General features: G+C 39.8%; 3 protein-coding genes, 2 long non-coding RNA genes and 1 other non-coding gene across 15 annotated transcripts; 4 read left to right on the top strand and 2 right to left on the bottom strand.

Annotated features, from left to right (window-relative positions):
• The first annotated feature begins 5667 nt into the window (after positions 1–5667).
• On the top strand, positions 5668–9017 carry LOC131006644 (uncharacterized). Its single transcript, XR_009095665.1, has 3 exons — positions 5668–6280; positions 8065–8129; positions 8718–9017. It is a non-coding gene; the product is annotated as an uncharacterized LOC131006644 (long non-coding RNA).
• A 6123-nt stretch (positions 9018–15140) lies between these two features.
• On the top strand, positions 15141–18494 carry LOC131006643 (uncharacterized). The gene is made up of 3 exons (XR_009095664.1): positions 15141–15753; positions 17542–17606; positions 18195–18494. It is a non-coding gene; the product is annotated as an uncharacterized LOC131006643 (long non-coding RNA).
• A 26610-nt stretch (positions 18495–45104) lies between these two features.
• Positions 45105–47573, top strand: LOC131006640 (uncharacterized). 2 transcript variants are annotated; one of them, XM_057933811.1, is made up of 3 exons: positions 45105–45125; positions 45200–46292; positions 46949–47573. In XM_057933811.1, the coding sequence occupies exons 2-3, from the start codon at positions 45513–45515 to the stop codon at positions 47162–47164; spliced, it is 996 nt and encodes a 331-aa protein (XP_057789794.1). In that variant the 5' UTR covers positions 45105–45125; positions 45200–45512; the 3' UTR covers positions 47165–47573. The 2 variants fall into 2 exon arrangements, with proteins under 2 accessions (XP_057789794.1, XP_057789793.1); XM_057933810.1 differs by lacking the exon at positions 45105–45125 and having other exon boundaries at positions 45164–46292.
• A 222-nt stretch (positions 47574–47795) lies between these two features.
• Positions 47796–49829, bottom strand: LOC131006642 (probable protein phosphatase 2C 26). Of its 5 annotated transcripts, XM_057933812.1 has the most exons (11): positions 49493–49829; positions 49343–49406; positions 49192–49271; positions 49037–49118; positions 48878–48948; positions 48722–48801; positions 48540–48637; positions 48323–48446; positions 48154–48236; positions 48038–48086; positions 47796–47962 (listed from the first exon to the last, which is right to left on the bottom strand). In XM_057933812.1, exons 1-11 carry the CDS (start codon positions 49621–49623, stop codon positions 47901–47903), a joined length of 924 nt encoding a protein of 307 aa, XP_057789795.1. In that variant the 5' UTR covers positions 49624–49829; the 3' UTR covers positions 47796–47900. The 5 variants fall into 5 exon arrangements, 3 of the variants coding, with proteins under 3 accessions (XP_057789795.1, XP_057789796.1, XP_057789798.1); XR_009095662.1 differs by lacking the exon at positions 47796–47962 and having other exon boundaries at positions 48045–48086; positions 48154–48250; positions 49493–49679; XR_009095663.1 differs by lacking the exon at positions 47796–47962 and having other exon boundaries at positions 48045–48086; positions 48154–48231; positions 49493–49679.
• On the top strand, positions 49765–49835 carry TRNAG-GCC (transfer RNA glycine (anticodon GCC)). The gene has a single exon. It is a non-coding gene; the product is annotated as a tRNA-Gly (tRNA).
• Positions 49836–55882: 6047 nt separating this feature from the next.
• Positions 55883–63155, bottom strand: LOC131006639 (shewanella-like protein phosphatase 1). Of its 5 annotated transcripts, none has more exons than XM_057933805.1 (10): positions 62803–63155; positions 61696–61796; positions 61431–61544; positions 60981–61193; positions 60031–60166; positions 59787–59953; positions 59057–59145; positions 58208–58277; positions 56471–56577; positions 55883–56193 (listed from the first exon to the last, which is right to left on the bottom strand). In XM_057933805.1, the coding sequence occupies exons 1-9, from the start codon at positions 62981–62983 to the stop codon at positions 56491–56493; spliced, it is 1158 nt and encodes a 385-aa protein (XP_057789788.1). In that variant the 5' UTR covers positions 62984–63155; the 3' UTR covers positions 55883–56193; positions 56471–56490. The 5 variants fall into 5 exon arrangements, with proteins under 5 accessions (XP_057789788.1, XP_057789789.1, XP_057789792.1 ...); XM_057933806.1 differs by having other exon boundaries at positions 55883–56309; positions 62803–63150; XM_057933809.1 differs by having other exon boundaries at positions 55883–56309; positions 60031–60163; positions 62803–63118.
• Between the last annotated feature and the right edge of the window lie 8934 nt (positions 63156–72089).

The raw sequence follows: 72089 nt of genomic DNA, 5'->3' as shown, positions 1-72089 counted from the left end.
AAATTCGAACTGGATTCTTGTGCTGAACTTGAGCCTTGATTGTTGACTGTGAATGTTGAGTGTATTTGCTATTTTTCTTTCCGTTGCTGCTCTGTGTGAGTGTCATGTACGATGCATGGGTCTGTGTTGTGGGTAAATCAAAAGGTGTGTTTGGCCGTGAGCGGCAGCGGCGGCGCGAAGCCGTTGCTGTCCATCCGGCGAGAGGAGGAGTGAGAGAAGAGGGAGTGAGGGGCCGCACCAGTGGTAGCTTTTAGCTGCTGCTATCTGCCGGAGTCAAGGAGGGAGAAAAGGGGGCCGCTGAAGGCAGTGGCTTGGCGCCACTGTTGCCGTCGGTAGGAGCTTACAGAGGAGATGGTCAGCGGCGGCAGCCTTGCTGTTGTCAACCGGATTTAGGGGAGGGAGATAAGAGAGATAGTTGGTGAGAGTGTCCAGGGGTAGCACCGTCGTGTGTGACGTTGTCGCTGCCGAAAATTGAAGCTAGGGCGCGGTCTCACCGGAGTGGTGACTGAATTTGGGGATTTAAGGCTGAGAAGAGAGGGAAGTCGGGAGAGATGAGAGGAGAGGCGGCGGTGGCCGGCTCTTCGCCGCTGCTACGGTCGACTGTGGAGTCGAGAGAAATGGGGGCGAGGGAGATGACTAACCGGCGGTTCTTCGCCGGAGGAGACAAGAGGTGAAGGGCGAGGGTGTGATCCTGGTGACTGGTGTGTGTGTGAGTCGTGTGAGGAGGAGAGGGACGAAAGGGAGTGATAAGGGGGTTAGGGCTTGGACTTTTGGGTATTTTGGGCTGCATTTTATTTCAATTGAGTTGTGTTTATATTTTAACTTGGGCTGCTCATATTTTATTTTGGGCTGCGAATTTTTAAAACAAAATTATTAGACTTCTTTAATTGATTTATTAATTTGACTCTTTAATTTGAGTTTAAATAAATATTTTTTAAAGAATAGTTTGCATAATAATATTATTTGTATTATGTGCATATGTCGAATGTATTTACTTAGTTATGTGATTTAAAAGCATGAAAGAATTTTGCATTAAAATATTTTGCAAATAAAATCATTTTTGATTAAATTGGTTTTATTATGAAGTCAATTATTTAAGAAAAATCGAGCAAGGATATTGTCGGTGTCCTTGATTCAAGAATTTTGTTTTCAAATATTTATTAAATTTTGAAAACCCGGCTAAGTGAATCATAGGAAGATAAGCACTTCACTATGACTTAAGATTAGATTCATGAGACCTATTAAGGTTATAGATTTCTTATAGGCTTCGTGGATCGTGAGGACTAGCACTGCTATTCCGAATCAGAGTTAAGAATAAACGACAGGCATTGCCTAATCAGGTGGGCTTATTTTCCAAATGTATGATTTAGCTATTGAGCTTAAATATTTCAATGAAATGAAAACTGTTTATCCAATAAAATATTTTTGTGCACTCTGCTCTGTTTAAGGCTCGCATAAGTTAATCGATCGAGGTTCTCTCTTGACCTAACACGTTATTTCAGAATTGTGTACACCTATTAGCTGACTCGGTGGGTTGATCTCCATTCGGGCACTAATCATGTATGAGGCGTTATAAGGGTGCTCGACGGGATGTGTTCCGGAGCATTGGGTCCCAAATGGGAACTTGACTGGGTTACGCCCTCAGTTCAAGTAAGCAGGAGTAATGGATCCGTCGGTGGCTAAAAGGTCCGGGATCACAGCGAGTAACAGAAATGGAGTGTGACATGTGATCACTAAATTATTAGCAACAAAAACTGCAACTAACACATGCAATTGTAGCAAATAATAAGTAATCGAGTATCGTATCCACAGGGACTGACACAATGAAATAACTTTAACTATCTCCTAAACAAACTTAAGTAGTAGACAGGTAACAGAACGTAAAGATTGATTGACTTAAACTAAAACGCAAATAACAATAAATAAAATTACGTAGGAAAAATCAAATATAAAAGACAACTGATCCTAGGGTAGTAAATTCGTTAACTAAATCTACGCAATAAATCTATTAATCCTATGTACCAGTTTAATCCATTTATGATGAGAGATCACTTAATTAATCAATTACTCTCGCTAGAGCAGCAACGATCGTAGATTAGTAAATTATCTATCTCCGTTAGGTCTCAAGAAAATCTACTAACTCCCAATAGCTCCTAAGAATAGCTCCCTATGATCCACATATCTCCTCTAGGTCTCAAGGTTAAAATCATATCATAAATTTCCTGAATCCGCTAAACAGTTATCTCCGCTAGGTCTCAAACCGAATAGCTAAACATGCAAACTATTGATCAGATAATTCACAAGAAATTAAGCACCAGGAATTATGAATCATAAACTGGAAGGCACAAATGTATTAACAAATAAATCACATAAATTCAATCAACTATTTACAAACCCTAGAATCAGCTAAAGGAAACTAGCCAGACATGCCGAAATAAAACATAAACATAATTAAGAAGAAAGCAATTATAAAAACTAAATTATATAAAAACTGAATAAGAACGATTGTAGCGGCTTGAATCTTCAATCTTGATCCAAGCCTTGAAAACTAGAAAGCTAAAATATTCTAAAGCTATAAAACTGAAATATGAATGTTCGGTGCTTCTGAATAGGTCAAAAGAGGACCTTTTTATAATTTTCAGATTTCCTTCGATCACCATGGAAGTTGCCATGCAAAGTAGAATTCTAAAGGTAATAGAATCGTGTAAAATAAGGCAACTCTCCAGCTGGATGCGCGCTCTGGAAAATACTCCCACTCTTGCCGAATTCGCAGCACTCGCCAGAGGAACGACTATCGTCAGGGAAATGGCTATCGCCAGAGGAATGGGTCGCCAGAGGAATGGGTCGCGCCAGAGAAATGGTGATTTCTCTGCTCTGGCTTCTTGATTTCTCTGGTGATGACTTCGCTACTATGGAGATTGATTTCTCTGACTTTTCACTTCTCTGACTATTGAGCGCTGGGCTTTACTTCTCTGATGCTGGCTTCTCTCCCCTCTGCTCTGACTATCGACTTCTCTGGCGATTGGTTTCTCTGCTCTGGTGAGTTGACTTCACTGCTCTGGTCTGGCTTCTTGATTTCGCTGCACTGGAGATGTCGATTCCTCTGCTCTGGAGACCAAAGCACCTCGAAAACGCCAAATTCATCCAAAATTCTCCAAAATTGCATTCTTCCATCTCGAAAGCCTAAATCTCCTGCAAAGCATAAAATACACCATAAAACGCACCAATTTCCAGAAGATTATCTTAAAATACGCACATACAAACCCTTAAAAATAGAGCAATTTAAGCATAAATCAACTCCCCCACACTTAGCCTTTTGCTTGTCCTCAAGCAAAATCTATATGAATCCTAGGAAGAGATTGATTTCAACAATGTTAATTTCCATCCAAACATTCACAAAGCCAATTCAAAATTTTACAATCAACACACATCTCTTGATCATGCAAGTAACTCAAAGTTTAAGAAGCAACAAAAGAGTAATGCAAGTAATTCAATCAGACCCAATTCTCCGCTAGAAGTGAATTCCCTAATGTGATCGCCTTTATAATCAATATCACCATTTTTTCACACTTTTTGTGCTTAAGATTTTCGACAGTTGAGCCATAATTCATGAAATAAAACCATTTGGATGTAATCCAAAGTCTTTTCACGTGGTTTCCCATGCTCATAGTTAGACTAGAGGAGCAGAGACTCAGAGCTGCCACGTTTTCAGAACAGGCCAGATGTTTCAGAGCTGGCATTTTCAGAGTTGGCAATTCGTCCAACTTTTTCATTTTTCACAGATAAGATATGATTGTAGGCAATCACAATGACAACACTCCTTCTAGCATCTACCGGACAAATCACGTTTTACTAACTTACAAAAGTGTTGCAACAAAACTCATAATTCTTTGCACAATCAAGAAACATATATTAAAAGTAAAATAAGAATAACCACCAAACAAACACAAACCCGAAATGCACATCGAAAACCATCTTCTCTTCCACAAATTCATAAAAATTAGCAAGATTCGAGACCAAAAACTAAGCGTAGAAAGATTGATCTCACCCAAATTTTTGAAAATTTTAAGCAACAAAACACCCCCCCCCCCCACACTTAAAGCATGCCATGTCCTCAGGGCATAAAAGAAATAAGAAGAGTGTAGAAAACGTCCCTGATTATCGGCAATGAAAAACTGAACCATCGTGAGAGGCGGCGAAAATGGAGGTTTGTGACCTTGGGCAGAGTAGAGAGTGGCTGTGCTGGACAGGGCAGCGAAGAGAGCGGCTGCGCTGGACAGGGCAGCGAAGAGAGCGGTTGCGCTGGACAGGAAGACCTCCAGTAACCTGGCAGAGAAACACATGCCCATGGCGGTGGCATGAACAAAGCGCGAGTTCTCACAACTTCCAAGCTCAACACCGCATAAAAAAAAACCCAAACAAAACAACAAAACAAAAAGAAACAAAACGAAACTGAAAGAAAGAAAAACAAAACAAAAACGGTTGGGTTACCTCCCAACAAGTGCTTAATTTAATGTCTAGAGCTCGACGATACCTCATGGTCTCAATGAATATCAAACGCAGCGGGCGTGACAGATCGCCTGACACGATCAGCGACAGAGGACTCATGTGCATCAGCTGCGTGAAAGACGACGCTTCCATTGGGCACATCTATCATAGCCCTCCCCGTAGCTAAGAATGATCGACCAAGAATCAACGGCGGATTTGCATCTTCAGGAATATCGAGGACCAAGAAATCCGTAGGGAAGACGAGCTTGTCAACCTTCACAAAGATGTCTTCAAGCTTTCCTCTCGGCTTTACTCTTGATCTATCCGCCATTTGAATCTCCATCGAGGTCGGCTTGAGATCTCCAATTCCCAACCGCTTGAAAACAGAGATGGGCATCACATTGACACTAGCCCCTAAATCACAAAGAGCCTCGGGAAAGAACTCTCCGCCAATCTCGCACTCAATGGTGAAGCTACCCGGATCTTTCTTCTTCGAAAGTAGCTTCATTGGCAGCTTAGTGCACACAGCTTTCGCCTGCGAGATTTTCTTATCCTCATCCTGAAGGAATATTAAATTGAATTAACGTTCCACTTTGCCCGATGATCGTTTCTTGGTTATTATTAATTTATCATACAACGATTAAATCCTAACATGCTCCTATGAATTTAACAGCTGCACACAGGTGTTAGGAAAACTTACTTGAGAATCGGATGCACAAACTGTTGATGATCGTGTCGAAAGAATCTGACTCCAGCTCTGATCTTCTCGACTGTATCCCGCTCAATTCCCAACGTTGGATGGACAACGAGCTATGGAAATTCCCAAGGCAGAAAGATCACTCACGTTTCTGCGCCTCCCTCTTGTCATATCCCAGTTTTTAATCACTGATTAAAGACTTAATAATTAGGGTTCGGCATCCATTAATAATAAAACTGATTTGATTAATCTGATGTGATTTAATTGTTATATATGTGTTTTGATGTGCTAAATTCTTATTATTATTATTTGAATCCGTTTGAGATTTAAAGGATTATTGAGTAGTCAATAATTATTATTTCGGATTATAACTGACTTAGCAGAGTCATGTTATTTAATTTATATACGATAGAAATAGTATTTCTATTATTTACTTGAAGTCGTAATTAATTTTCGACTTATAAAATATGTAATTTATAGAGAGTTATAACGAAGCTTCGTTATATGAGAACCCGAAATTAGTATTACAAATACAGAATAAGGATTTTATTCATCACATTCATCTAGCACCTACACATTTCCACATCCATCTTACTCTTAAATAAATTGATGGTGTTGGAAACACTCATCATATGCCAACCATCCCACTAAACACTCATCATATGCCATCATATGCCAACCATCCCACTAAACACTCATCATTCCACTAAACACTTATTATTCCACACACTCATCATTCCACTAAACACTCTTTACACCTTCTTTTGCCAGCCATCTTCTACACCTTTAACATAACATGCAATTAGCTTTTATTTAATCAAAATCAGCAGCCAACATTCCTCCCATTCCTCCTAACATTCTGATCCAAGCTATACGTTCTTATGCTTGAATTATAATTCACTGATTCCAGCTTTCCAAATCAGTTTCCAAGATTTCCCAAAACAAGAAAGAGGTAATAAACGTCCATTAATTCTTCCAATTCTTTCATAGTTTTCAGATCCAAAATTTCATTGTTAAGCTTGGCTGAATAAATTCGCAGATCCAATTTTGGTGAATTCAGAAAGAAGATTTTCCTCATTTCCTACTCATATCAAGGTTACCTCCTATTTCCTCCATACACTTACTGTAAAATTCGAACCATCAAGAACATCAACACACGCACTCATAATCATTATATTTCTATCTATTACAAGTACAGATCAGTTTTTGTAAATAGAAATGATGAAAGAACAGATTTTTAAAACCCTAACTTGTTCTATATTTTGAATCTGGACTGAAAAATTTGGGGGTTCTTGTGTCTTTGCCTTCTGTGTATGTCCGGGAATAGAGAGTTGGGGGTGAGAGCAGCCGGCGGCTGCTCGCGGCCGGAGGCGGCGCGGCGGCAGCCGCCGCCTTTTTCCTCTTGCTGTTGAAACGAGAGAGAAGGGAAAGGGGGAGAGATTAGATTATAACAAAAAGGGAGAGAGAGAAAAAAAGGGGAGGACGGAGAGAAAATGAGGGAAGAGGAACTTATCTTTCCGGAGGCGGCCTCGGCGGTGGCGATACGACGGCGGGAGCGGCGACGCTCGGCTTTTCACAACGGCCGGAGAAGGCACATGCAGCGACGAAGAGGCCTCTGCCACCCTGTTCCAAGGCTGGGGACGACCAGGCGGCGCCGTGCTTGGCCACGGCAGAGGCGGCAGTGGCACGCGAAGGAGGCGGAGGCGACTGTACCAGCGAGAGAGAGGGAAGAGGAGACCGAGGGAGTGAAAAGAGAGGGGACGAGGCGACGGCGAGGCGGCGCGCCGGAGGCGGCGCCGACCTCAGCCGAGTGAGAGTGAGAGAGGCGAGAGGGAACCGAGGGGGGAGAGTGAAGAGAGAGGCTTGTGTGTTTTGTGTGCTGCTGTGTGTGTGTATGTATGAATGTATTAGGGTTAGGTTAGGCTTTTGGGGCTCAAGCCCATCTTCTTTCCTTTGGGCCGAGTTTTTTTTAATTGTTGGGCTGATTTTATTAGTTTAATCCTGCTGGGCCCATTTCGTTTTAAAAGCTGATGGGTTTTTAATTAAATTGATTTTGGGCTCATTTTAATTAATTTTGGGCTGTTATTGATTAATGAAGCCTACGAATTTTGGCCTAATTTCTTTTAAAAATGCTTGATTTTTCACTAAATTATTTTAGTGAATTTAAATCTCTTGATTTAAATTTTGATATTGAAAGTTGGGACTATTTATTTTAAATGAAGTCCGTTTTTTTTAATTTTATTGATGGACTTAAAAGAAATATTTTGGGATTAAGCCCCATTTATTATATGATAAAATTATTTTTTAAGCTTACGAGTATGGATTTTTTTTTTTGGTTAAAATGTTTTATTTCATCTCAATGGATTTTAAAATGTTTTATTATTTATAAATGAATAATGGAATTTCTTATTTATTTACATGATAAAAAAATGTGGAATTGTGTTATAGAATGATTAAGTATATGATTTACTTTATCAAATGAGCTTGGGATTTAATTGAGATATTAAATTGCTAAGCATGTGTTTATAAATGATTTATTTATTTAAGTGATGAAAATGTGCGAAGTATGAGAAAGCATGATTTATAATGATTAAATTTTCAGGGTGATAATATATAGCTTGTTCTTAATTATTGGAGTACTTGACTAAATGACGGGTGAAGAGGGAGGTTATGGATTATGTACATGTTGATGTTCGAACAAATGGGTTCGAACCTATATGATAGTTACATGATAATTGGTTACATTTTATTGATTGAATGAAACGAGATTAATATGGATGCTAGAACCCTAAAACATTAAAAGATACCTTAGGCACGTAGAATTAGACTTTGTCTTATGACAATTTCTTCACGAACTTATCGACTCTTCATCAATGAAGGTCCGGGCGACAGAAAGTGAAGCAGAAGAAGAAACGACTCCACGCCAGCTTTAAGAACAATTGAGGTGGGCATTATTTTATTATTACGTATATAGAGATCCCCTGCGTGACGTAGGCCTCATATGCGAATATATATGCATGATATGTTTTGACTATTTATTCAGTTCTTATGAAATGCTTATATGTTTAATGCCCTTTATGAAAATGAAAATGTTATGAAAATGAAATGTTTATGAAATGATTGACTGCCAAAATGTTTATGTTTTTTTATATGTATCCTATCTGTGTTGGTTCGCCAACTTTAAAGGAAATCCAATTGGGATCCTATGCTAGACAAAGGTCGCTAGCTAGGGTTAACGTGTACACTCATGGAGACCGCGAGTCGCTTGCGACCGGTCTTGGCGTCCGTGGTAAGGAGGCCTCCTTCCCGGCGCGTGACAGAAAGGACAGATATGGATCATATAGACTGAAAATGGGATGCATCCACCTTTATGAAAATGAACGAAATGTTTTAGTAAGCGCAGGTCATTTATGAAAACCCCTGTGTGTTACTGTTATGGCAGTTCAATTTATATATGTATGCATGTTGTATTTTCGGCTTATGTCACTGAGTATTTTTATACTCAGCCCTGCATGTATTTCTAAATGTGCAGGTTGAGCAGGCGATGGAATGGATCGGTGTTGAGCGGATTTCCCTTTTGATGTTTATGTAATGAAACCTTGAGTATGCATCTCCATATGCATAACTCACACGTTTTTCCGCTGCAAACACTCTGAATTTGTTATCGTATTGTGGAACTTATTACTCCTTCATTTTGTTTAACTTTCATTTGGGGTTTAGTCGTTATGGCTGGCTCATTTGTTAATTACCCAAGTGGTTATATATATATATATATACCACTAGTTTGTTGTTATTAATGTTGGTTATTTAGTAAATCCCTTTTTAATTTCCATTTCTTATTGTTCACCCAAGTCATAACCCCGGTTAACCCGTCATTGGGATAGTGGGCTGTGACAGAGTGGTATCAGAGCAGTTCGTTTGCTCTGGCCCTAGAAACCTTATTCTAAAAAGCCGAGTCTAGCTTAATTCACTAGACTTACATGGGTTCATTCGACACCGCTCAACACTCCATTGCATCGTGCTCAATCAGGGAAAAAGGTAACTGCAGTTTCAACGTTTTAAAGATGTTATTGTTCTAAACTGCTTCATGAAGATGTTTATGTGAAGAGCATGCTATGATGAATTATTGAATGTTTTGCCTTTCATTGAAATGTTGAATGTTTTGCCTTTCATGGCATATCATTGCAGTTATGATGTTATGATAAGAAGAATGATAGAGAATTGACACATGCTTTCCCCAGAAAACATAGATTGCTATAAGTTGCATGATCATGATTCTAAAAGAACATAGACTGCTGGATTAGTAGGATATCTCTACAATCTAGATTCTTAAGGTGATGATGTAGAAGAATGAAAAAGAACTTAGAGCATTTCAGATTCCACAATGAAACAATGGTTCTTTTGAACTACAAAGAGGAATGAAAAGACATGTACGCGTTGAAGGAAAAACACGGGATGATGATACAAGACGAATTCAAGGCAAACGCTGCATCAAGGGTTTGAGCATAGTCTCTACGTTCAAATGTTCACACGCGATGGAACACCGAATCGACTTTTAGTACACGATAGATTTTAATAACAGTATGCTTTGCCTATATATATGTATATATTTGTGTACATGTTATACGTGGGGGTTTGGGTTCAATAGGACATAGAACTTTAAATTAAGCTTTTGGTTTGCGAGTACGAACTTGAGTTTTATTATTATGAATAGTTGTCCACGGCTTTCTAAGTTCGGGATGATGTCTCCCGTGTGACTGGAAGGTGATGATGTTGGACCTAGCCAGTCCACATGATCCAAATATCAGTAGACGTATTTTGGGTTGAAAACCCATGTGTTTCAACTTTCGGTTGAAAAGCCAGATGAGTTTTGTTCGACCTAGTAGTTACTCTTTTCTACCATCTGGTTATTCGTTTGAGTTTCTCAACAAATTTTTCTGCATCACTTTGTTTTGATATCGTTCAAGAATTGAGCCTTACAATTGTTGAGTTGTCCTAGTACCCTCTTGTGATCAATAAGGATTTAAATGTTTTGTTATGATGCTTTCATGATTAAATCAAGAGAAATATGTTATGAATTGAGGTAAGGAATATACTGAGGATCTTTTATCTTTGAAGCACAGAATGCCTCCCAGAAGAGCCCCAAGAAACAATGTGGGAACCGCAAACGAACCCCCACGAAGGGTTGAGGAACTTTTTCTTAAACAGAGCCCGCCAACATTCAACGGGACCGGCAACCCGACTGATGCGGAAATCTGGATTAGAGCAATGGAAAGGATTTTCGACTTTCTTTACTGTTCTGACCAAGAGAGACTCTCTTGTGTTGCATTCCAACTAACTGGGTCGGCAGATTTTTGGTGGGAAACCAAGAAGAGGGCAATGACCCTCGAACAATTGGAAAGCCTGACTTGGGAAGACTTCAAGACGGAGATCTACGATAAATACATTCCCAAGAGCTACAGAAAGAAGAAAGAGACGGAGTTTTTCAATCTGAAACAAAACAAGATGTCCGTGACGGAATACGATCGCGCTTTCTGCGACATGTCTCGCTATGCCCCTCATCTGATCGACACTGATGAAAAGATGGCCGAGAAGTTTCGTTCAGGCCTTAGGCATGAGATCAAGATGGCGCTCGCTGGTCATGGTAATCTCACCCACTCTGAGGCACTTAGCAGAGCCCTGGATGTTGAAGCAGCCATGCCTGAAGACCGCCCAACCCAGACTCAAGCTTCGGGAAACAACGATCGTGGGAAGAGAAAATGGGATGGCAACAACAACAATAACAGGGGTTACTACAACAACCAAGATAACAAGAGGCCATGGCAAGGAAACATGATGCCACAAGGGCAATGGCAAGGACGACCAGTCAATCCAGGATCAGCTGGAAACAATCAGGGCCAGCTCAGGGCACCTTTGTGTCCCAAATGCTCCAAGTCACATCACGGCATATGCTTAGCTGGCAGCAATACCTGCTTTAAGTGTGGCCAGAAGGGCCATTTTGCCAGAGACTGCCAAGGAAAACCTCAAGGAGGAATGAGAGGGCCAAATCAGCCGAGCCAAGTACAACCACTCAGGGCTATTCAAGGCCAACAACTACTCTACCCACCACCACAGCAACAACATCGACCTGCGATACGTCCACCGCAAATTCCACAGGCAAGAGCCTATGCCTTGCACAAGAATAAGCAAGGAAACAACCAAGGGAATTTGGCAGGTATGGGCACATTACTCGACACACCTGTTATACTTCTGTTTGACACGGGTGCCTCGCATTCTTTTATTGCAAGTGCATGCATAAAAACTTTAAAGCTCCAACCTGAAAAGACTAATCAGGACTTGAGAATTTCCTCACCAATAGGAGGGACGACAGTAGTAACACATGCTTGCTTGAACCTAGAACTGACCATAGGATCGTTTAAGGTCATAGCGAACAACTTGCACGTCATATCGATGGAGGACGTTGATATAATCCTGGGGATGGACTGGCTAGCGGAGAACTATGCCACGATATTGTGCCAAGAGCGGAGAATCGCTTTCAACTTTCCAGGAAGGGACGCTTTGAGTTTCCACGGAATATGCAGGAGAAACAGAGTGCCGATTATTTCAGCTTTACAGGCAAGGAAGATGATGAACAAGAAAGACTGCCAAGCCTTCCTCGTATACCTGAACGGGGGAATTGAGACCGAAAAGACAATGGAAGATGTAGAGATCGTGCGGGATTTTCAAGATGTTTTCCCAGAAAATTTGCCAGGATTACCACCTGACAGACAAGTAGAATTCACCATCGATCTAGAACCAGGAGCGGCGCCGGTATCAAAAGCACCGTACAGAATGGGCCCGAAGGAATTGGAAGAGTTGAAAATCCAGTTACAAGAGTTGCTGGACCTAGGCTTCATCAGGCCTAGTGTGTCCCCATGGGGAGCGCCGGTGCTGTTTGTCAAGAAGAAAGATGGAACCTTGAGATTGTGCATCGATTATCGAGAGCTGAACAAGCTAACGCTGAAGAACAAGTATCCATTGCCCAGAATTGATGATTTATTCGACCAACTCAAGGGCGCGAGTGTTTTCTCCAAAATCGATTTGAAGTCTGGGTATCATCAGTTAAAGGTTAGACATGAAGATATACCCAAAACGGCTTTCCGAACAAGATATGGTCACTACGAGTTCGTAGTTGTACCGTTCGGACTAACAAATGCACCAGCTGTATTCATGGACCTCATGAACAGAGTATTTCATCCTTATTTGGATAAATTCGTCTTGGTGTTTATTGATGATATCCTCATTTACTCCAAGAATGAAGAAAAACACAGGGAACATCTGAGAACTGTTTTGCAAACTCTTAGGGATGAACGCCTTTATGCCAAATTCAACAAATGTGAGTTTTGGCTCAAAGAAGTTACATTTCTGGGACATATTGTATCTTCAGAAGGTATTAAGGTGGACCCCGCCAAAGTGGAAGCAGTACAAGGATGGAAGTCGCCAACTACCCCAAACGAGATCAGAAGTTTCTTGGGATTGGCTGGCTACTATCGAAGATTCATTGAGGGATTTTCCAAGATAGCAAGGCCGATGACGCAATTGCTCCGAAAGGGAATTAAATACACATGGACTAACGAGTGTGAAGAAAGTTTTCAGCTGCTCAAGGAAAAGCTAACTACAGCGCCAGTGCTAACAATTCCGGAACCAGACAAGGAGTATGTGGTCTACACGGATGCATCAAAGAACGGACTAGGATGCGTTTTGATGCAGGAAGGCAAAGTGATTGCATATGCATCGCGGCAACTTAGGCCACACGAATTGAATTATCCGACCCATGATCTTGAACTAGCGGTGGTAGTGCACGCACTAAAAATTTGGAGACATCATCTATATGGTGTCAGGTGTGAGATTTACACCGATCACAAAAGTCTGAAGTACTTCTTCGAGCAAAAAGATCTCAACATGAGACAGCGAAGGTGGCTCGAATTAGTAAAAGATTATGACTGTGGTATAAATTATCACCCGGGAAAGGCCAATGTAGTAGCCGACGCATTGAGCCGCAAGGTCCCATTGAAACTGGGATACATCCTTACAAAGGAAGAAGAGCTCATACGAGATTTTGATAGGATGAAATTAGAGGTGATAAACCCACCTGCTACAATAGCGGGGGTAGTCGCAATTATACCGAATTTGAGGAAATTGGTGGTAGAAGCTCAAAGGAAGGATGATAAATTGGAGAAATTACGAGCTAAGATAAGAGAAGGAAATCTTAAGAACTACCACGAAGAAGCCGATAATGCTATTTTCTTTGAGAGGAGAATATGCATCCCTCATGACGAGGAACTCAAGAACAAGATCATGAGCGAAGCCCATGACACTCCTTATGTCGCCCACCCGGGAAGCACTAAGATGTATCAAGATCTAAAAGAGAATTTCTGGTGGGAAGGAATGAAACGAGACGTGGCTTTATTCGTCGAAAAGTGTCTAGTTTGCCAGCAAGTAAAGGCTTTACACCAACGACCTTACGGCGAGCTACAACCTTTGGAAATTCCAGAATGGAAGTGGGACGATATTGCAATGGACTTTGTTACAGGATTGCCAAAAACAAGACGAGGTAACACGGCAATATGGGTCATTATTGACAGACTCACGAAGAGCGCACACTTTCTGCCTATCCCTATCACGTATGGATCAGATAAGTTAGCCCAACTCTACATCAAGGAGATCGTGCGTTTACATGGGGTGCCGAAGACAATCACGTCCGACAGAGACTCTAAGTTTACCTCCAGATTCTGGATAAGCTTGCAGAAGGAATTGGGAACAAGGTTGAATTTCAGCACAGCTTTCCACCCGCAGACCGACGGTCAGTCCGAAAGGACAATTCAAACGCTAGAAGATATGTTAAGGACTGTTGTGCTAGATAGAGGAGAAGATTGGGAGCGTGTGTTGCCACTAATCGAATTTGCTTACAACAACAGCTATCAAGCAACTATCGCCATGGCACCTTATGAGGCGTTATACGGGAAGAAATGTAGATCGCCGCTTTACTGGGATGAAGTCGGCGAAAGAAGAATCTTGGGGCCAGATACAGTAGGCGAGATGATCGAGATCGTCCGTCAGATTCGACAGCGTATTAAAGAAGCCCAAGATAGACAGAAGTCTTATGCCGACAAACGACGAACCAACTTGCAGTTTGAGTGTGAGGATAAAGTCTTTCTGAAGGTTTCTCCCTCTAAAGGGATTACAAGATTTGGCGTAAAGGGTAAGCTTAGACCCCGTTTTATAGGACCCTATGAGATCCTAGAAAGGGTGGGCCCGGTAGCTTACAGGCTGGCGTTGCCGCCAAGCCTTGAGAATGTGCATAATGTGTTTCATGTGTCGCAGTTGAGAAAATATGTTTATGATCCAAAACACGTGATCCAACGGGACGACGTTATCCTAAGCCCAGATATGAGCTATGAAGAGAGACCCGAATCTATTCTAGATCGGAAGGTTCAAGTACTAAGGAATAAGTCGATACCCTTAGTAAAAGTCCTTCGGAAGCACCATGATCAAGAAGAGGCGACATGGGAACTCGAGTCTAGCATGAAGGAGAAATACCCAGAATTATTTTCTGAGGTACAAATTTCGGGACGAAATTTATTTTAAGGGGGATAGTATGTCATATCCCAGTTTTTAATCACTGATTAAAGACTTAATAATTAGGGTTCGGCATCCATTAATAATAAAACTGATTTGATTAATCTGATGTGATTTAATTGTTATATATGTGTTTTGATGTGCTAAATTCTTATTATTATTATTTGAATCCGTTTGAGATTTAAAGGATTATTGAGTAGTCAATAATTATTATTTCGGATTATAACTGACTTAGCAGAGTCATGTTATTTAATTTATATACGATAGAAATAGTATTTCTATTATTTACTTGAAGTCGTAATTAATTTTCGACTTATAAAATATGTAATTTATAGAGAGTTATAACGAAGCTTCGTTATATGAGAACCCGAAATTAGTATTACAAATACAGAATAAGGATTTTATTCATCACATTCATCTAGCACCTACACATTTCCACATCCATCTTACTCTTAAATAAATTGATGGTGTTGGAAACACTCATCATATGCCAACCATCCCACTAAACACTCATCATATGCCATCATATGCCAACCATCCCACTAAACACTCATCATTCCACTAAACACTTATTATTCCACACACTCATCATTCCACTAAACACTCTTTACACCTTCTTTTGCCAGCCATCTTCTACACCTTTAACATAACATGCAATTAGCTTTTATTTAATCAAAATCAGCAGCCAACATTCCTCCCATTCCTCCTAACATTCTGATCCAAGCTATACGTTCTTATGCTTGAATTATAATTCACTGATTCCAGCTTTCCAAATCAGTTTCCAAGATTTCCCAAAACAAGAAAGAGGTAATAAACGTCCATTAATTCTTCCAATTCTTTCATAGTTTTCAGATCCAAAATTTCATTGTTAAGCTTGGCTGAATAAATTCGCAGATCCAATTTTGGTGAATTCAGAAAGAAGATTTTCCTCATTTCCTACTCATATCAAGGTTACCTCCTATTTCCTCCATACACTTACTGTAAAATTCGAACCATCAAGAACATCAACACACGCACTCATAATCATTATATTTCTATCTATTACAAGTACAGATCAGTTTTTGTAAATAGAAATGATGAAAGAACAGATTTTTAAAACCCTAACTTGTTCTATATTTTGAATCTGGACTGAAAAATTTGGGGGTTCTTGTGTCTTTGCCTTCTGTGTATGTCCGGGAATAGAGAGTTGGGGGTGAGAGCAGCCGGCGGCTGCTCGCGGCCGGAGGCGGCGCGGCGGCAGCCGCCGCCTTTTTCCTCTTGCTGTTGAAACGAGAGAGAAGGGAAAGGGGGAGAGATTAGATTATAACAAAAAGGGAGAGAGAGAGAAAAAGGGGAGGACGGAGAGAAAATGAGGGAAGAGGAACTTATCTTTCCGGAGGCGGCCTCGGCGGTGGCGATACGACGGCGGGAGCGGCGACGCTCGGCTTTTCACAACGGCCGGAGAAGGCACATGCAGCGACGAAGAGGCCTCTGCCACCCTGTTCCAAGGCTGGGGACGACCAGGCGGCGCCGTGCTTGGCCACGGCGGAGGCGGCAGTGGCACGCGAAGGAGGCGGAGGCGACTGTACCAGCGAGAGAGAGGGAAGAGGAGACCGAGGGAGTGAAAAGAGAGGGGACGAGGCGACGGCGAGGCGGCGCGCCGGAGGCGGCGCCGACCTCAGCCGAGTGAGAGTGAGAGAGGCGAGAGGGAACCGAGGGGGAGAGTGAAGAGAGAGGCTTGTGTGTTTTGTGTGCTGCTGTGTGTGTGTATGTATGAATGTATTAGGGTTAGGTTAGGCTTTTGGGGCTCAAGCCCATCTTCTTTCCTTTGGGCCGAGTTTTTTTTAATTGTTGGGCTGATTTTATTAGTTTAATCCTGCTGGGCCCATTTCGTTTTAAAAGCTGATGGGTTTTTAATTAAATTGATTTTGGGCTCATTTTAATTAATTTTGGGCTGTTATTGATTAATGAAGCCTACGAATTTTGGCCTAATTTCTTTTAAAAATGCTTGATTTTTCACTAAATTATTTTAGTGAATTTAAATCTCTTGATTTAAATTTTGATATTGAAAGTTGGGACTATTTATTTTAAATGAAGTCCGTTTTTTTTAATTTTATTGATGGACTTAAAAGAAATATTTTGGGATTAAGCCCCATTTATTATATGATAAAATTATTTTTTAAGCTTACGAGTATGGATTTTTTTTTTTTTTTTGGTTAAAATGTTTTATTTCATCTCAATGGATTTTAAAATGTTTTATTATTTATAAATGAATAATGGAATTTCTTATTTATTTACATGATAAAAAAATGTGGAATTGTGTTATAGAATGATTAAGTATATGATTTACTTTATCAAATGAGCTTGGGATTTAATTGAGATATTAAATTGCTAAGCATGTGTTTATAAATGATTTATTTATTTAAGTGATGAAAATGTGCGAAGTATGAGAAAGCATGATTTATAATGATTAAATTTTCAGGGTGATAATATATAGCTTGTTCTTAATTATTGGAGTACTTGACTAAATGACGGGTGAAGAGGGAGGTTATGGATTATGTACATGTTGATGTTCGAACAAATGGGTTCGAACCTATATGATAGTTACATGATAATTGGTTACATTTTATTGATTGAATGAAACGAGATTAATATGGATGCTAGAACCCTAAAACATTAAAAGATACCTTAGGCACGTAGAATTAGACTTTGTCTTATGACAATTTCTTCACGAACTTATCGACTCTTCATCAATGAAGGTCCGGGCGACAGAAAGTGAAGCAGAAGAAGAAACGACTCCACGCCAGCTTTAAGAACAATTGAGGTGGGCATTATTTTATTATTACGTATATAGAGATCCCCTGCGTGACGTAGGCCTCATATGCGAATATATATGCATGATATGTTTTGACTATTTATTCAGTTCTTATGAAATGCTTATATGTTTAATGCCCTTTATGAAAATGAAAATGTTATGAAAATGAAATGTTTATGAAATGATTGACTGCCAAAATGTTTATGTTTTTTTATATGTATCCTATCTGTGTTGGTTCGCCAACTTTAAAGGAAATCCAATTGGGATCCTATGCTAGACAAAGGTCGCTAGCTAGGGTTAACGTGTACACTCATGGAGACCGCGAGTCGCTTGCGACCGGTCTTGGCGTCCGTGGTAAGGAGGCCTCCTTCCCGGCGCGTGACAGAAAGGACAGATATGGATCATATAGACTGAAAATGGGATGCATCCACCTTTATGAAAATGAACGAAATGTTTTAGTAAGCGCAGGTCATTTATGAAAACCCCTGTGTGTTACTGTTATGGCAGTTCAATTTATATATGTATGCATGTTGTATTTTCGGCTTATGTCACTGAGTATTTTTATACTCAGCCCTGCATGTATTTCTAAATGTGCAGGTTGAGCAGGCGATGGAATGGATCGGTGTTGAGCGGATTTCCCTTTTGATGTTTATGTAATGAAACCTTGAGTATGCATCTCCATATGCATAACTCACACGTTTTTCCGCTGCAAACACTCTGAATTTGTTATCGTATTGTGGAACTTATTACTCCTTCATTTTGTTTAACTTTCATTTGGGGTTTAGTCGTTATGGCTGGCTCATTTGTTAATTACCCAAGTGGTTATATATATATATATATACCACTAGTTTGTTGTTATTAATGTTGGTTATTTAGTAAATCCCTTTTTAATTTCCATTTCTTATTGTTCACCCAAGTCATAACCCCGGTTAACCCGTCATTGGGATAGTGGGCTGTGACACCTCTGCTCTCAAAAAACCTAATTTTTATCAGTGTATTTTCCTGAGAGCTGACAGCTGTATTAAATAATACAGAAAAGGGGAGGAGGCGCCACTTTCTTAGTGAGGGCCGAAAATTCTGTCTTCTTGGGCTAGGAGACATTGGGCCAGCCCAGGGACCAGATACAAGGAATAAAGATGGGCCTCAAATAAATTAATTTATCCATGGTCAGCCCAGACCATAATTAATTTATAAATATCAGTTCATTCCACTAGAGAACCGATACTGACTTACCCCTTTATTGCCGATGATGAGTCGGGGCTTGTATTTAGACTTATTAAATCTTCGTATTTAAAATATCCGACATCCATTAATTAATTAGAGCTCTGACAGCTTAAATTAATTAATCTCTTAATAATTCCTTAAGCAGTACCACTCAAACTTTATTATTACGCCTGAACTTAATCAACCTGCAGGGTTTAGCGTAATAAACCTTATTGAGCTCCTTAAGGGGATGTCATTATCCTATACCGGATACAGGTACTAATACAGATAATCAAATATCATATATTAACCGCTATCACCCAAGATACAGAGTACTCGAGTTAGTATATAACTTTCACCCATAGTAAGTCAAAGTGATATACGAGTTAACATATATATCTGAATACTTATTAGTATTAAGATTTATAAGTCACCGAGATTTTGATTCTTCACTTAAGTCAGATAGAAGAATACATCTCAAACTGTGGTCCTATCAATACGTAATGACGTACCAGTATAGAGAAGTAGCCAAGACAAACTACTTCCATCTATACTGCAGCCTAAACCAATAACTTGTCCTAGAGTTATTTCGGCTGTGATCATATTATATCTCTTAAGGTTATTCCAATTATATGGTCTTCTGTGATCTACAACACACCATATAATCTACTTATACAGAGATAAAGAACATACATATGCAATCATGAACACAATCAGATAGGAGATAAGAATAGTGAATACAGGAATCATTGTATACAAGCATAAAGTTCTTGCTTTCAGTATACAAATCCAACAATCTCCCACTTATACTAAAGCAAAACTTTTAGTATACAATGTGTCTAAATACTAGCTATTACAAAAACTTCACTTCATCTCTCCCACTTATACTGAAAGTTTTTTCTCTAAGTGGGTGGCATCAACCGCAATCCCATCCCTCGAGCATGCTTCTCATAGGTCTTTTGCGGTAAGCTTTTCGTGAAAGGATCAGCTAGGTTCTCCAATGTATCAATCTTTTCTACTAGCACATCTCCTCTGTTTACGATTTCTCGTATGATGTGGTACTTTCTCTCTATGTGTTTTGACGCCTTGTGGCTCCTGGGTTCCTTAGAATTTGCCACTGCACCCGAGTTATCATAATAAATTATGATACTCTTAGGCAAATTAGGGACCACTCCTAGATCCAAGAGGTAGTTCCGGAACCATACAGCCTCTTTAGCAGCTTCCGAAGCAGCTACATACTCGGCTTCCATGGTGGAGTCTGCAATGCACTTCTGCTTTGCACTCCGCCACGATACGGCTCCACCTCCCAAGGTAAACACATAACCAGAGGTAGATCTCTTCTCATCCCGGTCAGCCTGGAAATCCGAATCGGTGTAACCCAAAGGAAATAGACTGTCTGACTGGTAAACTAGCCTATAATCTCGAGTCCGTTTCAGGTACTTGAGAATATGCTTTACCGCAGTCCAATGTCCTGGTCCAGGGTTCCTACGGCGGAAGCATAGGGTATCTTCCTCATCTCCTCAACCTCACTAGGCGTCTTAGGACACATGTCCTTAGACAGAGGAATGCCATGTCTAAAAGGTAGCAAGCCTTTCTTGGCATTTTGCATGCTAAAACGAGCAATCACAGTATCAATGTAAGACGCTTGACATAAGCTCAACATCCTTTTCTGGCGATCACGAACGACCTTGATCCCCAGGATGTACGCTGCATCTCCTAAGTCTTTCATTTGAAACTGTTCGGATAACCACTTCTTTATGTCCGATAATAGCTCAACATTGTTGCCAATGAGGAGGATATCATCTACATAAAGTGCAAGGAAAACCACGTCACCATTGGCATCTAAACGGTACACGCAACTTTCGTTCTCACAACGAGTAAATCCATAGGATTTAATGACCTCGTCAAAACGTTTGTTCCATGACCTCGAAGCTTGCTTAAGTCCATAAATGGACTTCTTAAGCTTCCACACAAGATGCTCTTCGCCCTTTTTCACAAACCCTTCAGGTTGCTGCATATAGATGTCCCTTCCTTCTTCAAGGAAACCGTTTAGGAAAGCGGTCTTGACATCCATTTGCCAAATCTCAAGGTTCATGTGGGCTGCTATGGCAAGGAGTATTCAGATAGACTTGAGCATAGCAACCGGCGAAAAGGTCTCATCATAATCTATACCCTGTTCCTGGGTATAACCTTTCGCCACCAGCCTAGCTTTAAAAGCTGTGACTTCGCCATCCGAATCTCTCTTTCTCTTGTATACCCACCTACTACCTATAGCTAAGAAGCCATCTGGTAGTTCGGTCTTCTCGTATACATCCATAGCACCCATGGATTCTATTTCAGAAACCATGGCTTCGTACCAAGAATCTGCATCTTGATCTTTCATCGCTTGTCTATAGTTATCAGGGTCGACATCCTTTTGTTCATCAACAGAAAGAAGATCCGAAGATTCTCCCAAGAACATAAATCGATCGGGTTGAACTACAACCCTCCCACTACGACGAAGCGGTGGTGGTACAGCTGTGACAATGGTTCGTGCAGTATCCAGTGGTGCATTCACTTGCACACTTGGCTGGGGTGATGGAATCGCCTGTCCATTGCCTTCGATTTCTTGAAGGACAATCTCGGACTTAGACTTGTGTTTATCTATATAATCCTGTTCCAAGAATCATGCGTTGGTGCTAATAACCACTTTCTGATCCTTAGGATTATAGAAATAACCACCTTTCGTTCCCTTAGGATATCCTACAAACAGCATTACTTCACATCTAGGTTCCAATTTCTTCGCCTCCTTGTCTAGCACGTATGCAGGACAACCCCATATCTTTATATGGCTTAAGTTGGGCTGGCGCCCAGACCATAAATCGATAGGAGCTTTAGAAACCGATTTGGACGGTACTAGATTTAGCAAGTAGGCCGCTGTTTCCAAGGCATATCCCCAAAACGAAATAGGCAATGATGCATAACTCATCATTGATCTTACCATTTCCAAAAGAGTTCTATTTCTTCTCTCTGCTACACCATTCTGTTGGGGAGTACCCGGTGCAGTCAATTGGGATGTAATCCCTGAATCTGACAAGTATTGCAAGAACTCGTTCCCGAGGTATTCGCCACCGCGATCAGACCGCAATGACTTGATAGATTTACCCAATCTCTTCTCCACCTCCGCCTTGAATTCTTTGAATTTCTCAAAGCATTCAGACTTGCGTTGAAGTAGGTAAATATACCCATATCTTGAGTAATCGTCAATGAAAGTGACGAAGTACTCATAGCCTCCACGAGCCTTTGTGGACATTGGTCCACATAAGTCAGAGTGAATCAATTCTAACACATGCGAGGCCCTATTCCCCTTGGCCTTAAAAGGCTTTGCCGTCATCTTTCCCTCTATACAGGATTCGCAGGTTCTAAATGGAACAGCTTGAAAGTCTTTCAAGACTCCATTTGAAACGAGCCTTTGGATCCTATTTAGATTGATGTGGCCTAACCTTAGGTGCCACGCATGTGTATATTGTTCATGAGAATAATACTTCCTCTTATTCGGATTTGGAAGGATTTGTGATGTAGATGCAACATGGACAGAGTTGTTAATTGGACATGTAATAGTATAGAGAGAGTTGTTCAAAATTCCAGAACAAATAGTCTCGTTATCTCTCATGATAGAAACACCCCTATCAAAAATAACAGAATATCCATTCAAAAACAATTTTGAAACAGAAATAATGTTTCGCCGAAAATCCGGCACATACAAAATATCTCTCAAAACTAAAATGTCATCACCAAAACATAAAGATAAATCTCCAATAGCAACAGCTGCGACCTTCGACGCATTGCCCATGGAGATGGTGATCTCATCACTTGCTAGCTCCCTTGTTGGGTTGAACCCCTGCAAGGTGTAACAAACATGGTCAGTTGCCCCCGTATCCACTACCCACGAATGAGTAGAAAACGAAGCTAAACATGTTTCTGTTACCAAAACTTGTGACGTACCTTGTCCCTTTGCCTTGAGCACTGGACAATCTTTCTTCCAATGCCCAACCTTGCCGCACTTGAAGCACTTTCCCTTGGCCGTTGGCTTGTTCACGCCGCCGGTAGGGCCATCAACTTTGGCTTTACCGCTCCCACTAGCCTCATGGTCATGCTTGCCCTTTGGACCTTTCCACTTCTTTTTCCCGCCTTTCGACGAAGAAGTAGATCCCTTGGCAGCAACAAGGACCTCTTTCCCATTGCGCGTGCCCATGACTCCCTCAGCCGAAACTAGAGTATTCAATAACTCATTGAGAGTATAGTTGGCCTTGCTCATAACGACGTTGAGTCGGAAGTTCTCATAGGTTTTGGGGAGAGTGTTGAGGATGATATCGACTTTGGATTCGCCTTCGATACACCCTCCTAGCAGATCAAGCCTGTCAAACAAATTTGTCATATGCATGACATGATCGTACACCGAGCTGCCCTCGCTCATTTTACAAGATAAGATTTCTCTCATCAAGTTAAAACGAGCAGACCTCTCGGACTCCCCATAAACCTCCTTGAGGTTTAACATGATTTCAGCCGCGTCTTTCATGACCTGATGCTGGAGTTGCAAAGTTTGTGACATAGTCATCATAATATAGCACTTGGCCATATTATTTGACTTGTGCCACCTTTTATGCGTTTCTCGTTCCGCATCAGTGGACTCATCAGTTAAGGGCGCGGGACGTGGAGTAGTAAGCACAAAACTGTGCTCATCAGCGTCAAGAATATACATAATATGGCGTTTCCATTCGGTGTAATTTGGACCGATGAGAGGATTGTTTGCTAGAAGGTTAATAATTGGAGACATAGACATATCTGAAAGTAAACAAGTAAACATGTAAGAACATGAAAAAAAACATATAGTTCGTAACAATAATATTGTAACCTTTTGATAAAACAATATTAGTGAAACCTCCAACGGCTCAAAGAATTCCATATGTAAGCCACGTTCGTGTGGACGTTTACACATGAATTCCTCAACCAGACTATTTACCTAGCCATTTAATTTCTATCCATGTCAACTTAACCTTTTGACAAAAGAAATTAATAGTTGGACTCATAACTAGACCATATCATATTCAAGAAGGGACTCCGTTGGGGAGTTGTACATTGTACTTGAAATGATATCTAAACAATAACCACAATTTAACCTTGATGATTAAATTCTTGAAATTAGCATACTCACTAGGACCATACCGCTTTCAATTTAATCTCTTGGTTATCTTATTTAAAATCCATCCTCTAAAGTACTCATGAGAATTACACGAGTAAGCCACGTTCATGTGGACGTTTACCGCATAGCTCCCACTACTTAAATGGATTTAAATATTTTTAATAGAAACCTCAACTTGACAAACTTGTGAAATTAAATACAAAGTAAGCCACGTTCGTGTGGACGTTTACTCATATTCTCAATCACTTTGTCTTGAGGCCGCATGTGGAGGTCTTATAATAATTTTTAATTGCTTTAAAAATTATTAAAACTGTTTAGTCTTTTTAACTTCAAAAGGTTTGTTCATGCTCAAGCACATAAACCTAAACATGCTTTTCTAGAACGCAACATGTAAATCATGCTCGCAGAATTCTAAAACATGCTTAAGAAAACGGCAAACCTACTAGCATGCTCGTCTAAGCACAATTAATAAACAAATATTAACAAGCAAAGACGTGCAAAAGCAGGTAAAGAGCATAAGGGATTAACAACCACGACATGCAAAGAACAGTAATAAAGAATTAAAATTCTTCGTGACCCATTCGTGGAAACCCAACATCTATTCTATTACAAAATAAAATAGAAAAATAGGCCCACAACTAAAAAACAGCCCGAAAACTTCAAGCCCGTCGTTGGAATTAGGGTTTGGGCCCCCTAGGGTTTGAGACGCAGCTAGGGTTTGGAAACCCTAGCCGCCGCCGCCCTTGGCAGCCTCCACCGCCGCACATCAGCCCTCAGCGCCGCACAGCAGCACGCCGGTGCTGCAGCAGCCAAGGCGCGTGCAGCGTCCCGGCGCTGCATCAGCACCGTCCGGGCCTCGGTGCTTCCGGCAGTCCTCGCGCACAGCGGCAGCAGGCGCGCGCGCAGCCACCAGCACCCGGTCGGCAGCCTCCAGCAACAGCAGCAACAGGCGCTCGGCGGCAGCAGCTCCAGCGGACGACAACAGCAACGGCAGCAGCGGCAGTGCGCCGCTCGCCGGGCGCGCAGTGCGCGCAGGCGCAGCCCCGGGCGCGCACCGCCCCTGCCCGCTGCTTCCAGTCGTTCGCCCAGCCCTAGCCGAGCCCGCCTCGCCATCAGCGCGTGTCCAGACCGGGGAGCAGCAGCGGCCGCGCGGTCGCCTGCCTGGGCGCGCTCGGCGCGGTGTGCACGCACCCGCGCGCGCGCTGCCCCTCGGCGCCCGCAGCCCCTCGCTCTCGGTCACCCACGCCTCGCCATGATTCTGCAACCCGTGCCGCACTCCTCACACCGTTCTTCGTTTGTTGATTCGTCGCCATCCTCGTTTCGTTCCTCGGTTTTACAAATATACAACGGAAAAACAAATACAATTGAAATCCTAATCTAACCACGGATTTTCTCGTGGTGAAAAACGATTACAACGTCAAACGACGTATTCCACGAATCAACGAATCACGAAGAACAACAGCAGTAAAAACAACGCACATTATTAATCGTACACAAATTAATAATAGAGCCAACAAATTAATCCTGGGCTCTGATACCAATTGAAGGAATATTAAATTGAATTAACGTTCCACTTTGCCCGATGATCGTTTCTTGGTTATTATTAATTTATCATACAACGATTAAATCCTAACATGCTCCTATGAATTTAACAGCTGCACACAGGTGTTAGGAAAACTTACTTGAGAATCGGATGCACAAACTGTTGACGATCGTGTCGAAAGAATCTGACTCCAGCTCTGATCTTCTCGACTGTATCCCGCTCAATTCCCAACGTTGGATGGACAACGAGCTATGGAAATTCCCAAGGCAGAAAGATCACTCACGTTTCTGCGCCTCCCTCTGCTCTAAAAAAACCTAATTTTTATCAGTGTATTTTCCTGAGAGCTGACAGCTGTATTAAATAATACAGAAAAGGGGAGTTGGCGCCACTTTCTTAGTGAGGGCCGAAAATTCTGTCTTCTTGGGCTAGGAGACATTGGGCCAGCCCAGGGACCAGATACAAGGAATAAAGATGGGCCTCAAATAAATTAATTTATCCACGGTCAGCCCAGACCATAATTAATTTATAAATATCAGTTCATTCCACTAGAGAACCGATACTGACTTACCCCTTTATTGCCGGTGATGAGTCGGGGCTTGTATTTAGACTTATTAAATCTCCGTATTTAAAATATCCGACATCCATTAATTAATCTCTTAATAATTCCTTAAGTAGTACCACTCAAACTTTATTATTACGCCTGAACTTAATCAACCTGCAGGGTTTAGCGTAATAAACCTTATTGAGCTCCTTAAGGGGATGTCATTATCCTATACCGGATACGGGTACTAATACAGATAATCAAATATCATATATTAACCGCTATCACCCAAGATACAGAGTACTCGAGTTAGTATATAACTTTCACCCATAGTAAGTCAAAGTGATATACGAGTTAACATATATATCTGAATACTTATTAGTATTAAGATTTATAAGTCACCGAGATTTTGATTCTTCACTTAAGTCAGATAGAAGAATACATCTCAAACTGTGGTCCTATCAATACGTAATGACGTACCAGTATAGACAAGTAGCCAAGACAAACTACTTCCATCTATACTGCAGCCTAAACCAATAACTTGTCTTAGAGTTATTTCGGCTGTGATCATATTATATCTCTTAAGGTTATTCCAATTATATGGTCTTCTGTGATCTACAACACACCATATAATCTACTTATACAGAGATAAAGAACATACATATGCAATCATGAACACAATCAGATAGGAGATAAGAATAGTGAATACAGGAATCATTGTATACAAGCATAAAGTTCTTGCTTTCAGTATACAAATCCAACACATCCCCCATCTTCTTGGTGTGAACAACTACCTTTTCTTCTTTATCCTTGGTATCATGCAATTGTGAGAGAGTTTGAGGCTGTGCACGCCGGTCCGATTCTTCGAGTAGTCTCTCTAGCTCATCCACTATACGTCTATGCTATGTCTCCTCGGGATTGGCAATTTTTTTCTCATTCTTGCAATGGGAGACCTCCAGCTTGATTTCCTTGGCAACCACCTTTTTGCTTGGCTTCACAGCACATTGCTCAAGTTTGGGTGCGGCTGCAGCTTTGGATGATTTCGCTGCTCTGGATGATTCCGATGGCGCAGGGAATTCTTTTTCTTTTTCTTTTTCCACCGACTTGCTTTCCCCATCAACAGGTTTGTGAATATCCATGTAAGGCACAGGATCGATGGGATGTCTCTCTACGGCCTCCAGCTCTGCAATATAATCTAAGATCTCATCACACGCCTCGTCTAGATTGGAATAAGGGTATAATGACTGTGTGATGCACTCCTCCAAAGGATCCTCCACGGCTGCAGGAAAATCCACTACAGACTCAATTGAATTGCAATCCTCGATTTGTGGCTCAGCTGGCTTCTTCATCGCCTCATAAATGTACAACGTCATCTTTTCATCATTGACGCGGAAAGTCAGATCTCCCTCTTGCACATCTATCAACGCACGGCCCGTAGCTAGAAACGGACGTCCTAAGATCAATGGAGTATTCTTGTCCTCCGGCATGTCCAAGACCACAAAGTCCGCAGGAAAAATAAACTGCTCCACCTGCACAAGAAACATCCTCCACAATTCCTTTTGGATAAGTAATGGAACGATCTGCTATCTGCAGAGCAATCGATGTAGGCCTGATCTCTCCAATCTCCAATCGTTTGAAAATAGATAGGGGCATCAAATTGATGCTTGCCCCTAAATCACAAAGAGCACGGGAGAAATTCTGTCCTCCAATCACACAAGCGATGGTAAAGCTACCGGGATCCTTCTGTTTCAATGGTAGCTTCATTTGTAGCATTGCACTACATTCCTCGGAAAGATTAATCGTCTCATATTTCCCCAACTTCCTCTTGTTGGAGACTGCATCCTTGAGGAACTTGGCATAGCCTGGCATATCTCTCAAAGCATCCAGTAATGGAATATTGATTTGTAACTTTGAAAATATCTCCATAAACTTGCCCATCTTCTCATCCAACTTCGACTTTAGCAAACGCCCTGGAAACGGAGCTACAGGCTTGTACTCTGGTCTAGGGAACGAAGGGGTAGGAACAGGCTCCTTAACAGTTGAAGAGCTCGAATCCTTCTTATGGGGAGGTGACTGTTTCGCACTGGAAAATTCTGTTGCATGCTTCTCCAAGTCATCATCGTCGTCCTCCACTACTTTGCCTTTTCCCTTGTCATTCTGCAGCTCTGGAAAATTCTGGTACTCAGTCCCGCTTCGAAGATGGATCGCATTACACTGATTTTTGGGATTAATTTCAGTGTTGCTAGGAAAGTGGCCCGGCTTGTGCTGTGCAGCTGCTTGGTTAGCCATTTAACCAACTTGATTCTCTAACATCTGCACCTGCTTAGAAAGTGCTGAAAAATTTTGCTCCATGCTGAACATTTTGGTTCCCATGTTTGCCGAGTTTGCCTCCATCCCGGTGACATTCACCAACACTTACTTCATCATCTCCTCCATTGAATCTTTCTTTGGCTCATTGATTACTCCCCCACTAGAAATAGAAAATCCTGGTGGAGGTTGCACAGCATTATTTGGGTTGCCATAAGAAAGATTCGGATGCGGGCGTCCTCCTGGCTGGAACTGCTGCTGGCCCTGCTGATATTGCTGACCTCTGTTATACATTCCTGGCTGTCCTCGTTGGAAATTCTCATAGTTTCTGCCATTAATATAACTGATATCTTCCATGCTTGAAGGGTCTGTCACAGCTTGCTCAGGACGTCCAACATTCAATTCACTAATTTTTGTAGTCAGCTCTGCCAGCTGTGTAGCCATTGCTGCCTGGCGTGTAGCCATCGATGCCTGTTGAGTAACCAATGCTGCCATAGGATCAGAACTGGACGCAGCTGCAACCTTCTTCAATTGTATTCTTTCAGATGGCCATTGGTAGCTCGTAGAAGCCATACTATCAATAATGTTCCATGCGTCAGAGCTGCTTTTCTGGAGTAGAGCGCCACCTGCAGCTGTATCCATATGCATCCGTGTACGCTCCCCGCAGGCATTGTAGAACATTATCACGAGTGTGCCTTCATCAAATCCATAGCCCGGGCACTTTCTGAGCTTTTCCTGGTAACGCTCCCAAGTTTCCGCTAGCTTTTCTCCTTCAAACTGTTGAAACTGCACGATGTCCATCTTCAATTTCAAAGTAAGGCCAGGCGGATGAAACTTGCGTAGGAACGCATGAGCTAAGTCCTCCCACATGGTATTCTCTCCCAGCTGCAGCGTATGATACCACGACTTCGCCTTATCCCGCAGTGAGAAAGGAAAAAGACGAAGACGGATAATGTCATCGGGAACGCCATTCATCTTTACCGTGCTGCATAGCTCCAGAAAATACGCCAGGTGCGCATTAGGGTCTTCGGTTGCGTGTCCACCATATTGGCTCTGTTGGACCATTGTAATCAACCCCGTCTTCAGCTCAAAATTGTTCACATTCACTCGTGAAGGTTCCTGGTAAATATATTGCGGTATGAATGCCTCATTAATCGGAGGCTTCTGAGCCTCTGCAGCCGCCTTTTCATCAAGTATCTTTTTCATTTGATCTTGCAAAGCTCGAATTTGAATTTGCTCAGGGGTAGCCATCGTATCTTCCTCAACTTGATTCTTCTGCTTCTTAAGATTGCGCAAAGTCTGGTTGATTGCAAGGTCCAACTCAAAAAGAGGATTTCCGTGAGATCTAGTGTTCATACGCAACCTACAGAAACACACCTAAAAAAATTAGAACAGAAAAATAAAAACAAATAAAAACCTGAAGTACTATAAAGTCCTATCGGAAATATTAAAGTAACTTCTAATCAGCCCCGGCAATGGCGCCAAAAAGTTGATCACTAAATTATTAGCAACAAAAACTGCAACTAACACAGGCAATTGTAGCAAATAATAAGCAACCGAGTATCGTATCCATAGGGACTGACACAACGAAATAACTTTAACTATCTCCTAAACAAACTTAAGTAGTAGACAGGTAACAGAACGTAAAGATTGATTGACTTAAACTAAAACGCAAATAACAATAAATAAAATTACGAAGGAAAAATCAAATATAAAAGACAACTGATCCTAGGGTAGTAAATTCGTTAACTAAATCTACGCAATAAATCTATTAATCCTATGTACCAGTTTAATCCAGTTATGATGAGAGATCACTTAATTAATCAATTACTCTCGCTAGAGCAGCAACGATCGTAGATTAGTAAATTATCTATCTCCGTTAGGTCTCAAGAAAATCTACTAACTCCCAATAGCTCCTAAGAATAGCTCCCTATGATCCACCTATCTCCGCTAGGTCTCAAGGTTAAAATCATATCATAAATTCCTGAATCCGCTAAACAGTTATCTCCGCTAGGTCTCAAACCGAATAGCTAAACATGCAAACTATTGATCAGATAATTCACAAGAAATTAAGCACCAGGAATTATGAATCATAAACTGGAAGGCACAAAGGTATTAACAAATAAATCACATAAATTCAATCAACTATTCACAAACCCTAGAATCAGCTAAAGGAAACTAGCCAGACATGCTGAAATAAAACATAAACATAATTAAGAATAAAGCAATTATAAAAACTAAATTATATAAAAACTGAATAAGAACGATTGTAGCGGCTTGAATCTTCAATCTTGATCCAAGCCTTGAAAACTAGAAAGCTAAAATATTCTAAAGCTATAAAACTGAAATATGAATGTTCGGTGCTTCTGAATAGGTCAAAAGAGGACCTACTTATAATTTTCAGATTTCCTTCGATCACCATGGAAGTTGCCATGCAAAGTAGAATTCTAAAGGTAATAGAATCGTGTAAAATAAGGCAACTCTCCAGCTGGATGAGCGCTCTGGAAAATACTCCCACTCTTGCCGAATTCGCAGCTCTCGCCAGAGGAATAGTTATCGTCAGGGAAATGGCTATCGCCAGAGGAATGGGTCGCGCCAGAGAAATGGTGATTTCTCTGCTCTGGCTTCTTGATTTCTCTGGTGATGACTTCGCTACTATGGAGATTGATTTCTCTGACTTTTCACTTCTCTGACTATTGAGCGCTGCGCTTTACTTCTCTGATGCTGGCTTCTCTCCCCTCTGCTCTGACTATCGACTTCTCTGGCGATTGGTTTCTCTGCTCTGGTGAGTTCACTTCGCTGCTCTGGTCTGGCTTCTTGATTTCGCTGCACTGGAGATGTCGATTCCTCTGCTCTGGAGACCAAAGCACCTAGAAAACGCCAAATTCATCCAAAATTCTCCAAAATTGCATTCTTCCATCTCGAAAGCCTAAATCTCCTGCAAAGCATAAAATACACCATAAAACGCACCAATTTCCAGAAGATTATCTTAAAATACGCACATACAAACCCTTAAAAATAGAGCAATTTAAGCATAAATCAACATGTGCGCACAAATGAAAGAAATGTTTTAACATGCTTAGAAGTTATTTCAATTTAAAACCTTCTAAGTCATGTCAAGTATAATTGGATAAACTGCTCTTATGATTATGAAATGTTTATAAAAATGCTAGCCCACTAAGTACATTAGTACTTAGCCCAAAAATACTTTCAAATGTTTTCAGGTTGATTGGTCGGTGCTGACGGGGCAGAGCTGAGGCTAGGGTTCAACTCCGTATTTTGTCTTCCGCTGTTGCACTAGCTCTTATTGTCTTTTGTTTCTCTAACTTAAGACCTTTATGTTAAATTCCGAATTATGTTTCTTATCGAGCGTAGACTCTCAACTTCTAGCTCAATGTTATTTAACGTTGGTTATCAGAAGCATGAAACCAAACTTGTGATCCTGAGGTTTAGAATGTTGTTGATTGATTAGTATCACTTGATTTCTATCTTTCTTCATTCAAAGGGCGTTGCCTGCCCTTTTTATTCTATTATCTGAATTTCACAAGGTTCTTCCCTTGTTATTTCTATGATTTTAGTCGCACCTCGATTATAGTTTATTCCTTCAAGAATTGGGGTGTGACAATTGTAGCCTACTCCAAGCTACCACTCAAGCTGTCAACACAGCTTGCTATACCCAGAACAGGACGTTCGTAACTTAACGACATGGTAAAACTCCATACAAGTTATGGTCTAGTCTCCGGCACATGGAATACGCCTAAAGAAAAAGTTGGAGCTTGGGTAGTTGAAGTGGTGGAAATAACACTCTATGTTATTTTTAATGAAGCTGCTACTGAGTACAAGAACAAAGCAAAATACACCTCTAAACACCACCTAAAGACTTGAATAAAGGGTCACAGCTAAGGAGCTTTAGTTGTCCACCTTTGTCGCAGCCCGATCCCGATGCTAGTGATAGCGGGGTACGAGTATCGATACGACTATTTTAAAAGAATAAAAGACAAGAAGAATAGATTGAACATCAAGCGGAAGCTCGCATGAAAAGTGTTAAGGAAATCATCATAAATGAGCTCCAGGGGTATAAATGTCAACATCGTCATAACTCTATAAATATCAGGAATTTCAAGAACAAAAATAAAACGGGTATAGCTCATTTTTCATAAGGAATCATAATATGCAGAGTATCGCAGCAAAAGACGAATCGATTATATGTATGAAGACATATAACCGCGAGTAAATTGCTTAAATTCAAAGAAAAACAAAGTATCTCAATTATCAAGACTCTATCCACATGAAGGCACAACAGTAATATAAATACATCGATTGAAACGTTTCCCCCATTAGCACCAGACCAATCTCGCTCCCCGCTCAGCCTGCACATTTAGAAATACATGCAGGGCGTGAGTACATAATACTCAGTGGGCAAACGCCGAAAAACAAGAAAGGTGCTCTTAGAGCTATAGGTTTGAAACTTGCCACATCTAAGCAATACACAGGAATAAGTTAGCGTAAATGAACCTGTGTAAGCAGTTTTAATAAACATGACATCATAAAGAAACGACTGCAGTCAAAGATCTTAACATGTATGCACCACATCTACAACTCATCAATATCAAAGGTACTAAGAAGTAGGCCTCCCTTTCAAGTACCGTGACCGGCCGACCCGAAGACGGCTCACAGTCACCTCTGTGCACAAAATCCCGCTTGTGGCAGGACCGAATTCGTCTCATTAGTAGAGGGTAACACACAAGTCATTATCAACAAAAATCGGCAAGTCAAACAGTTCTCAAACATCATTTATCTCAAAATATTTGATAAACTCATAACATCATCAAAACAGTTTAGAAAGCTTGTATGATATATGTATACTCAAAATATTGCCCACCTGAAGTCCTTCGCTCAACTTGGAAAGAAAAACAGGCGACTTACTTCTTCGTCTCGCTCGGGCCTTCATAGATCATCATCGTCGTCATCGAAGGTTCATGTGATAAAACAAACCTTAGTCAGAAACTCATTTACTAAACTAATCTCGTCTCAAACTATAATTTCTCACTCAACGTCTATTTACCCACTAAAACTCAATCCCTAGGTATACTCAACTTTTAAGGATTCACACGTCCTTCTCTCGACTTAACACTCAAATCGGATCAAACTCATAGCAATCAAGCACATAAACAAGCATAAACACTTAAGCATATAAAATTCACACATAGACAAGTCAAAAACAACCTTCACTCTGCACTGACTCGATTTCAAAACCTCACCAGACTCGGTACAGAACTCCACTGGAGTCGTGACCTATACCAAATGAAACCTCTTTGAGTCTAGTTTCATGTAAAAAAAATTAGGATAAAAAAACTCCAATTATGTTAGGAGATATGACTGTTTTACTACAGTCTACCATATTCGGCAGTTTTTAGCAATCGAAAGGTTTGATTTTTGAAAAATAGTAAACGTTGTCAAAAAGGTCTGAAATTTGGTGGGAACATAGCTAAGAAACTCATGTATTAACAATAAAAAATTTGGGTTCCAAAAAGTTAGGGAAAGATACTGGAAAAGGTGACTCTATTGGCTACTCACCGAACATTTCGGCAGAACGTATCAGTTTTGGTTTTACATTTTATAAAAATAGTAAACGAAGTCCAAATGACTTGAAATTTTACCGTGTGCTCAAGACGCTCAAATATACTTACCATAAACTTTTCATGGTATTTGGGTATCAATAACCCCTCGAAAACAGTAGGTCAGTGCGTCACGAAAATGACTCTTAACTCAATCACACAAGCAAACATGCTTAACTCAACATTCCTTCAAAGAAAACTCATCAAAGCTCATCTTAAACACTTATAGCACTCAAAAACATTCAAGCACATCATAATACTCATCATAACTCAAATTGACTCTCCTCTTACATCTTAAACTCAAATCTCAAAGAAAACGTTTCAACGAACGCATCGTTTCAATACTCATCTCATTTTCATGCTCAAAATTATTCAATTACTCATATTCGACCTCATACATCATATAACTCATTATACATACATAGATTCTCTTATGTCATGCAAACTAAACTCGAAGAAAAACTCACACATCAACGTAGACTCTTAATAAAAGCATGACAAACGTTCACATAATGACCATAAAGCAATTAGACCTCATTAAACCAAGCATCAACCTCACATCATATGAGAACTCAAAAACTCATATAAACTAAACTAAGTCAAAATTTTACTTAGCCAACAAAAGACCTAATCAAACATAATTAGACACTAATATCATGCTCAATTACATATATCCTAAACCAATTTACTTAATAAACACATAGGCAAGAAAGTCCTAATTTTTATTAAACTAAACTCTTTGAAATTCTACAAACACACATGAAACTTTAATCCAATCATGGATCTATAAATTTTAACCATTTAATCTCACATTTAAACCATCAATTTACAATTTTGGGCATATATACACATATCCCTAATTTCATCAAACTAACTCACATCAAAGTCATCAATTAACATCATATCCTCAATCTACTCCATCAATCATCATCATAGACATCTCATGGACTCATTCTCATCATCAATTCATCATTTAAAATATTAACTCACAAATTCCCAATTTTTGGGTAAACTAAACTCATTCAATTTTTGCATCTCAAAGCATAGCTTTTCAAAACACACATCAATCATCACCAAACATATCATAGATCACTTTTCTCACCTCAAATCAAGGAAAGAAAAAGAAATTTTTTTGAAGGGTAATGACCCGTAATTTTCGAAAATTTGAAGAACAAAGGAGGGGCTGATTTCTTGCTTCAATCATCCAAAAATACTCACATATAACATCATACTAGTTAGATCTATGAATTTAAATATCACTTACCCAAACTTACACCAAATATCAAACTTTCTCTTTCTAACTTTGAAACCAATCTTCAAGGATCTTTCTTGAATTCAAGGTGATAGAATGTGTTTAAGTAAGATTTAGAAGGTGATTTGTGTTTTTGGTATGATTTTGTGAAGCTTCGAAGGTTTCATCAATGGTTGCCAATGGTGGAAATGTGAGAGATGAGGGAGAGAGAGAGTGTCGAATTGGGGTGAGGGAGAGAGAGAAATATTTTGCAAGATTTGTTTTGATTTAGGTGATCTTAGGGAAGATTTACTTTGATACTTAGAATATTTGGCATTAAATGCCTTGTTCTCTCTCTCTAATCTCTACACTCTCAATTAATCCACTTGGCAAATGGGTATTTAAGCACATGCTCAAAGGAATAAAATAATCATGTGAGAGAGTAGTAATTGATTAAGAACAATAATAATCATGGAAATGTTATTCATTAATAAAATGTCATAGCATAATTATTCATGTGACCAAAATAAAATAATTATAGCACTAATATTAGTGCACTCACTCAATTATAATATTCCTCATCGTAGGAAAAATAATTTAAAAATATTATGCTTAGAAAAATTTCCATAAACCGGCATTCTTTGATTTCTCGGTAAAAATAAACCGCACTTGCTTTGGAAACTTAATTAAAATTCCAAGTGCTAAAGTCCTCAAATAAAAATCATAATAACTTGCTCATAAAGACACAAGTAACGAAAATCACATAATCAATCAGTCACGTAAATTCACATAATATCACGTCAAAGCAGTCGGCAAACACAGACAACTAGACGTCTCTCTGACCGACTCTTTTCATCAAGGTTTCTCACTCTTTCTTTCTCGACTTTATTTCCAACTCATCATTCCTATTTTCTTAATAGGATAAATCAGTCTCTCTGACAACTCAGTACCCGGTAACTCAATTCCCGGTAGTCGGAAATAAAATAAAATCTCAACTCAATTCAATCAGCATCTCTAACTCAACTCATTTCTCAAATCTCATCACTCTAACTCCATCATTCGTTTGTCCGCTCATATCTCTATTTAAAAGACAATCTATCTTATCTGGTCCTAAAAAAAATAAAAAAAATAAAAAAAATTATAATCTCACATCTCGACATCTCAGTACTCTCAATAGTATTAAGACACTATCTCACAACATAAGGAAAAGTACGGGGTGTTACAACCTTGTTCTTGTATTTCTTGTTGCCCATTTGACCTTGTCTTGGGGCGTCTTTGGCTTTAGGAGAGAAAGCTCGGCGGAGAGTCACATCAAGCTTAACCATCCAGAATCAACAAGAGCACATCAATTCAAATAGTTCCACATTCTATATTCACAGAGAATCTTGTATGGGGACTAGATGGTAAGGAAGTTGAGGCAAAAGAATTTGCGCCACAAGATCGTGCAGAATAAATGGGCATACTTCCTAATCTTCCAAAAAATAAGGCCTTACAAATAAAGGGAACACCATCTACAACTAAACCAGCTTAACCATTATCAACTCAAGCTGATACTACTAAAGAACAATCAAATCCACCCAGTTTAGCAGTAGTTGATAAACCGACCGAAGAGAAGCAGATCAAATGGATAAAAATATCATCAGAAAAGTCAAATCATTGGTGATCTAGCTGCAAGAGTTAGAACTAGAAGATTTCATGTTGAAGCTTCAAATCAAACCGCTGTATTCAGCTGCTACCTATCTCAGACTGAGCCAAACGATGTACTCGAAGCCCTCAAGAATGTCAACTGGACAATAGCCATGCATGAGGAGCTCAACGGGTTTATGGGGAATGAAGTTTGGGAAATAGTGGATAGACCGGGGATCACAAGGTCATTGGTTTGAAATGGGTTTTCAAAAACAAGAAAGATGAAGATGGCCATGTAATAAGAAACTAAGGCAAGGCTAGTTGCAAAGGGCTTTTTTCAAGAATAAGGAATTGACTTCAATGAGACATTCACTCCAGCCAGTTCCAAGACTAGAAGCCATCAGATTGTTTCTCGCCTATGTTGCACACAAGAAGTTTAAAGTCTTCCAAATGAACGTGAAGTGTGCATTTCTCAATGGCATACTAACAACAGAAGTATAAGTGGAGCAACCTCCAGGCTTTGAAATCGACGACAAGGTGTACAGATTGAAGAAACCACTGTATGGACTGAAACAAGCTCTGGCAACTTGGTATGATACTCTATCTAAATATCTCCTTTAACAGGGGTTCCAAGTACAATAATAAAGTATAAGAAGTTTAAAGTATGATATGATGTACAATTGATGTGTCGCATCTGCTGTTAATCGTATATCGATAATATTTACTCTCTCCGTCCCTCAAACATTTTTTTTTCTATTTTGGTTCGTCCCCAAAACATCTTCCTAACCTATTTTTGGAAACAATTTCACTAATTATTATTCTTACAATTTCACTTTTTGTGGGACTCGTTCTCCAATTTCACTAACTATCACTCTTATAATTTCACTTTTGGTGGGACCCATTATCAACTTATCAAATACATAACTAACTTTTATTAAAACCCGTGTGATCCTCTCTTAGGAAGATGTTTGGGGGACGAGGGGAGTAATAAGTTTGTTCAAATTCTTTAAATTTGACGGATAAGAAATAATTTTAACTAAACATATGTCATCTGAGTATCATCTCATATGGACCTAATAAGATCAGATAATCATATGAAGCTCTAAAGACCACATATGATATTTGAACGTCAAAAATCTGAAAACCATATTATTTGGAGTTTGAAATACCACATCTGAATTTTGAGCATCATCTTGTATGGAGCTTGAAGATTATAACTTACTTGTGAGTATCATTTTATCTAGAATTTGTGAAACTATAATTAAGTTATGAGAATAATCTCGTCTGAAACTTTAAACAACATCGTCAAATTTGAAATCATATTCAATCATATATATAGGGAATGGCTAAAATAAGAGCATTTCTTAAGATATAAAATAAGAATAATTTCCAGCCCTTAGATCATCAAGATCTACGGTTGATTCGTAATCCTGTTGGATGGATTTATGGTCCTGAGTTCGAATCCCAAAGGTAGCAAAAATTTATTTTTCACAATTCATACCTTTATACAGCAAATTCATACGTGTTCTACATAAAATTCATACATTAAAAATTGCTCCTATTTCTTATTTTAAGATGTGCTCTCGCGGTAGCCCACCCCTATATATATAGTTAATTATTTAAGTAAATACATCTATATATAAATGTATTATATATATACATATTAATTTGTGAGTATGATGTGATAAACTTAAACTAATATTATATAATAAAATAAAATACAAATATAAATCTTTTTTAGATATGGAAATTGATTAAAAATTTAGAAAAAAAATATGAATGAATGAAAATTGAAGAAAATTAAAATAGAGTGATTATACGGCGCCACGTAGGATATGATTTATTTTGCTGTTATATATATATATATATATATATATATATATATATATATGGAGAGGTTCAAATAAGAACCACTAATAAAATAAGAACAGAGAACCATTTTAAGCCATTCGATCATCAAGATCTACGGTGGATGCATCATCTTGGTGGATGGATGCAGATACTGGGTTCGAATCCTGAAGGGAGCAAATTTTTTTTTTTTATGCATTAAATTTAATAGCGGGTGCATTAATTTGTATAGCATATGCAGTAATTTTATTGGTTCTTATGTTCTCACGATAATTGTGGTTCTCACTATAACCGCACCCTATATATATATATATATATATATATATGGGTGGGCTAGAATAAAAACACTCTTAAGTGTATAAAATATAAACATTTTTTAATATACGAATTTTATCCAACAGGGTTACGAATTCATCCAACATGGTTACGAATTGCGAAAAATAAATTTTTGTTGCCTTTGGGATTCGAACTCAGGACCACGAATTCATCCAACAGGGTTACGAATCAACCGTAGATCTTGATGATCTAAGGGCTGAAAATCATTTATATTTTATACACTTAAGAGTGTTGATATAAGGTTGAGTTCAACAGAGAATTATCTTTTTATTTATCATGAACAAATCTATATATTTTACGAACAGATCAACATAAGTAATGAACAGACGTATTTAGTAAAAATAGAGAAAAATTCGCCACCAGCAGGATTCGAACCCGGGGCAAATTGTTGTTCATGCGGTACATTGATTTGTTCAACAAAATTATAGATCTGTTCGTTTTTATTTTACGAATTCTCTATTCTCCACAATATTTAGCTTCTCTTTGAACCCTTCTCTCTATTATTATTAAATTCGTTTTTATTAAAAGAAAAAGAAAAAACCTAAAACCCTTGAAAGCAAATAGGAGCAGACTAAGGGCCGAGCCTCATTAAAACCTTTTCACAGAAAACCCAGTGGGAAAAACCGTGAAAAGGAAAAAGAGTACCCGTCTAGAGCAAAGAAAAGAAAGGGAAGAGCGGAAGGGAAAGTTTCCGGAACTCCAGCCTAACCATCGTCCCCAAACAATCCCGACTCTTCCCTCAAGAAAGGTAACAAGATAATGGCATAAGGTCGGTGATACGCCGTCGCCTAGATGCCAGAACAATAAACCAGAGCTATACGGCCGATTATACGCCGTCGCCGTAAGCTCACTAAAAAACAAATCCCACTCAGTAATGCTACACGGCCGGTTATACGCCGTCGCCGGGAGCACAACTAAAAGAACGACCCATCCTAAGAAAGCATCCCGGCCGGTTATATGCCGTCACCGGGATCTCTCTTTCACGCTCAAATCCAACAAACCTCTCCACCTGAGCAGCATTACCATAGAAAATCTGCCGCCAGCCGAGTCCAGCAACCGAACCCAAGACCCTTTTCTCTCTCTCTCTCTCTTTCTATATATATATATATATAGGGTTAGGTTCAATGAAAAAGGCCTAAATGTAAGAAAGAAGAGAGAAGTAATCTCATCTGTTGATCTTATCTAATCTAACGGACATGATTTGTTCACGCCATGTTCAACGAATTTTTTCGTTGAACATTTATGAACATATACAATATTTTTGGGGGTTCTGGGTTTCGACCCCCCATATGTTCAACGAAAAAATCCGTTGAACATGGCGTAAACAAATCATGTCCGTTAGATTAAATAAAATCAACGGATGAGATTACTTCTCTCTTCTTTCTTACATTTAGGCCTTCTTCATTGAACCTTGGCCTATATATATATATATATATAGATTGAGCATAGGCATGTATTTTATTTATTTATAAAATTTAGTTGAAGAATATATTTTCTAAAAAATGAATTGACATTTGAATTGATTGATTTTCGTGGCTTAATTTATTGGTATACTTTATTTAAGTTTTAGTCACACTTGGAACAATCTCAATTAAGTGGGTATAAGGATTCCTATTCTGGATGCCATCATTTTATTAAGTTAAATTTTTCGGGTGAAAAAAATATGGATTGTGAGGCATGATGAGTTCTTGTTAGTCATTGAGTTTATATATATACGAAAAGTTGGTATGAGGTTGGGAGGGATTTCAGGCGTTTGAAAACAGACGAATGGACCCTCGAAGTGCTAATGTGTTTTAATTTGGCTGGGTTCCGATAATCAAATGGATATGTAGAATTTATAATTAAATGGATATGTTGGATTTATCTAATATTTTTATATAATTATTTAATAGTTCAGACTTTATCCAATAGTTTTATACGATTATTTAATAGTATAGAATTTATCTATAAATTTATATGATTATTTAATAGTTTTTAAATATAAAAATTGATTAGAAATGTATAAATAAATAAATAAGAATGAATGAGAATTGAGGAAAATTAGAATGAAGTGATTATACGATGCCACGTATTTTGCTATAATATATGTAGGATTTATAATTAAATGGATATGTTGGATTTATCTAATAGTTTTATTCAATTATTTAATAGTACAGACTTCATCTAATAGTTTTATACGATTATTTAATAGTATAGAATTTATCAATAAATTTATATGATTATTTAATAGTTTTTAAATTTAAAAATTGATTAGAAATGTATAAATAAATAAGAATGAATGAGAATTGAGGAAAATTAGAATGAAATGATTATACGATGTATGTAGGATATGATTTATTTTGCTATAATGTAAAATTGATTAGAAATATGTAAATAAATAAGAATGAATGAGAATTGAGAAAAATTAGAATGAAGTGATTATACGATGCCACGTAGGATAAGATTTATTTTGCTATAATATATGGATAAGCTGTCAGAAGCTTTTATTAATTAATGGATGTTGGATATCTTAAATACGGGGGTTTGATAAGTCTAAATACAAGCCCCGACTCATCATCGGCAATAAAGGGGTAAGTCAATATTGATTCTCTTGTGGAATGAATTAATATTTATGAATTAATTATGATCTGGGCTGATCATAAGAATTACTCCCTTCGTCCCATTAAAGTTGGCCACATTTCTATTTTGGGTGTCCCACTAAAGTTGGCCACTTTCTAAAAATGGCAAAAGTTTACTTTAATTAAACCTAATTAATTAATCTAATTAAAACTAACAAAACTTAAACCTTAATTAAATAAGGAGCCAAAAACACACAAAACACACACTCAGCCTCCTCCCACCCCACCCCCGCCGCCCACCCCCTCGCCACCCCCATGCTCTCTCTCTCTCTCTTTCTTTCTCTTTGTCAGCCTCCTCCTCCCTCGCAATCACCCCCAAAACTCCACCGCCCGCCGCCCACCCCCTCGCCACCCCCCATGCTCTCTCTCTCTCAGCCTCCTCCTCCCTCGCAATCACCCCCAAAACTCCACCGCTGCCTCCCTCCCCTGCCGGAGTCACAGTCGCTGCACCCGTTACCCCTTCACCCTCTCTCTCGCCCCGACGGAGGGGGGTCTCACTCCTCTCTGTCTTCCTCTGAATCTCTTCGCCTGCTCCGGACATGACGGCGGCGACCACCGACATAACACGTCAGCCCCCTGCCGCCACCACCTCCCTCATCTCTCTCCTCTCTCTCTTCCTCTGAATCTCTTCGCCTGCTCCGGACGGGACGACTGAAGAGCCGCTGCTACCGCCATGCCCTAGATCCCCAATTCACAACTCACGAAAGTAAGCTTACCCAGATCTGTGATTTGGGACGACGGCGAACTCGAATTCACAACTCCCTCTCTCCTCTCTCTCTTCCTCTGAATCTCTTCCTTGAATTGTTTCTGTGATTTGGATTGTTTTTGTGATTTGGATTGTTTTCTTGAATTGTTTATGTGAATTGTTTCTTGGATTGGGAGGGAGACGAGGAAGACGAAGGGGACAGAGGGAGACGAGGGTGGCGGCGACTTCGTCGGAGGAGGGGGTGGCTGATGTCGGCGACTTCGCCGGAGGTGGGTGACAGTGGATGAAGAAGAAAGTGAAAGGAGGAAGAAATTATTTTAATTAACTCAATAATTTTGATGGGTCCCATTCAATTAAAACATAACACTCAATTTCTTAATCTTCGTGCCGAAACGAATGTTGCCAACTTTAGCGGGACGGAGGGAGTAATTCATTTGAAGCCCATTTTTATTCATTGTATTTGATCTATGGGCTGGCCCAAAGACTCCACAGTCCAGTGGGAGAAAAATAACCTAACGCATAAGTCTGGCCCATTTCCTGCATTTATAATTATAAATACAGTTCAACTCTCAGAACAGAATAGACCAGACGTAATACGTAATTTTCAGATTACAGAAATTAGGTTTTATGTGAGAGTTGAGCGGCGCTTGTTGAGTGGGTGTTTTCTCCGGGGAATCCTCGAAGATCGTCGTTCATCCGACGTCGGGGATTGAGCGGGATACAGTCCAGAAGATCAGAGCTAGAGTCAGATTTTCGCAGGAAATCAAGTTTTGGCAGTCTCCGAAGAATGGCCATAACTTCCTCTACAGAACTTCGATTGAGGTGAAACAGGCGGCCACGGAAAGCTCTCTTGAAGATGAAGAAGTCGTATTTTTGGGAAAAATACAATTGGAGGACGTTCGAGGCTTCAAAAAAAGGGTTGAAGTTGGCTGAACTGTTCAGCAACGAATTGATGAATTCTTAGGAATTCTTCAGGTATTTCTGAACTCCTCGGTGCAGTATTTAAATTAGTAGGAGCATGCTATGTTTAATCGATGTATGATGAATTAAGTTAATCCAAGAAACGATCCTCGGATAAATCGATTATTAATTAAGTTTAATATTCCTACAAAATTAATATGCATAGTATTAATTTTATCATCCAATGATATTCTTAGAAGAATAATGAACTCCTTAACCGGGTTCCAACAAGCTTTGCTAAACGAAAATCTTGAGGAAACCATTTACATGAAACAACCCTAAGGATATGTCGTTAAAGAAAAGAAACACATGGTGTGGAAGCTTAAGAGGCCAATTTATGGACTTAAGCAAGCCTCACAGATTTGGAACTTTTGCTTCGACCAAGCAGCTAAATTCTATGGATTTGAACAGTGCGTTGACGAAAGTTGTGTGTATAAGAAAGTTGACGGAAATAGGTTGGTGTTCTTGGTTCTATACGTCGATGACATCTTATTATTTGGTTTAGACAAGATGATGTTAAACGATGTTAGGGTATGGTTATCTAAACAATTCGAGATGAAGATTTAGGAGAAACATTGTATATCCTTGGGATAAAAGTCATCCGTGATAGTAATTCCAAGTGGATTTGTTTATCTCGTGAATCTTACATCGAAACAGTGCTTAAAATAACATGCATAATTCCAAAAAAAGATTTATTTCTTTCATATATGGGTTTACTCTATCCAAGGATATGTGTCCCAAACTACAAATCAAGATAAAGGAGATGAGACAAATTTCCTATGCTTCGACAGTTGGGAGTCTGATGTATGCTATGTTGTGCACTAGAATTGATATTTGCTTTAACGTAGGCATGGTAGCAAGATATCAAACTAACCTGAGTATAAAATATTGGACTTCCGTAAAGAATATACTTGAGTACCTGGAAATGACTAAGGAGTATAAGCTAGTTTATCAGTCAGACAATTTCTTACTTTCCTTGTGCTGCTGTTGCCACTCTTTTAGCACTGGGATTTTATTCAAAACCCTTTTTGATTGATGATTGATATCATAAGATGAGGATTTTCTTTGAACTACTTTTGTTGCATTTGATTGTTTGACTTGCTCCTCTCCGTATTTCCAGCTTCTCTTGAATTGGTTGGTGTTGGTGATGTCGAGCCCCACTGATCTAATTCTCATTTCGTCTTATCTAAGTCTTCTGTCGTCCGAGGCAGAAAATGTGTTCTTCTTTCTTTATTTGTTTATTCGGACTCTGACCACTACCTGCGCTGGTTCCTGAGGCCGAGGAACTGCGGCGAGCGCGTGGTGTTTCGCGATTCCGGTGGTAGTCCTTGGCGGACTTCCACCGAACCTGGAGAAGGGGGGAAAGGAAAGAGATGGATTTTATTTTGTTTGTTTTGTTTATTGTTTATTGTTTTCCATGTGTCAATTTTTCAGTTCAAGAAGCTAGTAGGGGCCATGTCAACTCGGTACTGTCACGTAATAGCTATGTCAGCTTGCTACTTCACCGGAGCTCAAACGTGTGGAAAAATTGAACAATCCTTTAAATTGAAGGAATTGATGATAAAAAAAAGTTTATGAAAAATTTAAAAACGGGCCAAAGTTCATGAATTTTGGCGTAATTAACCCAAAAATAAATACTCCATCCCTCCGTCTTATTACAAATGTCCTACTACTTTTGAATTTTGATCACGGGAGTATGTAATTAGTAGATAAAATGAGTAGATGAAAATGATTTAAATATTAGATATAAAGAGATTATATATTGTTAAAATAGAAATAAAACATCTCATTACAGAAAGTGAGATATTTGTAATTAAACGGTGAGATTAAAATTATTAGTGCTAGATGAATCTAACCGAATTATTCACCCTTCGATAAAAAAGGATTTAAAGGATAGAGATTAGAGAGTGATGAGCGTGCTGAGATCGTTCACTTCTTTTCTCAGACAAAATCAGTGCTGCGGAATTTTCAGCGCCCAATTGCGATAAAGCTTGAATTTTCATATATCCATCAACAAACTAGATTATTTAATTTTACCAATTCCCATTTAATTACGACGCCCCAATTTGTTGGAAGTTGAAACCCTAGTTTTGAACTTTCCGTTTTCGAAGACCTCTCTCTATCATTTCCGCTATGCGTTTCAGCTTTCACAGATTGAACAATTTTTAAACCCTAATTCCGCTCTCCGATCCCTCCATGGCCACCGACGCCTCCCCGAAATTTCAGCAAACGGAGCTGATCCCCGTGCCGCCGCAGCCCGATTACAGCTCGGCAGTCGCCGGCGTCGAGCACGACGGGCTCCATTTTTGGCAGTTCATGATCGCCGGCTCCGTCGCCGGCATGGTGGAGCACATGGCCATGTTCCCCGTCGACACCATCAAAACCCAAATGCAAGCCCTAGGTTCCTGCCCCATCAAGTCCGCCAGCGTTAAGCAAGCCGTGCAGTCAATTATGAAGACCGATGGCGCCAGAGGCCTCTACCGTGGGATCGGCGCTATGGCGCTCGGCGCGGGGCCCGCACACGCGGCTTATTTCTCCGTTTACGAGATTTGTAAGAAGAGCTTCTCCGGCGGCAATCCGGACAACCACATGGCGCACGCGGCTTCTGGGGTTTGCGCCACCATCGCGAGCGATGCTGTGCTCACGCCGATGGATATGGTGAAGCAGAGGCTGCAATTGGGCAATAGTCCGTACAAAGGGGTGTGGGATTGCGTCTCGAGGGTGCTGAGGCAGGATGGGTTTTGGGCGTTCTACGCTTCTTACAGGACTACGGTGCTGATGAATGCACCTTTCACGGCGCTGCATTTTGCCACTTATGAGGCCGCGAAAAGGGGTTTGACGGAGGTTTCACATTCACCGGAAAGCCTCAGTGATGAGACCTTAATTGTTCATGCTACGGCTGGCGCAGCAGCTGGGGCATTGGCTGCTGCCTTGACCACTCCCCTCGATGTCGTCAAGACTCAATTGCAGTGCCAGGTACTTTAATTAATTGTGTAAATTAGCTCTTTTGCTGTAATTTAGCCATGTTGAGGTGTAGAGTATGATTTATAATAGGGGCTACTTCAAAGTCGGTTATTTTTCTATTTTGTTATCACAGCCACGGATTTGGGTTTACTTAGATATGTAAATGTTTGTTCTTGGGTGGGTGGGGTAGGGGGCTATGTGAATGTTTCGTTGTGGGATATAATGTATGTCGAGAAGAGGTTGTAGAGGAAGAAAGACTTACTGCATATAGTGTGGGTGAAATACGGTTTCAAGGTGAGAATTTTTGGAGAGGATTGTGACCATTGCGCAGTCCATTCTCTCTTGTGGGTGGTGTTTAAAGTCGATATGTGCCTTTTCCTAAGCTGCTGTGTTCATCACTAGAGAAAGTTGGTATCTTTGTTCGTTTTTCCTAGTCCTTCTGGTTAAATCGACGTTGCTACAGCATGTCTTACCTCATGTTTCCTCATCTTGTTTGTTCTTTGCCTCTTCACGAAGCTTCAGTCTTTGTAAGAATTGAAGGGTGATAGTGTTAATTAGTTGTGCCCTTGTCCTGGCTTTCATCATAAATTTTCTTAGCGTACGGATCTGTGTGCAAGCTCTTTGAGGTAAAGCCACTTTCTTATTCTTAATAAATTGAGTTGATGCAGGGTGTCTGTGGATGTGATAGATTTGTTAGTGGTTCGATCGGGGATGTTTTTCGGACAATAATAAAGAAAGATGGATACAGAGGTCTTATGAGAGGATGGATGCCCAGAATGCTCTTCCACGCTCCGGCTGCTGCAATCTGCTGGTCTACGTATGAAGCAGCAAAATCCTTCTTCCAAGATTTAAACGATAGCAACAACATTGACAATGTGACCTAGAAAGCAAATGCAATGCACCTTTTCAGTTTGTTGTATCAGAAACGCTATAGCAATATGAGCATGGGCACAGGCACGAGCAAGCTAGTCGGGTAAGCACCTTATGTCAGGGACACTTGGTTTATACAGATGCGAGGAGATAACCCTTATACCGGAGCATTTTATTCATATTTAGTGTAGAAATTGTTCTGTTCCAATAATCTGGTCAAAGTAGTAGGGTCTCTTTTCCCCCATTATTTATTTCGTTGATCACGTATTTATGTTACATGGACCTGTACAGACAGGGCCTTGTGGAGTTTATGAACTATGCAGTTTAGCTGCACCAGAAAATTTTGATATGGTCACAAAAGGGATCTTTGTGGCATTGTTACTTCTAACTACACATGCTGAAGCTAAATATTGTTTTTCTTCATGGATTTAGTTGTATTTCCTATTCACTCACCATGGGGAGTGTAACCTGCTGTAGTCTTTACTGGGTTGATGATCATTTCAATATATCAAGATTTGATAATGTCTGGTAGAGCATATATAAAGCTTTGCATTCATGTGATCCCAAATCTTGATATTGCATCTATAGTGTAAGGTGTAACTTGGGATATTGATGTAGTACCGTGATATGCAACGAAAACTGGTGTGTTGTGCATTTCAAAATTTTATTATTTACTTCCAAAGGAAAATCATCATGTACATTCCCATAACAATCGATCAATACCAAGAATTTCTTTTGACTCTCTTTCTCTCAAGAGCTCAACGAGCTCTCCACCTTTCCTACAATGACAGTGATATCATCGAGCTTCCCACCTGTCCATTTTAAACAGAGAGCCAACTATTAACATCAAAAGGTATGGATAATAAGAAGGCTTATCGAAATCCTGCCTGTTAACTTCATCCCCATGATTTTCTTCCACCAAGGAACATCAAAACCCTGCTCAAAAACACCACATTTCTTATTAAGAATAAGTAGAAATTGCAAAATGAGATGAACTACTCACCTGTGCTCGAGCTTCTACGGAATAAGGGGAGTCGAAGGTCGAATCCATTGAATGGTTATGAGCAAGATTAGCTAATGCCTTTGCTACATACAAACCACTACACCAGTAAGAGTATATAGAAGCTTCACTTCACATAACCAGCCAAGTTAACTAGAAAGGGCATATATACCAGCATCAGCTACACTATCATATGAATCCATAACTGAAAGAATTTCTTTGTCATAAACATTGTCAAACAGCCCATCCGACCCCATCACGACCATATCCTCTTCCATCACTTCCACACTCATCACCTGCATTTCATCACAACACAAACAATGGCTTCACTTCACCACCATCTTTAATGGGATGGGATTATGTTAAAGAGGGGGATCAAGATTTAGCACCGTGGCATCTAGGAATGTCTGACCAACAGCCTCTGAACTCAGCTGATATGGGCAGTCAAAATAGTGTTCTTGTGGAGATGTAGAAAACACTATTTGACCTATAACCATAATATAGTAAATCAATCACACATACAAAATCTGAAAAGGTATCTATCCCCATGAAAACAACGGCATTATATCACCTTTGCGTATGATCCTCACACCGCAGTCCCCTACATTTGCCAACTTCAGTATCCCATTCCTTTCAAGCATTGCAACAACTCTAACAAAGGCATCAAAAAATGTAAGGACATGATTTATATTCCATTAACCCTAAGTATGAAGCAGAAGAAACCTACGCGGTGGCAGAGCCAATGGAAGTGGTAGCAGCATGTGCTTTTCTAATCAAACTTCGTGGCTCATAGTTAACCTATAAATAAATACAGCATTTTTATGTTTTTTCAGTCATAAACTAGAAGAAGACAATACAAGAAAATGTAAATCAATCAAGACAAGACCTCTTCATCTTCCACCAAGCTAGAGGCGTGAGCTATCAACTCACGCGAGAAAAGAGCTGGATTCACATCTTTTTCAGCCCAACTGCGAAGATAAAAAACACACCATTTATTACAATAAGTTGGTAATTGTTGAACATGTATGATGAAATTAATACCCGGAAACGCCGTCGGCCACCGCAATGACTCCGCCGCGGTGGCTGCTCACAAAGAAGGCGTCTTCTCCGCCTTTCTCAACCTGCAAGCAAGAACCCACCTTCCCAGTTAAAGAAACAAAGAAAGCAGGCAAGGAGGAAACAGAAATGGTACCTTGTCGGGATGGGGAATGAGGTGGGTTCCAACACTCAAGCACACACCTGCTGCTTCTGAGCTCCTTCAATAATTTTACAACAAAAAACATGGGAAGGTTCAGAAGAAATGGGATAAATATTGATGATGAATAGAAGAAATGGTTTTTACCCAACAAAATTGGAGAGAGATGCACAGCAAAGCAGCCTCTTGGCTTTGTGAGAAGAGGAGAATGGAGTCGAATTCGATAATGGTCTGTTTGCCGAGTAAGCAATAGTGCTCAACGCGGCTGGAATTGCCATCTCTCTCTCTCTCTCTATACCTGCTTACAATATCAACTGGTAGCAGTTTCTCTTCCCAAATGGAGAACTTCACGCTCCTCGTTCGTCCACGTCAGAAAAGGGTCCTTTCAAATTGGTTCCCGAAAGCCAATTGTCAGCAAAGCATCAGTGGTCTAGTGGTAGAATAGTACCCTGCCACGGTACAGACCCGGGTTCGATTCCCGGCTGATGCAGTTTTTTTTCCTTTGTAATTTCTGCTGCATATACTATTTTTTCCAAAACCATGCTTTTGGAACTTGAAATAACCAATACGTGGTTTCAAGGGGGACACACATAAGGCAATCTCATTTATTCATCGATTAGATATTCCCAAATGAATAACACTTGGCACCATTTCCTACGTCCATGGTCAATTTGATCACACTGACAATCGATTACGCTTATGATTACAGGTGCGCACAACAAACCCTATCAACTGAAACAATTGTCTAAAACTCTTTGAGTTTAGACAACCGTCTAAAACTCTATCACTCAAACACACTTTTCGCTCGGTTGAAAAGGAGTTTGAAAATCTCCAATTAGGATTATCGAGAACAAAGCTCTCGAGTAATCAAGGACTAGGCTAAGGATGTATGAATATGGTTTTGCCTATAGACACTTCTAAGAGAGTGTTTATAAATAAGGAGAACTAATTTTTACAACAGAGTTTACTCTCTTCTTCGATTCAAGTTTGATTGCTAAGTAAGTTGCTGACTCGATATTTTGGCAGAGCTTCAGCGTAAGTCTTTGAATCGGTGAAGTTGAAAGTTGTTCTTTGAGCTCTATTTATAGTCGGAGGATGACGAATAGATCCGTTGGAGGAGTTCCTTCTTCAAATACTGTCGTTGACACTTGATTTGATCTATGCTCAGGGTCTTTGTCTTCTATCTCTTTTTTCGCCGAAATGGGTATGGTCTTTAGGCATGGGGAGATGGTGTTACAGTGCAAAGTAGCACGGATGAAGTAACTCTGCTCGGTGAAGGACGATTTGCCATATCCTAGCATTAAATGCACTATCCTTTGCATTTAATGCGGCGTGTACCAGAAGATATCCTTTGTCTTTATTGGTCTAAGCGATATATACTTGAATGCATCTTCAGTCCGTCTTTTTGTAGCTTCAGTCCACTGTATTATTTAGATCCTTAAAGCAAGTCTTCAGAGAATGGATTGGATTTCTCGTCTCTTTTCTCAATCTCGCAGATTAGCTAAGACTTCACTCGTCTTGCTTGCGGGGCCTGAGAACTCTTTGAGTTTAGACAACCGTCTAAAACTCTATCACTCAAACACACTTTTCGCTCGGTTGAAAAGGAGTTTGAAAATCTCCAATTAGGATTATCGAGAACAAAGCTCTCGAGTAATCAAGGACTAGGCTAAGGATGTATGAATATGGTTTTGCCTAGACACTTCTAAGAGAGTGTTTATAAATAAGGAGAACTAATTTTTACAACAGAGTTTACTCTCTTCTTCGATTCAAGTTTGATTGCTAAGTAAGTTGCTGACTCGATATTTTGGCAGAGCTTCAGCGTAAGTCTTTGAATCGGTGAAGTTGAAAGTTGTTCTTTGAGCTCTATTTATAGTCGGAGGATGAAGAATAGATCCGTTGGAGGAGTTCCTTCTTCAAATACTGTCGTTGACACTTGATTTGATCTATGCTCAGGGTCTTTGTCTTCTATCTCCTTTTTCGCCGAAATGGGTATGGTCTTTAGGCATGGGGAGATGGTGTTACAGTGCAAAGTAGCACGGATGAAGTAACTCTGCTCGGTGAAGGACGATTTGCCATATCCTAGCATTAAATGCACTATCCTTTGCATTTAATGCGGCGTGTACCAGAAGATATCCTTTGTCTTTATTGGTCTAAGCGATATATACTTGAATGCATCTTCAGTCCGTCTTTTTGTAGCTTCAGTCCTCTGTATTATTTAGATCCTTAAAGCAAGTCTTCAAAGAATGTTTCGACTAAAGCTTGCTTGCACATTCCAGTACTAGTCCTTCATTTATAGTCGCAATTACTTCAGATGAACTTCAGTTGGTCAGTCTTCCAAACTTCAGTCCATGTTCTTCAGTCAACTCTTCATCAGTCTTCAGATCTTTTGTCTTCAAATTTTGCCGCTTCAGTCTAACTAGAGAATGAACTCTAACACTTGAGTTCTGATTAGGCGTATTTATACGCATTTATTTGGGTATTTTAGTATGATTTCTATGCTTCATTATTTATATATATAATCATTTTGGTATGATTTATGAGCTTAAGTGGAGTTTGATGGTAATTGATAGGTTTTGGAGAAAAGACTTGCTTTTGAGAAGAGTTTTGAAGTCTTAAGCTGTGAAGAAAGAATTTGTGCGCGCAAGCTGGACGGCGTGCCCATACCGTCTGAGATGTCCGAAATTCAAGATTGGCGAGAATCTTGTGGTCTGAAGTTCTTTTGTCTTTTAGTGGCCTTTCTTTTCATTATTTGGTGGGCCAATACGCTGATATTAGGCTTAGGCCTTTTTCTTATGATTTTATTGTTTAATTAGGTTTTAGTTTAGGTTTAAAATTATTATATATACATTTATGCTTTGGAATCAATTCACGCCACATTGAGGAGAGAAGTCAGACGCAATTTTTGAGCTTTATTCAAGTTTTATTCTTTCATCATTCTTTGCAATTTATTTATTTATTTGTTTTATTTAATTATTATGTTTTCTAGCTAAATTTCGTTTATTCCAGCAACGATTAGGGAAGCACTAGCAAGATTATTTTGTGAGATCTAATTTGTTCTTATACTTTATTTTATGCTTGTATCTGTGATTCTCCATGTTTATCGTTATTAATTATTTTAATCCATTAGGTAGTGCGCAATATTTAGTGGGTTAGAATTAATTATACAACCAATTGAATCGGCCATACGTAATCGTGGTTTAGGTTTGATTAGTGGTAAATTGGCACATCAGGGTCAAGGGAAAAGCAGTCTTAATTCAATAATCCCGCGTCAGAGTTTATTAGTTTTGAATCGGGTTTCTCTAGAAATTAATGCTGTCGACTCATTAAATCTATAGAGTGTCTCTTACGGTTGTCAGTCGATTAGGGTAGTAATTAGTGAAGCGTCTTCCTAATTACCGAATAATTAAGGAGAAATAAGATCACGTCAGAAGCGTCTTCGGTGGTTATAACTGGTTTGCTTGCATGAATTAAAGTTATATTTGCATCAATGATCAGAATAATTAAGCTAGGGTGGACTTAATTGATTGCTGGAATTCTTTTATTAATTGTTGGAATTTTCTATTTATTTATTTATTTAATATTACAACCATTGCAATTCTTATAGGTTTTATTTATTTATTTTTATTTTAGTATTTTCTCATATTTTTTCCATTAATTTCGTTTCTGGAGTTTCTTTGCAGGTTGGATTTTAGGAGAATTCTCGCCGATCCCTTGGGAGACGATCTTGCTTACTGCTGTCTGCACAGTGTGGGCATACCGGTTGACTGCCAGATATTTTTGGTGTAAAACGACGCACCAAGTTCGAAAATAGTCTAGTCTAGAGAGATAAAATCTAAGGGTTTTGGGATCATCTAAACAAGGTTAGGATATTTCTTCTATTTTCCAACAACCTACTACTTTAAACAATATGTTTTTGAGTATTCAAGGATGCATGGTGGAAATGATGAAGATGAAAGGACACAATGCGTACAAAATACCACACATGAAGAAGGGCACACTCATTAAGCAAAATGAACTTCCAGTTAATTTGGAAGTGTCTAGTGAGTTAGTGAAGGAATGCCTACAATATCTTGTGGATAATTGTTGTGAGGAGGGCATGGACCATCTAATGAATGATCTAGGCATAAGATGAATTTCATTAGATGTGATTGAATATCTAATGACAAACTTAGGTATTCAACAACCATGAGTTAGTGAAGGAAAGGGAAATGATTACTTTTTGAAAGGCAACTGATTTTGTATGTAAGGCAGATTGTTTTCTTTATGTAAGTCCTACTGAAAAATACAAGGAAATGAATGCAATATGTAAAGAATGTCTTTTGTATCCAATTTTCATGAAATGAACTCATTTTTTTTTTATTCAATAGATGGCTAAGGCACACAGAGCCTCAATGGGCTAAGGTACACAGAGCCACAAACAGCAAAAGCAACAGGCACACAGGGCTAAAGCACATAAAGCCACACAGGGCTAAAGCACATAAAACTACAGGCAGCCAAATAAGGCAGAGCAACACACAAACACACAGGGCAAAGCACACAGAGCCACACAGGGCTAAATCGCAGAGCCACACAGGGCTAAAGCACACAAAGCCATAGACAGCAAAAGCAACAGCCACACAGGGCAAAAGCACACAAAGCCACACAGGGCAAAAGCACACAAAGCCACACAGGGCTAAAGCACATAAAGCCACAAGCAACAAGAGCAACAGCCACACAGGGCAAAGGCACACATAGACAGTATACTAGGAGCAATTCAACACCTCATTCAAATACACTTGAATCATTGATGATTTTAGGAAAAAAAAACTGTGAGAAACGATTTTTATCTTTTCAATACCCAAGTATATCCATCACCCATTGTACAAGAACATGCAATTATCGAAAAACCACCACCATATCACAAGAATTAGGTAAAAAGGTAGATCTCACCCAAAATAGGCGCGGCAACATGATCTTAAGCATGGAAAGCTGCCTCAGTGTGTAATCGAGCATCCATTCAGAGTCCAGAACGTCGGGCCATGATTCCTCACAAAGTAAAGAACATGATTCATTGTTAGAGGAAACAGAAATCAATTCAGGGGAAGTAACCCTAGAATTTTCAGAAAACTTCAAATGGATTTTGGAAGGGCAACGGTAGATCATGTTCCTAGCCATGGGGGAAACCGTGGCCAAGGGTGAGGTCGGAGCAAATCCGTCTCCACACGTGGCTTCCGGTAGTTCCAGCCCGACAGAGGCTTTTCTAGACACCAGTGAAGGCCACAAAGACAGGAAATCTGTCTCCGGCGTCGAGCACCAATTGCACGGATCTTCAGTGTCAGGGACGAAGTCACCGCTCAGGTAACCGGACCACTGGCTTTTCGACATCGCGACACATTAAAGAACGGAGAATAGGTGGAGAAGGGTGTAAAGAATGGAAAATCGGTGGATAACAGTGCAAAGGGACGGCGCACGATGGAGATCGGTGCAAAGGGAGGCGGCGTCCCTTGAAGGAGGCAGAAACTAGGGTTTCGGATGAAGGAGACCAAAAGGCGGAAGAGAGAGGAATAGAGAGTAAGAGAGAGATACCGAATTTTCAGAAATGATTAGGGTTAATAGAGTTTAAATTAGAGGAGTTAATTAAGAAGTAAATAAGTCCTAATTATTTCTAATAAAGGAAATAGGCCATTATTTGTTTGATAACCCAAAGAGGAAAACAAGTCATTATTTATGGGACTGAGGGAGTATATATTTTAAATTTTTTTAATATTTGAATTTTTTTTAATGCATATATATAAACAAAAATATACATAACATTACATACAAAAATGCGTTGCGGGCGATAAGTAAGGGTGCTGAGAGGCGGCGATGGCTGGGTGCCGACGGGGGCGCAGGGGTCGGTGGCCGCCAGGAGACCCCCAAGCTGAGTGCACCCGACAGGCGTCGGCTCAACAGGTGTAGCGACCTCAATGCATTTTTGTTTGCAAAGTTATGCATGTTTGTGTTTATATATATTTATTTTTGTGTTCTATTATGTGCATTAAAAAAAATAAGATCAAAATCAGAGAGGCAGCTATTGCCGGATGCCGGCAGCCGCTGGGACAACCCTACGCTGCGCGCACCCAGCTGATGCCGACTCAATAGGTGTAGTGACATCAATGCATTTTTATGTGTAAATTTATGCATGTTGTGTTGATATATAGTATGTGTTCTGGTGTTCAATTATATGCATTAAAAATATTCATATTAAAATATAAAACAATTATAGACATATATTCACATATATAAATAGACATGTATAAGTTATAACTAACACGAGTTGCATAACATCTAGATTTGTATTCTTAATGTGTATCTACCGTCGGTGGATGGATGTCAATGTTTTTATAAGAACTTAGAAGGAGAGTTTGATTCAAATAATTGGAAAAATCAATTGAATTAATATTATGGTGAAATACGTTTTCTCAGTGAAGAATACCGCATTCATTAAAGCTAGACTTACTTATCTGTGCTTCCAAAGTAATTTCATATTCCCATATAGATATAACAAGACACCCTCCAAAACTAAAGTAATGTCTCCATAATAGTATATAAATCTGGGTACCTCCACTTCAAATAATGGAAGCCATTAAAGTAGTAACACTGTAATCAACTTTTTATATACAGTGAAGTTTCTCAATGTCACTAATCTGTACTGTACATATAGCTGTCTGTGTATAGAAGGTGTCTGTCTGTCTTCTTCTCCTTGGTTTCATTCCACAATTCAGAGACATCTTGTGCACCGGACAATGCTTCCAACGTAGGTATTTTGATGCATCCTCTGTTATTACTATCCGTTTAGCCCTCATTACACCTGAATGAGCTCCGGAGATCTTCAGGTGGACCGGAGCATGAATAAGGGAGATCAGTTTACAACATTCGAGGAAGGTGTTTAGAATGTAGACATAAGATATTCCGGTGAATTTGATTTCAAATCCAAAGTAAAGCTCTGATGATAAACAATAGAGATATATGAGGAGTGGTCATTATTTCAATTTTCAAATGTATGTAGGGAGGAAAGGATGAAGATGGGAAAGAAGCATTCGAGTGTGAATATGATTTAGTATTAAATTATGTGAGCAACTTCGTGTGAAGGAGAATTGGATATACCTAGAAGCCTCCCATGCTTTCTATGTATAATCAACTAATTGGAGCTCACTATATCTATCTCTTCTGCTCCTGATTGCCCTCGCTTCACCTTCTCTTATTTCTAGAACCTGCTCAAAATAAATCAGATATCATCAGCTATTCCCAATATATCATGTCATTCTGAAAGCTTGAAACTACATGTTTCTCACAGTAATACAAAAATGATAATATCAGAAATATCCCTCTCACAGTAACTGCACTATTAATAGTTTCAGCAAAAATACTGAAACCAGAGAAGTACCCGAATAAAAATGAAAACAAAAATTGATCCAAAGTTGCATTGCTGAACGACCTTCCACAATAAGGTATTCAATTAACAACATATTCCACACAGCATATTGAGAAGTGATAAACTTTAAACGAAGAAACCACTGCATATTCACATGTATATATATATATATATATATATATATATATATATATATATATATATATATAGGAAGAGGTTCTAATAAAAACCTCTGTTAAAATGAGAACTAGGAACCTAATCTTGACCTTTTAAATATTAGATCTAGTGGTTAGGATTTAGTCAACAAAAGAAACTGTGCATCTATTATATTTTACCGTGCAATTAAAAAATATGCAATTTATGCAATTGAAACCAACAATGCAAAATACTCAAGCAAATCGAAATTGTGCATCTATGCAATTGAAACTGTGCATCTATGCAATCGAAATTGTGCATCTGTAGTTTAATCTCAGCCTTCTATTTTATTTAAATCAATGATTTTAAATTGGTTCCTAGTTTTCATCTTAAGAGGGGTTTTTATATTAACCCTACCCTATATATATATATATATACATGTTAGGTTATAGTGAAAACACCCCCTTAGATAAGAATTAGGGGCCAAATTCAATCACTAATTAAATTAGATTGGATGGTCACAAAAAAAAGGGATTGGAAGGACAAGGAAAAAAATTCGGAGTAATTTGTTCATTTGCGTGCATATGAATACATTATACTTGCTTAAGTTAAGTAGTTGCATGAGCATACGAGATTCTTGCATGAGTGATTTTCAAATTGCGATAGCATGTCCTTACATACGATAGTCATTTGCATACACATGAATATATTATACTTGCATAGTTTAAGTAGTTGTATGAATAAGGTATCTGCTGGTTATGTGAAATCCTCGCATGAGTGATTTGAAATTTGCGAAAAATCAGGATTGAATCATTAATTGTAACAGCTAGATTAAATGGATAAAGGGTGATTATTAGTTCTTAGTTCTCATTAGAGATGTAGTTCTCATTTAATCCACAGCCTATATATGCATTCACGTATTATTTCTTTGTATGGTTGACAGTTTCTTTATTTAGGGGGTGTTTACTTTTCATGATTGATAGGATACATGATTGAGTATTTTAATCTTAATTACTAGGATTTCTCTAATTCTACCCTTTCAATTGGATATGAATCAAGCAAAATTAGCTAAATGATAGAAATTATCAAGAGTTTTGGGATATCCCAAAGTTACAATCCATCTTACTAAACAATGGATTAGTTTATACTATTTTTATCTATGGAGGCTCTTGGAGATATGCAGGTATAAGCATTTTTACTTGAGGCCAGGTATAAGCATATTTAAGTGCAAGAAACTTCTCAAAGAAGAAAGTGCAGGAATATATATATTTTGAATGCGGGAAATGATTGTATCTTATTTAAGATATAGGGACTTCAGAGAATGTATGATTTACCTCAGGCCTTGAGTCAAGGACCCCACTAGACATCCCCACATCAACTCGCCAAATGCTACAGTTGAATTCACTGCAGGATGACCAAACTCGTTCAATTGATTTATAATCAGTCTCAGTACAAGCACATCATTCACAGATACTATGGTTCCATATGGATCCTTATTGCGCACATTCTTATCCTCCAATTAATCTGTGCTATGAGCCTATGACTATAAAATTAAATGATTAACTATGCACACCTATACGCCTTCTCATTGTTTTAAAGCCAAACATGATTAAATGTGGTGTATAAAGAGCATCACTAAAGCAGCAACATGCTGCCATCTCATCAGGGGAAGAGAGACTGGTTAAGTCTGCTCAGAGTAGATGGACATGCAAATCATTGCAAAAGAATCTTGCACTTTCCCTACTACAAGGCTTTTTTCTTAACCTAATTACTTTAGCTGCATATTTATACTGTCCATCTCAAAAGGTTGACTTTTTGAACTAGTAAAATGTACAATCATGAGCTGTATTTCTTAGGTTATAGTAATAAATCTTGGAGCTTTCCAGGAGTATTTTGTGGAAGAGTGAGGCAGATGGAAACTTCATTGACATTAATAGTTGGAACACCTACAGTTCTTTCCATTATGTTTCACCTAATACACACACACACACACACACAATTTTCTCGATGTATATTTTATTAGTTAGTTGTGCTGGTCTGGTCATATGGTGAAAATTATATATGACCTAGTTTAACTTAATGGTGTATCTAGTTGACCATATTCGTTGAATCACCTTTTAAGAGGATAATTTTAGTAATGATGAGAAAATGAAATAAAATAAATAAAGTTTAAGTTTCTTTACCAATTTACTCCTGTGATTTGTGGAGTATGCCCCACCACCATTGCCTTGGCACCTACTGCTTGAAGCGTATCACGAAGAATATATTGGATCTGTTAAGAGGCAAACTAAGTACTTTTAGTTGCTTAAGGTGCAAAACCGAAAGATCAACCATATTTGTTTACAATAGATAAGAAATGAGCATGCAATCAGTCAACTGAAGGAGCGTTTACTTTTGAGGATTAGCCTTGATAGATAAAATTAGTAAGCCTAATCCCTTGTTTATTTAGGTGGATTGAAACTTTGGGAAATCACAAGGCCCTAGATAATTTCTATCATTTGTGCTAGTTTTGCTTGATTCATATCCCATTGAAATGGTGGTATTGGAAAAATCCGACTCTTGAGGATAAAAATACTCAATCATGCAAAGTAAATACCCCAGAGTGCAGTATACCATATTATCATTCTGGAGACATCCTCTAATATAATGAATCACATGATTAGAAATTATAATGACACCATGTTTAATGAAGTCAGACTATAAGGATCCAAGAGAAGTTTCTGATAGTGATATGTTACCTATTGCTTTTGGTTTCATCAAAAGTGACTCAAGTATGGAGGGACAACACCATAACTGATTCAAACAGTAAAAAATGAGGTGAAGCCTAGAGCTTTCACCTATAAATCTAGAATGTTACCACCAGGCCTTATAAAATGCAAGACATATCAAATAGACAACAGAAGGATCACAAACCTGATTGATCTGATAATCTTCCAGATCTGACATGTCTCTCGAGTACAAACGGCTCCACACTACACTATCATAGCCTCTGGTGGCAATAAAGGGGGGATGATCATCCATGCTAAGGCCTTTCATCCAGTATGATACTTCTGTATTCATCCTCTCTATGCCATATTCAACTGAAGGAAGCAGAAGATGAAGCAGGCTGGTAATTTAACTCATACAAATTGCAGAGATTAAGATTTTAGTAAATTACCATGATGAGGAAGAAGGCCGCCATGACAGAATACCCAGTCATTGACTTTGAGAACAACAGCATGGTGCGCCAATTCAAATGCCAATGGACCCCCTGGTCTTAGGAGAATTGATCTTGCAATGACTCCTTTCTGCTGCTGTCCTAATAGTCAGATGATAAGAGTTAGAAACAAGTATCAGCATGTGATAGCATGCACCCAAAGTTTCGAGTCTATGTTCGTGGGAGGAGAGCTGTGGCCCACATTATTCCTAAAGAGTCTTATCGTTATTTTACTTTAGTTATTATTACCCCCTCTGTCCACAAAGAGTACAAAACAATTGCCTCATTTGGCGTCCATAAAAAGTATACTACATTTCCCTTTTAGGACATGACCACACTCTCTCCTTATATTTCAACCTTACAAACATCTCTTATTTACCAAAAAACCACCTCTGGCTCACACTCAATTCAACCACAACCACTCATTTCTACAAGGTGCGACCCTTTGTCCAATAAAATACACATTCACCAACTATTTTATTAAAACCCGTGCCGAACCCAAAGTTGTATACTCTTTGTAGACAGAGGGAGTATTATTTTACTACAGTGATTATTGTTAATTGTTGCTTTGGTTTAGTTAGGGCCCAACGTGTGCATGGCTTTTGAACTAGGGTTTATTCTATTTTCCTTTATGTAGGGGTCCCGTGTTATGTTTGAGTCATTCTGGAAATACGTTGTTTAGGGACAGCTATTGTTGTAGGCCTCTTCGAGGAGTTCTCTTTTCTAATCTATCGTTATTCTTCCCTTTGCTAACACCTTTACTCTATCAGCATGCAGTGACCTATTCTATCAATAACCAATTCTGAAATCATTATAATTATAGTCATCAAGCAAGTTATTGAAATAATTTTGGCATCTTAAATTTCTCTAATTCAATACATCCAACAGTACAGTCACAATTCATAAATTACCTTTACCAAATTCCAGGGACCCCATGGATTCTTTGGCACCTTATGATCTTTTCTCCATCTCTTTGATACACTAGACCAACCAACAAATGCTTCTTCCCAGTTATGCTCACAGATTTCCAAGTGTTCCAGGAAGGCAGCACACTCGTCGAAGCCACCAGAATCTACATATCTAAAATCGCCTTCCACATTCATGGTTTCATGATTTCCGTTAACCTACACGAAGGAAACATATTTGTATACTGTAAAAATAAGCACTCGTGCTTATACTAATTTGAGTATTTGGAAGGACTAAAAGGAGAAGGAAAAAAGTTATGGTAGAATAACAAGGTCGATGTAATTGAGCTCTGAAATGAAGGAGGATAAGGTTAACTCTTGGACTATACTCATTGTATAAACAACTAGCAACAACATTCCAAATTAAAACAAGCATGTAGGTAGCATGGCACAAACCTGGAAAACTGCACCCCCATTAGCTTTTGCCTGCATATCTAATGACTTCAGTAAGGACAAAATTGCAATTTCATCTCCACCCCTGTCAAGTATATCTCCAAGCTGAACCAGAACCTGCCATGAATACTAAATTCTGTCAAAAGTCCAATAAAATCCTGAAGAGCCATCAGATCTTGGAGCATTGCATACATGCAGAAAAATAGCTCTATGGATTCCTACTAAAACAGAATTTTATAGGTTATAAGAGAACCAAATATATGCGTACCGTTTGTCCACCAACCCATAAGTTTTGATCATCGGAACTCAAGACACCAGCCATCTGAAGTGCATACTTAGCTTTATCAAGATCTCCATGCAAATCCCCGACTGAATGAGCACACAATAAAGAGCAGAAGAAAACAGGCACTTGAGGTCAATGGCAAGGTTTTTTTTTTGGTAAACAATATTAAGATGTATAATCCAGCAAAGTTTATGTTCCAAAGATGGAGCTAGTATTAAATATGCAATGTGCAATAGCATTTTTCTTGCTCATTACTTGTCGATCACAGAGAAATGAATATTTGATTGATGGTAATCACAACAAATAGAATGATTTGCATCAACTGCACACTGTCTGCAAGGTGAATTAGAATGACCAAAATTTCAAGAATTGGATAATTGAACAACCCCCGATAATTTCTCCATCAGCTATTGTACAGAAGATATTCAAACAGGGATTCCTTACACCATCATGCAAAAGGATCTGAACTTTTTTCTTTGTTGAAAGTATGGTAAAAGAGTACTAAATTATAGTCAACTAAACATTACTTTTCCTTTCTCTCTTTGTTTACAAGTGAGGTACAACAGTATCCTATTATACTAAAACCTCATCGATTCACATAAAATAGATAACTAGTTCAAGCCAAAAAAGAAAAACTCATACAAGCAGTCCCTGGTTGAGCTCAAATTGTTGCTACAAATCAATTAGAGAACTAGACTAGAGTGTAGACAACCCTAAATAGAAGAGACTTTCCAGCTCCCAAGAGCACTTGCAGGAATCCCAAGTACATAACTCTTACTCATAATTTTCATTAGGATAAATTCATTATCGAGTCTCGTAGATGCTAGACCAAATCAGTTACTCGGTATCTACTACAAATTTACGCATCCACATGTGAGCATAATTGCGCCTATGTGTTTATGGATAATGAATGCAGCATAGATACAAACATGTAAGTTGATTGCATTTCTACAGCAAACAAAGAGCACTCAGTCTCAGTGCCAATCAAAACCCTAACAACTTATGTTCAACAAGTCAAGCAATTACTAACGCATGCAAACTGTTTGAAAAAAATGCGGCAACCAACGAAAGCAGGAAAACAAGGCGACATACCCGCGACTATTCGGCGGCCGGGGGCGGAGACGAAAGTGGGCGGATCACCATTGACGACGATCGGTTTTAAGGTGCCTCTGGTTTGGCTGAGACTGTGCGGGGTTGAAGCTGTGGAAGCACAGCAAAGTATGCGCCGCCGCGTTTGAAGAGGCAAGAAACAGCCGAGCGGGACGGAAGCCATTCAAAACTCCATTAGATTTGAGGATTTTCCGTTTGCGGATATGTTTGTGAGGTGTGATTCTTGGAAACAAGAGAGTCCACATGTTTTGCCACTGAGTTTCAATTCCAGATTTTCTCCACCACGCATATTGTATCTATTATTCCATTTCTTTTGTTTCGCCACGCTACCAATCAAAACACTTGGTTTCTTCCAAAATCGTCTTTATAATTATTTACTTATTTCAATAGGAATTTTTTTAATTATAATTACGAATATGAATAATTCTTATATATTTATGACAATATTAAAAGAGTTAATATATAAATATGGTCACTTTCATATTATAAAATTAAAATTTGTCCACTAACATAACAATTTTAAAATTTCGCCAGATTTTATGTAAAAATACAATTTTACCCTTAACATAAAAACTAAAAAGATGACCACACACCCTCCCTGGCTCCCTCTCTCACGCTCATTCTCTCCATCATCTCTCTCTCTCTCTCATGCATCCTCTCCTCTCCTCTCTCTCTCTCCACCGATCTCCATCGAGAAACGCCGCCGTCTATCTCCACCGCCTTCATCTCCATCGATGTCGCCGTCTATCTCCACTGCCTTCATCTCCATCGATGCTGCCGTCTATCTTCACCGCCTTCATCTCCATCGTCGCCGCTTTCATCTCCGCCGCCGCCTTAATCCTTAGGTTACTGGTTCAAACCCGGTAGTGGTTGTGGGGTGGGGGGGGGGGATGTTGCAGATCTAGGGTTCCAGACTTCCAGGCGTGGTAGATCTAGGGTTCCAGGCGGCTTGGGGCTTGAAATCCGAGGCGGCTGCCCGTCCCTCTCTCCCTCTCCCTCTTGCCGCTCGTCCGCCGCGCCGCCGCCACTCAATCTCCGGCAATCGCTAGTGATAGTGGTTGGTGCTTAGTTCACAAGAACATATTTTCTCAGTCTGTGCTGTTCTGGAAGAGGGAATATCAGGGTTGAAAGCTGGTCGCAAGATGCATGTGGATGGAGAAGAGTCGCCGCCACTAAAATTGGATAGTACGATGTCTGGCCTTTTTTGAGTTGGAGTGTGATGTCAAACTATTTTGTGTTGTTTGGCCAGGATCAATGTTTGTAATTAGTTCTTTTTTTATTTGAGGGATTTCCGTGTTTAAAAAAACATAGAGTTGATGAGAATTATGAATGATGATAGACGAGAAATAGAGTGGATGAGAATTTTGTGAATTTTGAGATCACATATGAGATATAGAAGTGAAATGAGAAAAATAGAACTTGTCTTTTGAATTGACGAACGTCTAGCTTCGAGGCCAATCTTTTTTTTCCTTTTTTCCTTTATAGTATGCATCCGAGAAGAAAATGAGTGGAGAGACCAACCGTTGAGATAATACGAAGAGAGTTAGAGATTTCATCGGAATTATAGGGGTAGCTAAGGGGAGTTCTTAGAATACTAACGTAGACGTTGGTTCAAGGATACGCAGTTCAGAGTTGACGACATCAAGGGCGTTCTACACTTGTTGCTACTACTACCGATGGAGTGGCAGAAATAGGGAATTTACCCAGCATCGCAGTTCATACACACGACCCTGTTAAGACGAACGTATTATGGAGACCTCAGGGGATGCATAGATACTATTGACCAATTGTACTTCGTAATAGAGGTACTTTCACCGAGACCGCGCTTATTGTCGCCAGAGTAGTCATGAGAGTAGACTTACTGAGCCCCTATTCCGTTTGGTCATATTTCAATTATTTTGCATCCATTTGAACTCATGCAGGAGCTGAGCTATTTACAATTGAGAAATTTTTCCAGATCCACTGTGTTCGAGCCTGAGCCGTTTATGTTGAAAATCCTTACCCCTTGCTTTGACAGTGGACTATTTATTCATTTTCCACTTAGTTGATTGTTCCTACTTCCAGTATTGATTTACTCCAATCATATCATATCTCAGTTTTTATTCTAGTTTCTGTTCTAGCTTTTGATCTTACATTGATTATAACTTCTTCATTATCCTTGAGACAGCACTGGCTGTTATGGAATCATTCCATTACTCGAGCTCGTCTTGTACAAAGATAAGACATTTTTATTCATCACATCCTATTCCCTACCACATCCGACAAGAGTTAGAGATGTCTAGGTAACTAGGATGGCATAACCATATGATTCGTAGAAAGACGATTTATGGGAGCAGTCGTAAGATACAATTATTACGGGACGAGCACAACTTTTCGACCATGAATTTTCTTATATTAGCCATTTATGCAGAAAGCTAACCATTTCAAGGATGTGAAGAAGTGATGCTAAGCCAGAATAGACAATAGCAGATTCAAGGAGATCGAGATGACAGGTTAGAGCAGATAATGTATTCCACAATAGCAAACTGAGATGACGACTAGTATAGATGTAGCATCGTCGTAGTAGTAGGGGATGTTTTATTTTCATTATGCCCTGCAATTAGTGAGAGTTCTCGAAAGAGAAAATTTTCTTATATATCTATATGACGATGACCAGAGAGTCTCTATGCCTGAGTAGAGTTTTGACCTGATGTTGCGATGATAGACATGAACTATGTCTTTGACATTGAGTTATGAGAATTGAGAAAATAGTATGATGTTGAGCAAGAGTCTTATGATTTGTGAGCTATGAGAATTAGTTCTAAGGTTGATATATGTTCCCTTAGACTACCGCCGAGAAAGAAAAACTGAATGAAGAAAGAAATAGAGTTGTGAATATGAGATAAGGCAATAGAATCGTAGCTGAATACGATCGTCAGTTTTGTGACTTGGTTCGGTGTGCCACATATCGAGTAGAGGTGAACGAGAAGATGTCAGAATTGTTTCGATCAGGATTAAGACAAGAGATTCGAGTTGATTTAACGAGTCAGAGTGCGTTTATGTGTACTGAAGCATTAAATAGAGCGCTAGATATGGAACTAACAATGCAGCCAAAGAAAGCGATTCAAGCTTCAGTACCCTAATCGAATTAGACCACTCAAACGTGAAATCCACATTTTTTCTGGACGAGGGCAAGAAGGAAAGAGAAAATGGGACGATCGAAGCCAAGGTCCGAAGAAGTCGTGGTAGAGTAAAAATGTGCCACCTTATTATTAGAATATAGATAAACGGCCTTATGTTGGCCCAACTGCCCCGCACCAGTTTCTTAAGGACCGAGATGAATACCACCTTGCCAGAGGTGCAATAAATTACATCAGAGAGAATGCAAGATGAGACAGAATAGCTGTTACACCTGCAGAAGGGTTGGACATTATTCGAATCAATGTCTAAATCGTCAAACAAGGAGGAAGCGGAAGAAGACTGAGTCAATTTCATCCGCAATCAAGGCGATGGAGGGAAATCTACTGCTACCGCCACCGCCACTACAGCGACGACAGCCAGCCTATCGACTACGACAGACTGGCATACAACAGCCAGCCCCACAGGCAAATCAACCACATCGTCAGAGAATGTTCGCGCTTGAGCAGAAAGCACCGGACAAGAATCGAGGGGTTTTGATAGGTATAGGCGAGTTAAAAAGCGTACCTATAGTAAATTTGTTCGACACCGAAGCATCACATTCTTTTATCTCTCATACTTGTGTCGATACCTTTGAATTGAATATAGACTCTGCTCGGCAACGTCTAAGAGTAACCACACCCGTAGGCGGAATTACTACGGTTTCACCCGTGTGCCCTTACTTAGAATTCGAGTTAAGATCGATTAAGCTTAAGGCTTGAAACCTGAGATTGATGCCTATGTGGCACTTGGACATAATTTTGAAAATGGATTGGTTAGAGGAAGACCATGCGATGATACAATGCAAGGCAAGACGAATCTCATTCCAGCCTCCTGGCTGAGAACCTACTTTCTTCGTTGGTTGCCACCTTATTATTAGAATATAGATAAACGGCCTTATGTTGGCCCAACTGCCCCGCAGCAGTTTCTTAAGGACCGAGAGGAATACCACCTTGCCAGAGGTGCAATAAATTACATCAGAGAGAATGCAAGATGAGACAGAATAGTTGTTACACCTGTGGAAGGGTTGGACATTATTCGAATCAATGTCTAAATCATCAAACAAGGAGGAAGCGGAAGAAGACTGAGTCAATTTCATCCGCAATCAAGGCGATGGAGGGAAATCTACTGCTACCGCCACCACCACCACAGCGACGACAGCCAGCCTATCGACTACGACAGACTGGCATACAACAGCCAGCCCCGCAGGCAGATCAACCACATCGTCAGAGAATGTTCGCGCTTGAGCAGAAAGCACCGGACAAGAATCGAAGGGTTTTGATAGGTATAGGCGAGTTAAAAAGCGTACCTATAGTAAATTTGTTCGACACCGAAGCATCACATTCTTTTATCTCTCATACTTGTGTCGATACCATAGAATTGAATATAGAGCCTGCTCGGCAACGTCTAAGAGTAACCACACCCGTAGGCGGAATTACTACAGTTTCACCCGTGTGCCCTTACTTAGAATTCGAGTTAAGATCGATTAAGCTTAAGGCTAGAAACCTGAGATTGATGCCTATGTGGCACTTGGACATAATTTTGAAAATGGATTGGTTAGAGGAAGACCATGCGATGATACAATGCAAGGCAAGACGAATCTCATTCCAGCCTCCTGGCCGAGAACCTACTTTCTTCGTTGGTATTGAGGGAAAATGGAAGAAGACGCCAATCATCTCGGCACTGCAAGCAAGAAAGCTCTTGCAAAGAAATGATACAGCCGCGTACATTGTATATCTGAACCAGAGTGAGGAGCCTAAGACGAATACAAACGACGTGCCAGCCGTGCGAAAAATATGAAGATATAGATGACGTTTATCGAAATTACCACCGGGTCGTCAACTTGAGTTATGATCGAGCTCGAGACTCGAAACTTATGTCCCCGTGTTTTATTCGTTCTAGTGTTTCCCCACGAAGAGCACCAGTTCTCCTTGTTAAGAAGAAGGGTAGCAGTATGAGCCTACGCGTCGATTGACGAGAATTGAATTAGGCAACGATGAAGAATAAGTATTTGTTACCCTGAATCAGTGACCTAATCGTCCAACTATAAAGAGCAAAAATGTTTTAAAAGATCGACTTGAGAACAAGGGTACTATCGACGGAGGATACAATCGGAAGATATTCGGAAGACGATGTTTCGTACGCGATATGGCATCGCTATAATTTCGAACATATATATTTTGAAGACGTGTCTATTTAGATTAATGAATGTCCCTGCCATGTTCATGGATCTCATGAACCAGGATTTTTCCACAACTACATGGATATGTTCGTGTTAGCTTTTATGGATGATGTTTTGATTTACTCGAGGAGTAATCGAGAACACGAATAATATTTAAGGATCATGTTGAAAGAGTTACGAGCTGAGAAGCTTTATGATAAGTTTAGCAAATGAAAGTTTTAACTTGAGGAAGTTAATTTCTAGGTTATTTTTGTGCGGATAGCTTTATGCATAATTAATAGCTAAAACGGTGGGTGGACCAAGTAATGAGTTTTGCTCTCTCGCCCTAGGGTTTGCCCTAGGGTTTCGCTGCCTCTCTCCTATCGCAGCCGCCGCTAGCTTGGTGTCTCTCCGGCGGCATGGCCTCCTCTACACTTCCAGGAGTGGCTACGGAAGCCGTGAAGAATTTTCCGCCCCTGACAAATAACCCCAAAGCGGCGCAGAACACTAACGCCAACCCTAACATTGGTGGCGCTAAGACCTTCGCTGCTGCGACGATGAAAGCAGCTACCAAACCCCCCGACGTGCTCGCCCAGGATTTAAATCTTCTCAAGCCGTATGCCAACGGTAAGAAGCTGATTTTGGATGTGCCTGATCATCTTTACGCTCAACACATTCAAACTTTTCGCTTTGCGCTTCACTCTCGGCTTATTCTTCGAAAATGAGATTCTCCCAAAATTGCTATTGAGATTAAACATGATCTCTTGCGGATTTGGTCTATTTCGGAACCTTGGCGTGTTGTTACTTTGGGAAAGGGCTTTTTCACGCTACAGTTCTCGTCTGAGGAGGATTTGAAAGTGGCGTCTTCAAAAACAGCATGGAAACTCAGCGCCGGTACGCTGCGCATTCGGGACTGGTCTCCTTTCTTCGACCCATACAAGGAGCCATCTTTTTTTACTCAAGTTTGGGTGCGGATTTTTTACTTGCCTCATGAGTTTTGGCATCCAGAAATTGTTTCTGGAATTGCACGTGCGGTGGGAACTCCTATAAAAATCGATGGTTTGACTTATACCGGAGATGTTGGGCATTTTGCTAGGGTCTTGGTCGAAATGGATCTCTCTAAACCAATTCCAGAAGCGCTCACGATTGGACGTGGTAAGGTTAATTTTGATGTCGAATTCTCTTATGAAAATTTACCTCATTTTTGTGGCCATTGTCATGTTTTTGGGCACTCTGCTGATCGTTGCCGTTGGGTGACTCGTGACTCTTCGATTTCGGCTCCGGATGGGGTCAAGAACGCCGGTAACAAGTCGGATAAAGAGGTTGATCAGAATGGCCATCACGTTCAGAATAGGGATCACATTACTACTGATGGTTTCACTCTTGTGCACCGAACAAAGGGTAGGAAGAATCCAAAACCGGCTTGGGCGCAGCGGGCACAGTCAATTACCCCTTCTACCTCTCACAACAAGTTTACAGCGTTGGAAGATGCTCCGAGGGGTTCTGATTTTGGTGGCCCGAGCAGTTCTCCGGTTCAGAACTTGAATCAAACACCTGGCGGCCTAACTGGGACTAATGGTAAGAAGTCTCCCTCGGGGGTGGTTTTGGAGAAACAAGTGCAGATGTCATAGGCTTCTGGCGGAGATCAGATTGGCCAAGGAAGACCTTCTCCACCCTCTGCCACCAGCGGGGGGACCACGACCTCTAATTCCTTCGCGATTCTTGTGGCTGAGGCAGAAGATTCTCGTGCTTTGGTGGCCTTCTCTGGCAAGGTTGTGGCTCCCACTACAGCCAGGCCAAACCAACCTTCAGTTCCGTCTGCTCCCACAAGATCTGGCGGCTCTGTTGCTGCGGGCCAACTGCTGGTAGTTCAGCCGCTTGCTGTTATGCCTGCCGTCCCCAATCTTGCCGGCGCAAATCGTTCTCAGTTTGGTGAGGGGGTTGTGGAAGACGTGGTTGAAGATGACGTCAACACGACGCATGGTAGCAGCACAGATCTAGCTTTGACTGCGACGCCTGTAAAAACGACGATCATATCTCGCAGCCGAGGGCGTCCGAAAGGGGCTACCACCAAGAAGGAGAGAGTTTCTGATTCTTCTATCAAGCACCGGCTCCGTCGTATAATAAAAAATGGCATGTCTTCAGATTTTCAAAATGCAGCAGGTCGTGCTGCTGGTGCCGTTTTGCAGGGCGCAATTCTCGACACTCCATCGCCTGTGGAGTTCTTGAATAGAGTGCAGCATGCTCAGTCTGGAGGAGCGATTCTGCAAAAATTTGTGATTAATTCCTCTACCTCTACCGACGCAGCCCGATCTATGTCGGCTGTGGCCTCTACAAAAAAGAAAAAATGGGGAGATATGTTGGACGATGAAGATGAAGTTTTATTCGTTGAAGACGACCCTCTAAAAATGTTCTCTTAGTCTTGGTTTCTTTTTTGGTTACCCGTGCTTTTCGCGGGTGCTTTTGATTGTTTTCGTTTTTTCTCTGGATCCTTTTTTCTTTAATAAAATTTCTATTTCAGCTAGGTTATTTTTGTGCCGCGAGATGAATCGAGACAGAAACAACGAGAACTCAAGTAGTACAAGAGTGGAGATCGCCAACCACACCGTGCTAAATTCACAGTTTTCTGGGTTTGGCAGGGTATTATTGATGTTTTATTTAGGGCTTTTCAAAAATCGCTAAGCCGTTGACGCACCTGCTAAAGAAAGAAGTCAAGTTCTAATGGACAGACGAAGGTGAGCAGAGTTTTCAAGAATTAAAGAAGAGACTGACTACTGCCCCAATACTAGTTGTTCTGAAGGCAGATAAAGAGTATGCAGTTTTTACAGACGCAACGAAGAATGGTCTAGGTTGTGTACTGATGCAAGACGAAAGAGTTATAGCATATAGTTCGCGACAACGAAGACCGCATGAGATAAATTATCCAACGCATGACTTAGAATTAGCAGCCGTAGTGCATGCTTTGAATATCTGGAGGCACCATCTCTACGGAGCACGGTGCGAGATAAATATCGAGCACAAATGTGTAAAATTTTCCTTCGAACAAAAAGATCTGAACATGCGACAAAGAATATGGTTAGAATTGGTGATAAATTACGATTGTGGGATATTTAACACCCAGAAAGGCTAATGTTGTAACAGATGCGTTCAGTAGAAAAAAAATCAAGGAGAGTTAGGATTTCTCCTTACTCGAGAAGTGAACCTGATCAAAGAATTCGAGAGAATGAAATTACAGGTAGTAATACCTGAAGGAACCATAGTTTGACGTATGATCCATTTGCCCGTGACCCATTCCGGATGCCAAACAAGTACATACAAAAATCACAAGTGCCTATTGCAAGGGTTCGAAACTTACTTGCAAATTCGACGATCAAAGACTCCAGTGTTGATCTTCCAACTTGTTCCCACGGTAGAGCTCGACGTTGGGTGGCAACGTGCTTCAAGCCCTCTCCCTCAAAGTTGGCGTCTCCTCACTCTCACAATCTTGCTCTTACGTGTGTGATTAATTAATTAGGTTTAGGGTTGTCTTATTACTTATACTAGGTATTAGACATACCTAAATAATAAGCCCAAAACATAATTAAATCAAACCAAGCCCAAAGGCTTTAGGAGAGGAGGGGACGCCCCACTTAAGGAGTTGAACCTTTATTGGGCCAAGCGGGGATCTACTAGCTTGAATAAAGTTTGGCCTCCTAGTGCTCGATTTTCTTATTCAGCCTAGAATAAAACTGAGACACAAGTATTAATTTATTCCACTAGAAAATTAATACTGAATTACCTCTTTATTCTTTAGGTGAGTCGGGGCTAGTATTAGACTTAATTAATCCCCGTGTTTAAGATATTTGTTGAGATGGGTAGAACTGCTGCTGGTTCTGATACCCCAATTGCTGTGGAGGTCGGGGGAACTGATTGCCTTGGTTTGATCCCGACCCTTGGCCAGGAGCTTGGTTCC

Source organism: Salvia miltiorrhiza, chromosome 1, assembly GCF_028751815.1.
Source record: "Salvia miltiorrhiza cultivar Shanhuang (shh) chromosome 1, IMPLAD_Smil_shh, whole genome shotgun sequence".
In the NCBI taxonomy this organism is placed as follows: domain Eukaryota; kingdom Viridiplantae; phylum Streptophyta; class Magnoliopsida; order Lamiales; family Lamiaceae; genus Salvia; species Salvia miltiorrhiza.
This window is presented reverse-complemented; position numbering and strand designations above follow the sequence as displayed.

What these genes read in the sequence shown, in the direction of transcription:
- LOC131006640 (XM_057933811.1), top strand. Translation starts at nt 45,513, where the DNA reads ATGGCCACCGACGCCTCCCCGAAATTTCAGCAAACGGAGCTGATCCCC. An exon ending in AGACTCAATTGCAGTGCCAG is followed by an intron (nt 46,293 to 46,948) that starts GTACTTTAATTA and finishes GAGTTGATGCAG; the next exon opens with GGTGTCTGTGGATGTGATAG.
- LOC131006642 (XM_057933812.1), bottom strand. Translation starts at nt 49,623, where the DNA reads ATGGCAATTCCAGCCGCGTTGAGCACTATTGCTTACTCGGCAAACAGA. An exon ending in TCTCTCTCCAATTTTGTTGG is followed by an intron (nt 49,407 to 49,492) that starts GTAAAAACCATT and finishes AAATTATTGAAG; the next exon opens with GAGCTCAGAAGCAGCAGGTG. An exon ending in TGTGAGGATCATACGCAAAG is followed by an intron (nt 48,638 to 48,721) that starts GTGATATAATGC and finishes TTATGGTTATAG; the next exon opens with GTCAAATAGTGTTTTCTACA.
- LOC131006639 (XM_057933805.1), bottom strand. Translation starts at nt 62,983, where the DNA reads ATGGCTTCCGTCCCGCTCGGCTGTTTCTTGCCTCTTCAAACGCGGCGG. An exon ending in ATGGGGGTGCAGTTTTCCAG is followed by an intron (nt 61,194 to 61,430) that starts GTTTGTGCCATG and finishes TCCTTCGTGTAG; the next exon opens with GTTAACGGAAATCATGAAAC. An exon ending in TCCTTGACTCAAGGCCTGAG is followed by an intron (nt 56,578 to 58,207) that starts GTAAATCATACA and finishes TATTTTGAGCAG; the next exon opens with GTTCTAGAAATAAGAGAAGG.